Source organism: Carassius gibelio, chromosome B10 (assembly GCF_023724105.1).
Source record: "Carassius gibelio isolate Cgi1373 ecotype wild population from Czech Republic chromosome B10, carGib1.2-hapl.c, whole genome shotgun sequence".
NCBI classification, from domain to species: Eukaryota; Metazoa; Chordata; class Actinopteri; order Cypriniformes; family Cyprinidae; genus Carassius; species Carassius gibelio.
Genome location: NC_068405.1, coordinates 25,888,211 through 25,960,299, shown reverse-complemented (window position 1 = coordinate 25,960,299; position 72,089 = coordinate 25,888,211). Strand labels below are relative to the sequence as shown.

Here is a 72,089-nt window from a genome sequence, read left to right as displayed (position 1 = left end):
CGGAGATCCCAAAGACTATGCCTTTACTGTGGGGGGGCGGGCCACTTCATCCACTCGTGCCTGTTAAAAGATCAAGCCCGGTAGTAACTATGAGGCTACTATCGGGTGGGATCTCCACCGGGAAGACCTCATTCTCACCATCATCATCTACTCTCCTTCCGGTAAGACTAAGGTGGGCAACCAACACTCATGACACCCGGGCCTTATTGGATTCAGGAGCGGAAGGTAATTTTATTGATATAGAACTGGCTCACCACCTCCACGTTCCTATCACCCCCCTCACGCACAAGATTTCTGTCAGTACTCTCAATGGACAACAGCTTCCTAACATTACACATACTACTTAACCCATCACTCTCATCACGTCTGGCAACCACACAGAGACAATAACATTCCTACTCATGCATTCACCTCTGGCACCCATCGTACTGGGTCATCCTTGGCTCACACTAGACAATCCCAGAGTCGATTGGGGGCACAATTCCATCTCTATGTGGAGTAATAATTGTCATGAGTCATGTTTAGTGTCTGCGTGTGCGTCTGTACCTGTGTCTGTGTTCCAGGAGGAGGTGGTGAATTTATCTAACGTGCCCGAGGAGTACCAGGACCTGAGAGAAGTGTTCAGTAAGTCTTGTGCTGCTTCTCTTCCTCCTCATCGTCCCTATGACTGTGCCATAGACTTAGTACCAGGTGAGTCTCCGCCTAAGTTATATTCACATTCTGTTCCAGAGAGGGAGGCTATGGAGAAATATATTTCTGATTCTCTAGCATCCAAATTCATTAGACCCTCCTCATCTCCAGCGGGGGCGGGGCTCTTTTTTGTGGGGAAGAAGGATGGGTCTCTGTGACCGTGCATTGATTATCGAGGGTTGAACAACATCACGGTAAAGGATACTTATCCTTTGCCGTTGATGTCTTCAGCTTTCGAACGATTGCAGGGAGCATCCGTCTTCACAAAATTGGATTTACGTAACGCTTATCATTTGGTTCGCATAAGGAAGGGAGATGAATGGAAGACCGCATTTAATACCCCCAGAGGGCACTTTGAATACTTGGTTATGCCCTTCGGGCTATCCAACTCGCCCGCGGTCTTCCAAGCACTCGTCAATGATGTGCTGAGAGATATGGTTGATCAATTCATATATGTTTACCTGGATGACATATTGATCTTTTCCTCTTCTCTCCAGGAACACTTTCAGCACGTCAGACGAGTTCTTCAGAGGTTGCCAGAGAATAGGCTTTTTGTCAAGGCGGAGAAATGCATTTTTCATGCACAGTCAGTTCCCTTTTTAGGGTACATCGTCTCGTCTGAGGGAGTGCGTATGGATCCTGACAAGGTTAAGGCTGTGATAGATTGGCCAAGTCCAGATTCCCGTAAGGCCCTACAGAGGTTTCTGGGATTCGCCAATTTTTATCGACATTTTATTCGTAACTTCAGCCAACTAGTCGCTCCTCTGACCACCTTGACCTCCCCCAGAACGACGTTCAGGTGGTCCGATACAGCGGAGGCTGTATTTGCCAAACTTAAGAGCTGCTTCGTTTCGGCTCCCATCCTCATTGCCCCTGATCCATCACGTCAGTTTGTGGTGGAGGTCGATGCGTCAGAGGTGGGGGTAGGAGCAGTTCTTTCCCAACGTTCTGCCACAGACGATAAGATTCACCCTTGCGCATTTTTTTTCTCATTGTTTATCACCTGCCGAACGCAATTATGACATTGGTAACAGAGAGTTGTTGGCAGTCAAGTTAGCACTGGAGGAATGGCGGCACTGGTTAGAAGGGTCTGGGGTACCTTTTATCGTTTGGACCGATCACAAGAACCTAGAATACATTAGAACTGCGTGTTGTTGTGTGTGTGTCTATGGGCGTGGTCACTGATCAGCGATGATCAGCAGCGCCAGCTGGTTTCAATTGTTTGTCTCCTATATAAGTTCAGTAACTGGTGTTTCATGTTGTCAGATCATTGTTTCTACCCAGTGTGCTCCCGTACCTGTTCCTGTGTCCCTAGTTCCTGCCAGAGTCTTCCTTGTCATCGTTGTTCCTGGATCTTCTCCAACACTGGATTACCGTTCACCATCACAAGGATTACACTCACCGGGATTCGAGGGATCTTCACTGGAGCAAGCACCATCATCCGTTGTCCACCGAGGTCCCTGTGTAACCGTGCCATCAGCCTTGTGTCCGCCCACCTGTGTTTCCCTGTGAACTTGTCGTGCTTATCTGACTTTTGTGCTGTTTGTCAATAAACACGCCTTGCGATTACATCCTGTCTCTGTGTTACGTAACATTTATATATTTTTTTTAATTGGCTGATTCTCTTTTGCCAATTGACTCTAAGTAAATCTCTTGGATTTTTTAGTTATGACACCTAGATAAGTAAAAAAAAATTTCTGCTGTCTTGAATGGGGTGGATTTTACATACAGTTCACAGGCTTTGGGCATAATAGTCATCATTTCACTTTTTTTCCCAATTAACAGTAAAACCTGATATATTCCTGAATCTTGTAATTGAAGTGAGGAGATGTGGAACAGACTTACAGGGATTATTTATTAACATCAGTATATTGTCTGCGTAAAGTGAAATATGTTGTGGGAGGCCACCTAACGTAATAGGTTGGATATCTGCCTTTTGCCGATTGTATGCAGCCAATGGCTCTATTACAACTGCAAAGAAAAATGGGGACAGTGGACATCCTGGTCTTGTCCTTCTATGGATTGAAAAAGGAGCCAAGATATTTTGATTGGTCACTACTGAGGCTTTTAGACAGCAATATTTTTATATTTATTTATCCAATTTCTAAAAACATGGCCAAAAACGTTTAGGGCCGACATCATATATCTCCATTCCACTTGGTCTAATGCTCTTGGTCTAATGAAATAACTGCAGCTTCTTCATGGTTTGAATATAAAACATTACATAGGCGACGCAAATTAAAAAAAAAAAATGTCTACCTGGCATAAAGCCTGTCTGATCTGGATGTATAATATCGCAAATGTGCTTCTTCAATCTTTTTGCAGGGATTTTCCCAATTATTTTTGTTTCATTAGGTAGTAAAGCAATCAGTCTGTATGATGATGACACTTGTAGTCAGTCTGGATCTGGTTTAGGTATAACAGCAATATGGGCGTCATATGGCAAGGAAACTGCCAACTTCCTGTCAGTGTCTAAACATGCGTACCAACAATGGCAGGATAACCTTTCTGAATCTTTTGTAAAATTCAATGCTGAATCCAGCAGTTGTTGTTGGGAAATTCTTTAATTGTGTTTTCCACCTCTTCAGTACTTATATCTGCATCTAATGTTCTTAAAGCCTCATCGCTTAATTTTGGCAAAAGTATTCCTTCCAAAAAACGATCAATATTTTCCTGGTCAGACCTGTCTCTGGAGGTATAGACCTCAGAATAAAATGTTGCAAAATTTGTATTCATTTCATTTGGATTAGTTATTGTTTTCCCCTCTTTGCTCTTAATTTGATATATGGCTTTAGACGCTTGATTTTTGTCAAAGTTGCCGTGCTAGAAGATTTTGGGGCTTATCTCCTAAAAGAAAAGTATCCTGAAGGCATATTAAGGTCTTATGAAGCAAAACAGTCGAAATTCTATGAAAGAAACTGAATATTATTTACAACATTATGTTACAAATGTAATCCTGTTTTAAAGTGTTAGCATTTTGTAACAAGGTCCACCTTTGGATAAACCAGGGGCGATTCTAAGATTTTCATTTTAGGGGGGCTCAGCCCCCAATAAGGGTATGATTAAAAAATATTATTTGACTATTAGGGTAGGGTTGTATACTACTAACCTTATTGCAATCCACTATTCCATTGTATTCCCTGTATTTCATATATGGGAGTAGGAGTACTGACTGAGCCATATACAACACTGTAAAAAAAAAACTAATACAGTTTTTTAGATGTGACCAGTCACTGGAAATTTTTGAATTGGGAATGTAGATTTTTTTTTTTTTTTTTTTTTTTTACAATAAAGACTTTGTGATTCAGAATTAGGACATTCATGTTTATCCTTTGATGATACCACTGCTTTTTCTTATGAAATGTACGTGGAAATTGGCAGAAAATTAAAACAACATAAGGGTTCAATGACTGCAATGAATCTTGGGAATACAGTGGTATTGTGTGTGTGAGGCTGTCTGTTCTATTCTCACCTGACTGTTGCTCATTTGCAGACCTACTCCCGCACGACAAAAAATGTTGTATATCCATCTACAATGAAATATAAATTAATTATTATTATTATTATTAATTTTTAGCCTTTATAATCAACAATACGGTTGGTTATACATCAAGTCAGCCCCTGAAAATTTATTTCATTTCAAATCATTTAACTAACCAGCTAATATTCATTAAGAATATAGACAAAACATGTATTAATGTAATTGTCTATTGGCAATATGTTTAATCTGTTCTATATTTATTTCTATTTATTAAAAATAACACCATTATCAATTTGCCACTTCTATAAATCAATTACTTAAAAAAAAAAATCACAGATCCCTTTACTCTTACTCTAATATATTTATCATGATACACTAATGATTCATTATTACTTAATACAAAATTATATTTAATAATAGAAAACAAAATATCTCCACATGATGTTTCTCTCTCTGTGCCATTTAGTACTTTCAGACAATGATGTGTGTCTTTAATCATTTCTGTGGATGGCTGCATAATGTAATGCCGAAATACACAATAATATGTTTTCAATTTTAAAAAGTAAATTAAAATAAATCATGATCGTTTTCTAAAGTATGTTTTCATGGGTGTTAATCACTTCATTTTTGTTGAAAGAAAAAACAACTGTCACACTGTGAAAAAGGCTGAAGGTGAACGCAGCGAAGATGTATTGGTATTGGATGCGAGAACACACACACGCGCGCGCGCGCGCGCAGACACACACACACACACACACACACACACACCTTGTACTCACTGAATCCATGCAGACTCAGATCAGGGGAGGAGCCAGAACTTGACGCAGCTTGCCACCGTTTCAAAAGAGTTTTTAAAGGGGACTGAAGCGATCACTAATTAATTAATCAAATAATTTTTTAGGGGGGCTGGGCATAAGTTTAGGGGGGCTGAAGCCCCACTAAAAAGGGCCTAGCGACGCCCCTGGGATAAACATCAACTAAACTCAGGTTTGTTTAAATAAATCCCCATTTTTTTATGGCTTTACAGAATTTTTATTATGCAGGATACTTTACCCATGTGTTAACCAAGCAAGAGTTGAACATCTAACCCTGCAAAAAAAAAAAAAAAAAAACATTCGCACAAAACCCATTAAATAAATTCATAATACACAATTCAAAATTCATCAAAAGCCAGTTACATGCAAGAGATAGCTCAATTCTGCTTAAAGGGGGGGTGAAATGCTATTTCATGCATACTGAGTTTTTTACACTGTTAAAGAGTTGGATTCCCATGCTAAACATGGACAAAGTTTAAAAAATTAAGTTGTACGTTTGAAGGAGTATTTCTGTTCCAAAAATACTCCTTCCGGTTTGTCACAAGTTTAGGAAAGTTTTTTTTCGAGTATGGCTCTGTGTGACGTTAGATTGAGCGGAATTTCCTTATATGGTTCCTGAGGGCACTTCTCCCGGAAGAGCGCGCGCTCCCGTATAGCACAGCACTGAGAGCATAGACGTCTATTACTGAGAGCACAACAGGCATTCGCTGATCAGAGCGAGAGCGTCGCGAAATGTCACAAAAGGAGTGTGTTTTTGGTTGCCAGGGCAAGACAACCCTGCACAGATTATCTAAAGAGAAACAGCATTAAGGGACCAGTGGATGGAGTTTATTTTTACAGAGCATCAACGGAGTTGTGTGTTTGTTCCCTGCATTTCGAAGATGCTTGTTTTACTAACAAGGCCCAGTTTGACGACGGATTTGCACATCGTTTATTTCTTAAGGATAATGCAGTCCCAACGAAAAAGGGTCACGATCGTGTGTTGGAACCGCATGCGGTGAGTAAAACGGCTTCAAATATCTCTGTGTTGGCGTGTGAGCACATCAAGTAAACAACATGTGATGTTGTCATCAAACTGCACGAGTAAAACTGCTTCAAATATCTCTGTGTTGTTAATTTAGCTATCGGCGCGTAAGAACATCAAGTAAACAACATGCGATGTTGTCATCAAACTGCACTTTCCACATGTACAGCTTAAAAAAAAAAAAAAGACGACAAAGTGGAACTTAGTCATTTTCCAAAACCGCTAAGCAAATATATATACAGTTTCAGTACATACCACATAGAGACGCTGTTGTTGCTGCTGCTCTTGTTAAATTTCAGCCTCTGGATCTGATTCTGGATCATAAATATATGCTGAATCTGACTGTTAGCAATGGTTTGTTTTGGTTGGTTTTGTCCTCACGTAATGTCACAGCTTCCAAACGCTATCAAAGCAAAAGCCCTTCCGGGAAAAATCGGTACAGACTATCTTTCTCTTATGAATATAATAAAACTAAAGACTTTTTGGAGTTATGAAGGATGCAGTACTACTCTATAGGTACTCAAGATTAACAGGATATTGAGTGAAAACGAGCATTTCACCCCCCCCCCCCCCCCTTTAAACACTAATCATATTGCGTCCATGTAAAATACATAAACAATGGGGATACAAACAAAATATAACAAAGAAAAGAAAACTAGTCTGCCAAAAGGGCCGGTCCCATTTCTTTTGGCCAATTTACCAGTTGAAGTACCCAGGCAGATTAGACAATAAACCTAAAACCAAACATTCAAACCAAAAAGGTAAACTGAAACACAAATATAACAAGAGCAACAAATGGGCTACAAAACAAAATGACAATGATTTGGATTACCCTTTATTGAATAAATACCTGCGATTGGATCTCTCTATCTCCCTGTGTCTCTCGGTGCACGATCGTCACAATACATTGCTAACCACAGCCCCTTAATTCATGACTTTACTCCCCAGATATCACCTGCTACAATTTTATATCTAAACAGTTGGTCAGACACTAAAATCCTGGTCATCCTGATTTATCTATACAGTTCAAGTGACAGTCTAAAATAGTTTATTTAATTTCCAATCAGGCAAAAGTGAATCTTAAGAATGAAAAATGGCATAGATTTTGAAGTTCATTTTCTGATATTTCACATTACTAGCAACTTCGCTGGCTTAACAAATGCATAAAAGAGATAAAATGGACAAATACCAATGCAAATTGATGGTAACCATTGTTTTAAGGTTGAGGTGCAACTGCTAATGTTAGCTTCCTCTCAGCCTGTCCTTTACTAATGCAGCATCTAATTGACAAAATAATTACTTTATAATGATATGAAAACATTCACTGTTGTGTACTGTATACAGACTATTTTACTGGCTGCATCTAAAGTCGCACACTCTTGAGTAGGTTTTTTTAAAATAAATAATTATTTCACGACCACTAAAAGAGTGTTTTATGTAGTATGAATGTGTGTTGTATGGATGTAATCTGGACAAACTACATTTGCCATGTTGTCACTTGTGATGTATTTTATATTGCAATAGGTAGCACTTCATTTTTAATGTTGAATCAAGACTAGCAAGTACATAATTTACTAACAAAAATCAGGGGAGGTGGAAATGTTGGGGCAGTGTCCAAGGAAGATCATTGGGGTGGAGGGATATATGGGGCATGGAAGAGAATAGGATAAAATTCCTCCTGTGCTCCACATACGATGTCCTACCAACGCCAGTGAATCTCCATCGTTGGGGGCTGGTTGAGAGCCAAAACTGCACATTGTGTGGGAAACTGGCAAGCCTTGAACATGTGTTGTCATCATGTCAAGCTAGTCTGGCTGATGGCAAGTTCAAATGGAGGCACGACCAGATACTTGCCGAGCTGGCTACAGGCCTGGAGGAAGAGAGAACTTGCCAGTGGAAGTGTCCCAGCAGGAAACGGCTCGTGGCGAATATCCAAAAAAGAGCAGAGACAGCATCGAGGTGGCTGTGGCTGAAGCGCTGTGAGCAATGGAACAGCCCACGGGGTAGGGAGGAAATATAAAAGAGCACTAGTTGTGGAGTCCAAAGGGCCGAGGGGGCTGCCCCAGGATGCTGGGGTTAGCTGTCAAGCCCTCTGGAGGTGTTGTGGGTTAATTGGTGAAACACTGTTGAAGGAGGTTACCCACCTGATGACCCAAAGAAAGCACATTGGTCCAACACCAAAAAGCTCAGTAGGTTGGACTTATAATGCACATGTGTTGACCATCACCTCAAATAGGCGGCTGGGACTTTACCCAGCCATTGAGGTGAGAGTGATGATCCTATCATATTTCAGACTATTTAAATTGTATTTTCGATTAAATATATTTTATTTATAACTAAGACCTCTGTGCCTTCAGTAATGCCAAATGGCCCTTTTGTTATGGAAGATATGTTTGGTAAAGGAAATAAGAAGTCTTTGATCATTTTCAATCTACAAAAAAAAAAAAGAAGAAAAAAAAAGGTAAAAATTACGTGCTAGCACAAAGTTTCTTAGTAACTGCCAGTAAATGTGTGATTCTTAAGATAAGACTGATGTAGCTGAAGCAATTAGTCAGCAGAGAAGGCCGTAGTGCGTAAGTGGTTGCTTAATACTTAGTTTTTTCTGTTTTTTATTGTTGCAACATAGGCTTATTGGAAATACATTAGTGTTTTTCTTAAGAGCAACCCTTTTTTTCTTTTTAAGTTGATGCAACCCATACATACATGCTTACACACAAACATACACTATATATATATATAGTAGCAAAAATCACTTTTTGGGGAACAATTAACTCAAATGAATGAGTCTATGAATATGGTGTGCTTATTGCTTACAAATATTAAATTACCCATAGAGGGAATATTCAATCATTTAAATGTAACCTTTACTAGGATTAATTAGTTATCTAGACAATCTGTTTGTCCTGCGAACTGGATGTTAGACTTCCTTATCAAAAATCAATAAAAATACCCTTCTTACAAACTCCAAGAAATATTAATCTTCTGATCAGAGAAAACAATATTTCATGTGTCTGTGCTATTTAGAATACTGAAATTAATTCCAAGAAAACAAAGCTTTGTAACTTAGATCACATGATTCAGGGACTTCGATTTTGGTGAGCAATAAAACAGGTTCAATTCAAGCAAATTATTGTACTTAATAAAAACAGACTAAAGAGTACATAACTACAATTCACACAGAGTAAATATGAGTATATAGCAAAACAAACAGTACAATTTAAACAAAATAATCGAACGAGAATAGTAATGAGATAGAGAGGGAGAAAATGAGAGAGAGAGAAAGAGAAGGCAGATCTCAGAGTGACAATTTTCAAACAGTTAACTTTGAAAGAGACCCCAAGTCATTGGATAATTCCGCGAAAAGAAATTGTTGCTAAATTTTTTATGGTGGAGTTATTTTGGGCAGCGTTCAAAGTTTGTTTTTGTGAGCAATATTCATATTCATATTCATGTGTATTTTTGGGTATTGATATTATGCACGCGCATTTTTGAATCGCGAGTTAAGTCTCGCTTTGAGCAACTTACTCGGCACAAAAGCCAGCTGTGCAGCACATTACCAGTTTCTAGAAATACCTTACAGTATAGTCACTGTTATTTTGCTGAAAGTACACTGCAGTATAATATTAAGTCTCCTGTTAAGAGAAGACCAAGATCTCTCTGCAGTGAGTTCAAGTTCAAGTTCATTTATTTATATAGCACATTTAAACAGCCACACAAGACAGACCAAAGTGCTTTACAGAACAAGCATATAAGAATAAAAGCAGAAAAACACACATAGAGAACAACTAAGCTAAGATTAATTATAAAATCAAGAAGCAAATGTAGAAAAAAAAAAATAATAATAATAAAATAAATAAATAAATATTAATAATAAGAACAGTCTAAGATAAGTAATCAATATGCTAACGAGAATAGATATGTTTTGACCAGAGACTTAAAAACAGGGAGGTTGGGAGCAGTTCTGATCTCTAGAGGCATGGTGTTCCACAGACAAGGCCCTGCCACCGCAAAAGCACGCTCCCCTCTACGCTTAAGTCTGACACGAGGGACTACCAGCAGCGCCTGGTCGTGGGATCTGAGACTTCTGGACGGAATGTACGGATGAATAAGTTCAGAGAGATAAACTGGTGCTAGGTTGTGTAAAGATTTGAAGACAAAGAGAAGAATTTTGAAATCTATTCTCTGCCGGACTGGTAACCAATGTAAAGATCTGAGGATGGGAGAGATATGGTCATATTTGCGACAATTATGGATGAGTCTGGCTGCCGCATTTTGGACTAACTGAAGACGGGAGATTTGAGAATCTGATATACCGCAATATAGTGAGTTGCAATAATCCAGTCGACACGTGATGAAAGCATGAACCGCCATTTCCAGAGTTATTGGAGTGAGAAAGCCTTTGATTTTAGATAGTAAGCGAAGTTGGTAGAAACCAGAACTGACTACAAATGAGATGTGTTTATCAAACTTTAAAGACTGGTCAACAAGAAAACCTAAGTTCCGCACTTCTGTAGATTTAAAGGGAGATAGACCTCCCAAGTGTGGGCATGTGAACTGGGACCTTTCACTCGGGCTGAAAACAATGACCTCGGTCTTATCATCATTAAGGGATAGGAAATTTTGAGCTAGCCATGCCTTCACCTCCTCTAAGCATAGATGAAGAGAGTTTAGTGCTGCAGGATTATTGCGCTTGATTGGAATGTAAATTTGGGTGTCGTCTGCATAAAAGTGAAAAGATACACAGTGTTTCCTAAAAATTGTGCCCAACGGTAGCATGTAAAGAGCAAATAGAGAGGGAGCCAAAATAGAGCCCTGTGGAAGACCACATCTCAGGGGTGCCATGGAGCTGGAAAAGTTTCCCATTTTTACTAAAAACTTTCTGTCAGTAAGGTAAGACTGGAACCATGACAGGACAGAGCCTTTTATGCCCACCCACGTCTCCAGTCTAGCTAGCAGAGTAGGGTGGTCAACGGTGTCAAAAGTCGCCGACAGATCTAGGAGAACTAGAACCACAGTGTCTCCACAGTCAGTGGAGAGATAAATGTCATTTAGCACTCGCAGGAGAGCGGACTCAGTGCTGTGGGCAGTCCTAAACCCAGATTGAAAGACCTCATATATACAGTTATTTGACAAAAAGTGTTGGAACTGATCCAACACGATTTTCTCTAATAACTTGGAAATGAAAGGTAGGACAGAGATGGGCCGGTAATTTTTTAAAACAGAAGGATCCAGTGAAGGCTTCTTGAGCAAAGGAGTGACCGTAGCCACTTTAAGATTGGCCGGAACAGATCCAGTGCTTAGACACTTGTTAATAAGGGATACCATACCTGGACCCACCGTGTTTGTGATTAATTTTAAAAATCTCGGGTGAATGATATCATTTGGGCAGAATGAAGGTTTGAGCTTAGCGCTCACATCCTTCAGTGTCTGGAGGTTAATGGGAACAAAAGCCTCCCAAACACAGGAGGTACGTGGCCTAATAGGGGGGAGAGTTAATTTAGGGCAGATACTGGTCCTTAATGTAGTGATTTTGTTAATAAAAAATCTCTGGAAGTCTTCACATAGAGCATCTGAGGCAACAGACAATTTAGCAGATGGGTTTAAAACAGAATGAATGACAGAAAACAAGACCTTAGGGTTAGAGTGATTGGATTCAATTAAGTTTGAGAAGTATGCAGCTTTAGCTGATTTAGCAGTGTTCTGGTAAGCTGTAAGAGAGTCTTTGAACATGCGGAAGGAGACACTTAGCCTGTCCCGTTTCCATTTGCGTTCGGCCTTTCTACATGTTTGTCTTTGGAGACGAGTGTCAGAATTTTGCCACATATCTGATTTTGGTTTGGGTTTGTGAGGCTTAAGAGGAGCAGTCACGTTTGCTACTTTAAGCCAGGCAGAATTTAAAAGGCTAAGATGCTGATCTGCATCCAGGTCAGATAAAGGTTGGTCCAAGTGCCAGTGAGAGCATAACTCAGTAAAGCACAAGTCGAAGTTTGTGTTGAACTGAGGAGAATAGAACCGTGACATAACAGGATCAGTAGTGGGTTGAGAAAGCTCCAGAAGAGACAGTGAGAATAAAATAGGCTTGTGATCAGAGAGAGGAAAATCAGAGATAACAATATCAGTGACATTAATCCCATAAGATAACACAAGGTCCAGTGTGTGGCCCTGAGTGTGGGTAGAGTTTTTGACCCACTGCAGTAGTTTAAAAGCATCTATTAAGTCAAGAAACTCCTGCGACAGGGAGTTTGAAAGACAGCAGACATGAATATTGAAGTCGCCCAACAAAAGGAAGCGATCATAATTTGTGGCAATGTTGCCAATGAACTCAGTGAATTGGAGTATAAAATCCTTAGTGAAGAGTGGAGGGCGGTATATCACCCCAATACAGATGGGACCATTCCAATCTAGGTGGAGAAGCTGAGTTTCAAAGGTGGGGAAGGCCGTTGCAGGGACCAGCCGGCAGCGTGAGGAGAGAGAGTTATTTAAAATAGTTAAAATCCCACCCCCGCGTCCATTAGGACGAGGAGAGTTAAAAAATGTACAGTTTGCTGGAACCAGTTCTGATAAGGGAGTTAAATCACCGACCTTTATCCATGATTCTGTGATGAACATAAAATCCAAGTTGTGTGATGAGTAGAAGTCGTTTAATAAAAAGGTCTTATTCACCACGGAGCGGGCGTTTATTAGCGCCAACTTAGGTGGAGGAATAGACACGTGAGATGACGGCGCTTTTCTCAATGAGCGCAGATTTTCGTGATTTACTCCGTTCCGCCGGGCACGTCGGCCAACACTGCGGAGATCAACCTGAGTGGCAAGACTCAGATGTAGAGGGAAAACAGGACGAAGACATCGGTAAACCGCGTCCCGCGGGTGCCATGCTACAGATCTGCGTCCAAACGAAATGTCAGCTTGTAAATAAGCTTTCAGTTTCGTCATGTAACCTCCGCGGCAACCTCGTTTCCTCCTTCGCTTTCTCCGCACGGTGTTTAGCGGCCACCGGCAGATATCGTGCAGGAAGATAGTTTGGGGAGGCTCGTATGGTTTGTGAAGTGGGCATTCCACGTCCACGGTGTGAAAGTTCGCGTAGTGAAAGTTCGCGTATGAATCCCCAACGGAGATGCGGATGTCTAGGAGAGCTTGACGGGCGTACACCAGCCGCGTACAGCAGGTAAACGACACCTCAGACAGAAAGAGAAGAAAACACGAGAGCTGCAGACGGCAAGCCAAACACACAGGCGCCATCTTGTTCAGAATATTACAGGACATGTAATATTCTTCAGCAACGGCAAGGCCCAAGAACATTTTAATATTAATAAACTGCCTATTAAAGACGAAGAAATCTCTTTTTAGTGTGAGACGTAAATCTGATCAGAGCGATGTTCCTCTGATTCAGTAATAAAAGGCCTCATAATTACATATTGATATTGAATTCGTGGTTAAACAAAGTGATATTCAAAAATAAATGGTAAACTCCTGGTTAAACATTGGCTTAGCTACCCAATTTTAAACCTAAAACATTTAAATCATAAGTGCTATTTAGATAAATGTGTATGGGAAACCTTTGTCTGTTTGTTATTTGTGATTTGTTGCAGAAAATCATCGCGTGACGCGAGCTGAAAGCTCTTAGCTTTTGAATCACATTATAATTGGTCGTAATTCCACTGACTAAATGTGACGAATCGTGTACCAGAGATGTCTAAGTGGTGCCCACAGCATAACATAGGTTTCATAGACAATTGGACGAGCTTTTGGGGCAGACCTGACCTGTTTAAAAGAGATGGTCTTCATCCCTCCTGGGGTGACGCCACTCTTCTCTCTAGAAATATGGAAAATAGTCTTAGTGTTTATACTTGACTAACTGGGGCCCAGGTCAGGAAGCAGACAGACTGGCTAAACCGACCATTTGCTAGCTGCCTCCCGTCACAGAGGTCAGTTAATTCTCAGCACATAGAGACTCTTTCACCTAGATATCACACTATAGAGACTGTGTCTGTTCCCCGAACTAGAAAATACAAAAAACGTCCAAACCAAGTTAAGGTTAACAATTTTATTGAGGTTCAACAAATAAAAAACAAATGCAATATGGATAAACAAATGATAAAGCTTGGCTTATTGAATATCAGATCAATTTCTACGAAAACACTTTTTGTAAATAATATGATAACTGATCATAATATAGATGTGCTCTGTTTGACAGAAACCTGGCTAAAACCTGATGATTACATTATTTTAAATGAGTCCACCCCCCAAGATTACTGTTATAAACACGAGCCACGTCTATAAGGCAAAGGGGGAGGAGTTGCTTCAATTTATAACAACGTTTTCAGGATTTCTCAGAGGGCAGGCTTCAAGTATAACTCGTTTGAAGTAATGGTGCTACATATAACATTATCCAGAGAAACAAATGTTAATGATAAATCCCGTTATGTTTGTACTGGCTACTGTATACAGGCCACCAGGCCACCATACAGACTTTATTAAAGAGTTTGGTGATTTTACATCCGAGTTAGTTCTGGCTGCAGATAAAGTTTTAATAATTGGTGATTTTAATATCCATGTCGATAATGAAAAAGATGCATTGGCATCAGCATTTATAGACATTCTGAACTCTATTGGTGTTAGACAACATGTTTCAGGATCTACTCATTGTCGAAATCATACTCTAGATTTAATACTGTCACATGGAATTGATGTTGATAGTGTTGAAATTATTCAGCCTAGTGATGTTATCTCAGATCATTATTTAGTTCTGTGCAAACTTCATATAGCCAAAATTGTAAATTCTACTTCTTGTTACAAGTATCAAAGAACCATCACTTCTACAACAAAAGACTGCTTTTTAAGCTATCTTCCTTATGTATCCAAATTCCTTAGCATATCCAAAACCTCAGAACAACTTGATGTAACAGAAACTATGGACTCTATCTTTTCTAGCACTTTAAATGCAGTTGCTCCTTTATGCTTAAGGAAGGTTAAGGAAAACAGTTTGACACCATGGTATAATGAGCATACTCGCACCCTAAAGAGAGCAGACAGTGCACTATAGACCCCTGAGGAACAGTTCCACTCATTCTCTACTATAGGAGAGGAAGAATTGTATAAACTTGTTAAATCATCTAAACCAACAACATGTATGTTAGACCCTATACCATCTAAGCTCCTAAAAGAGGTGCTTCCAGAAGTCATAGGTCCTCTTTTGACTATTATTAATTCCTCATTGTCATTAGGATATGTCCCCAAAACCTTCAAACTGGCTGTTATTAAGCCTTTCATTAAAAAAAACACAACTTGACCCCAAAGAACTAGTTAATTATAGACCAATCTCGAATCTCCATTTTCTGTCCAAGATACTAGAAAAGGTGGTATCCTCACAATTATATTCCTTCTTAGAGAAAAATGGTATATTATATGTGAGGATTTCCAGTCAGGATTTAGACCGTATCATAGTACTGAGACTGCTCTCCTTAGAGTTACAATTGATCTGCTCTTATCATCTGATCATGGGTGTATCTCTCTATGTTTTGTTGGATCTTAGTGCTGCGTTTGACACAATTGACTACAGCATTCTTTTGCATAGACTTGAACACTTTGTTGGCATCAGTGGAAGTGCATTAGCATGGTTTAAATCGTACTTATATGACCGCCATCAGTTCGTAGCAGTGAATGAAGATGTATCATATCGATCACAAGTGCAGTATGGAGTACCTCAAGGCTTAGTACTAGGGCCGCTACTCTTCACGCTTTATATGTTACCCTTGGAAGATATCATCAGGAAACATGGTGTTAGCTTTCACTGTTATGCTGATGATACTCAGCTCTATATTTCTTCGCGGCCCGGTGAAACACACCAATTTGAAAAACTAATGGAATGCATAGTCGATATAAAAAATTGGATGACGAGTAATTTCTTACTGCTAAATTCAGATAAAACAGAAGTGTTAATTATAGGACCTAAAAACTCTGCTTGTAATAACCTAGAACACTGTCTAAGACTTGATGGTTGCTCTGTCAATTCTTCGTCATCAGTTAGGAACCTAGGTGTGCTATTTGATCCCAATCTTTCTTTAGAAAGCCACGTTTCTAGCATTTGTAAAACTGCATTTTTCCATCTCAAGAATATATCTAAATTATGACCTATGCTCTTGTAGCAAGTTGGGAAGAGAAAAGTATTGATTGTGTCTTGGGTTTGTATGATGAACTTCCCAAAACTATTTTTCTTTGTTTTTGGGAACTATCGGTTGGGGTGTTTGTTGTGTGGGACATTTATCAGTGTTGCGCGCTATGCATTTGGAGTGCGTGAGTTACGTCATTCTCAGTTTGCGGATAGATGCTGGCGAGGAAAGACGCACTTATTTTCTCTCGCTCTTCCTACTTAATGTTGGTATGTAAGTAGAGTTCATTCAATTAAAGTTCGTTGATCATTGAGTACAATGTTATATTGAATCGATTGTACACATGCATATTGTGTATTTTGAATTTTGTGTGAGCTTTATCGGACGCACGTGGAGTGAACTAACTGTTGATTTGTGCACAGTGTGTGATGTGGGAAGAGGTTGGCGCAACAAAAAATATTGATCAAATTGTCCCATATGTTTCCAGGTATGTTCAGTTCTTCAATTTAACCAGCATAACGTGATCTAATTTTTGTAAATTGGGTTTATAATGAATATGTGGATTGTGCTTTTGAGCAGATATTGTATATTTATTTCTCAGATTCTATAATACATTATATTATGTTACAGCCATCTACTACACTGGTTTTGCAGTTCTATAGAGTATAATGTGGATGTGTCTGATGTTTTGAAGGAAAAACAACAACATTATTCTTATGTGTTACTATTGATATGTTTGAAGAATATATACACATCCAGCCATTTCATCACTTTATTTTTCCTTTAACGAAAGAAATGTATTATTTGCACAATAATGTATCTGCTACATAATGTTAAATATGTATCCAAGTGAGTTACGTCATCCTCAGTTTGCGGATAGACGCTGGCGAGGAAAGACACACTTATTTTCTCTCGCTCTTCCTACTTAATGTTGTGTGTGATGTGGGAAGAGGTTGGCGCAACGAAAAATATTGATCAAATTGTCCCATATGTTTCCAGGGCGGGTCAATAAATTCAGCTGTTCTCAAGCCATCCTGTTGTCTACTGTGTGAAATTCGTTATGTGCAGAAAGGGATGTGCTACATAAAACTGGTGCCGTGACCCGGATGGGAGTGAGGTTTGGGGGGTGAGTGTAACGGAGGCCAGCGAGTAGTGCTGTGCAGGTAAACTTCACTCCCCGATCTCAAGAGACGCACTAGCGACAGACGCTAGTGGCTGTAGCCATTTAGCCTCCTTGTTAGTGCGTCCGCCTCCCATGCCGGAAGACCCGGGTTCGAGCCCCGCTCGGAGCGAGTGCGAGGAGCGTCAGAGAGGACCCGGGTGAGAGGGGTTACATTGGTGCAATGACCCGGATGGGAGTGAGGTTTAGGGGGTGAGTGTAACGGAGGCCAGCGTCAGAGAGGACCCGGGTGAGAGGGGTTACACTCTCAATGTCAAATGCAGAAATGTTAATCCATGCATTTATGACTTCAAGGTTAGATTATTGTAATGCTTTATTGGGTGGTTGTTCTGTACGCTTAGTAAACAAACTACAGCTAGTCCAAAATGCAGCAGCAAGAGTTCTTACTAGAACCAGGAAGTATGACCATATTAGCCCGGTCCTGTCATCGCTGCACTGGCTCCCTATCAAACATCGTATAGATTTTAAAATATTGCTTATTACTTAGAAAGCCCTGAATGGTTTAGCACCTCAGTATTTGAATGAGCTCCTTTTACATTATACACCTCTACGTCCGCTACATTCTCAGGCAATTTGATAATACCTAGAATATCAAAATCAACTGCGGGCAGCAGGTCCTTTTCCTATTTGGCGCCTAAACTCTGGAATAACCTACCTAACATTGTTCGGGAGGCAGACACACTCTTGCAGTTTAAATCTAGATTAAAGACCCATCTCTTTAACCTGGCATACACATAACATACTAATATGTTTTTAATATCCAAATCTGTTAAAGGATTTTTAGGCTACATTAATTAGGTAAACCGGAACCGGAAACACTTCACATAACACCCGATGTACAGGGCAGTCGCCAGAACAAACCAAATGGGGGGGCATTTAATTTTCATAGGGGGGCACACTTTTTTTAATGATCTGAGACGGACCATAACATAAACCCATATTAGGCTATAACTAAAATAGACCACAATAGTCTTGTTTTGTTCAATTATTCAAATAAAATACTTCACCGTTTGATCTCAACGTCTCTGTTTATTGTCTCTTAACATTTCCAAAACCGCCAAAAATTTATTCTGAGATCGCATGCAACGCGCAAAGGAATTGCGTATAAACAATACAATACTGTATGCTTAACTAAATGAATTGCATGATTTATATATACATATACATATACTTACACACAAACTGCATATTGTAATTTGAATTAATAAAACTACTAACACAAAAATAACATATTGAAAGGTCTGCTGCTGGAGACTTGCCATTGGTGGTTGTATTTGAATAATTAATGGGGTAGGTCTTTGCAAGGTTTGGGTGCTGTTTTGGGATGTTTTAACAGTCATTTATGAATATGATTACATAATTATATGTGTAATAATGCGTTGAATAATGAATCATCTGAATCATTTCTGAAGGTAATGTGTTATGCATTTCTAGTGTTACCGTTGTAGTGATTACTGTTCCTGTGAGCCAAGTTCTGCTGAAACAACGTTATTAGTGCAATAACCTAAATCAATAACATTCAATATCATAAAGTTGCCTTGATTTCAACTCTGCTCGACACTCTCAAAGGCCAAGTCGCGCCGCGCCGCTGCTCGACGCTGGTTTACATTGAAAATGAATGACTTTCGGCCACTTTGACGCTCTCGACGCCGATGGTGTGAATGCACAGTAATGCAAGTTTGGTTAATTGTTCCGTGTGTTACGTTAAGGGGTGCACAAAAAGTCATTTGGGGGGGCACTGCCCCCCGATGCCCCCCCTTGACGACGGGCCTGCCGATGTACCTTCTACATCATTAGAAGAATGGCATCTACGCTAATATTTGTCTGTTTCTCTCTTGTTCCAAGGTCACTGTGGCCACCAGATCCAGTCTGTATCCAGATCAGAGGGTCACTGCAGTCACCCGGATCCAGTACGTATCCAGACATGATGGTGGATCAGCACCTAGAACGGACTTCTACTGCCCTGAAAGACAGCGGAGACCAGGATAACTAGAGCCCCAAATACAGATTCCCTGTAAATACCTTGTCTCAGAGGACCACCAGGACAAGACCACAGGAAACAGATGATTCTTCTGCACTATCTGACTTTGCTGCAGCCTGGAATTGAACTACTGGTTTCGTCTGGTCAGAGGAGAACTGGCCCCCCAACTGAGCCTGATTTCTCCCAAGGTTTTTTTCTCAATTCTGTCACCGATGGTGTTTCGGTTCCTTGCCGCTGTCCCCTCTGGCTTGCTTAGTTGGGGTCACTTCATCTACAGCGATATCATTGACTTGATTGCAAATAAATGCACAGACACTATTTAAACTGAACAGAGATGACATAACTGAATTCAATGATGAACTGCTTTTAACTATCATTTTGCATTATTGAGACACTGTTTTCCAAATGAATGTTGTTCAGTGCTTTGACGCAATGTATTTTGTTTAAAGCACTATATAAATAAAGGTGATTGATCAATATAAGGGTAATCCAAATCTTGGTCGAACAAGCAGAGGTCAAAGCCAAACAGACAGTCCAAAAATAAACAAACAAATAAACAAGTAGGGAACAGGAAAGGGAACTCGGAAGATGAGAGGTTAGGGTCATTCTTGGGATACGAGAAGATGAAGGGGAATCTCGGATGACGAGAAGGCTGATAACATGAAGGGTAAGGACTCCATACAAACAACAGGAAAAGACTGGAATATATAGGGAGGCTAATGACAATAGAGTTCATGCACCTGGTGCAATTAACAGGAGTGCAATTACTGTGAAGACAGGACCAGACTAGAGGAATTCTAGTGCATACGGAGAAGTGCCTAATGGGAAGTGAGCCCACTAGAGGACACCCAGGGAAACAGAGACTAGACAGTGTGACATTATCCCCTCCTCCATGGAGCATCTGCCAGATGCTCCACCCGAACCCAAGGGAAAACCAAAGACACAACGAGACCAGGAGGGAGGTGGAGCGGCGGAGGATCAGGGGGAGGGACATAGGGCCAGATAAAATGGTAAAACAAAGACAAGAGAACCAGGTAGAATGGGGAAACAGAGACAAGAGAAGTGCAACACAAAAAAAGGAGTCCTGGGGGGTGGTGGAGCAGCGGAGGATCAGGGGGAGGGACGGAGGGCCAGGTCCTTAGAGGGAAACAGAACGAAAGACACAGACAAGAAACCCAGGAGGGAGGTGGACCGGCGGAGGATCAGGGGGAGGGACGGAGGGCCAGGTCCATAGGAGGAAACAGAAAGAAAGACACAGACAAGAAACCCAGGAGGGAGGTGTACCAGCGGAGGATCAGGGGGAGGGACGGAGGGCCAGGTCCATAGGAGGAAACAATAATAATAACCTTTATTTAACCAGGTAAAATCAGTTGAGAACAAGTTCTCATTTACAACTGCGACCTGGCCAAGATAAGGCAGAAACAGTGTGACAACACAGAGTTACACATAGAAATAAATAAAGTATCCAATCAACAAACCAATCCCTGTACAACATACAAACGTAATACAAAGAACAATATAATGTTGTAGCCTACACATATATACTAAGTAAACCTTAAGAGCTTAAAGAGGAAAATAAAATATAAAAATTATATAGTGCACCATTAACAGGGCTGCTAACAAGAGCAGGAATCAGTAAATAATTGTGAAATCTGATGCTTAAAGTTACCAAGGGAGATCGGTACTTCTATTTTTAAAGATTTTTGCAATTCATTCCAGTCTGTGTCCACGAGCACCTGACTCGACTTTGTAGGGTCAACCGGAACCTGATTCAACTCTGGAAAGTCAACGGGGAAATGGGGAGTCATCTCATTTATCATCAGTAAAATATGGAGTGCCACAAGGATCCGTCCTAGGTCCCCTTCTATTTTCAATATATATGTTGCCCCTTGGTAATATTATTAGAAAATACGGAATTAGCTTCCACTGTTATGCTGATGATACTCAGCTATATATCTCAACGAGACCAGATGAAACTTCCCAATTATCTAAGCTAACAGAGTGTGTTAAAAATGTAAAAGATTGGATGACACACAATTTTCTCCAATTAAATTCGGATAAGACAGAGATACTAATTATTGGACCAAAAAACACTACACAGAATCTTGTAGATTACAATCTGCAACTAGACGGATGTACTGTTACTTCCTCTACAGTCAGAAATCTGGGTGTTATATTAGACAGCAATTTGTCTTTTGAAAATCATATTTCCAATGTTACAAAAACTGCTTCTTCCATCTTAGAAACATTACCAAGCTACGAAACATGTTATCTGTTTCTGATGCAGAAAAGCTAGTTCATGCATTCATGACCTCTAGACTGGACTATTGTAATGCACTTCTAGGTGGTTGTCCTGCTTCTTCAATAAACAAGCTACAGGTAGTCCAAAATGCAGCAGCTAGAGTCCTTACGAGGTCAAGAAAATATGATCATATTACCCCAATTTTACAGTCTCTGCACTGGCTACCTATTAAGTTCCGTATCAGTTACAAATTATCATTACTTACCTATAAGGCCCTAAATGGTTTAGCTCCAGCGTACCTAACTAGCCTTCTACCACGTTACAACCCATCACGCACCCTAAGGTCACAAAACGCTGGACTTTTGGTCGTTCCTAGGATAGCAAAGTCCACTAAAGGAGGTAGAGCTTTCTCACATTTGGCTCCCAAACTATGGAATAGCCTTCCTGATAATGTTCGGGGTTCAGACACACTTTCTCTGTTTAAATCTAGATTAAAAACACATCTCTTTCGCCAAGCATTCGAATAATGTATCTTTTTAATTGTGAGTGTAGTTGCATCTGTTCAAAGGTGCATTTTTATTCATTAGCTTGGGTTAAACTAATTTTACTTTGTTGGATCAGCAGCTATGCTAATGATGTCTGTATTTTGTTTCTACGTTTCGCCACGGGATTTACATCCCGTGGTAACTAGGATTTAAACAAGCTCCAGTCTGGATCCAGAACACCTGAGAAGAGATGTTGCTGACCCTCAGAGGACCCCAGATGATGCTAACCTTGAATCAACAAACAGAACTAACAATTATTGCTAAATGTGTGACTGAATCATATAATAACTTAATAATATTGATACTTCATCGTCTAGCTGACTACGTCTTGTATTATTATTATTATTTTTCTTTTTTCTAAAATCCTGTCAAATGTGCACAAACTACTAGCTACTACTAAATATTGTAGAAACATAATTTTCTGTAAAGTTGCTTTGTAACGAATTATTTTGTAAAAAGCGCTATACAAATAAACTTGAAATGAATTGAATTGAATTGAACGGGCACCTGATTTGACTCTGGAAGGTCAACAGGAATCTGACTTGATTCAGGAGGGTCAACTGGAACGTGACTTGACTCTGGATGGTCAACAGGAGCCTGACTCGACTCTGGATAGTCAACTGGAATCTGACTCGACTCTGGATAGTCAACTGGAATCTAACTCGACTGGAACTGAGTCAACAGCAATAGCCCTGACTCTGGAGGGTCAACGGTGACTAACCCTCACTCTGTAAGGTCAACGGTGACTAACCCTGACTCTGAAAGGTCAACGGTGACTAACCCTGACTCTGGAGGGTCCACGAGCACCTGACTTGACTTTGGAGGGTCAACCGGAACCTGACTCAACTCTGCAAAGTCAACGGGCACCTGACTCTACTCTGGAAGGTCAACAGGAATCTGACTTGATTCTGGAGAATAAACTGGAACGTGACTCCACTCTGGAGGGTCAATAGGAACCTGACTCGACTCTGGATAGTCAACTGGAACCTGACTCAACTCTGGAGGGTCAACCGGAACCTGACTCAACTCTGGAGGGTCAACGGAATATGACTCGACTCTGGAAGGTCAACCGGAACCTGACTCAACTCTGGAGAGTCAACGGGAACCTGACTCAACTCAGGAACGCCCACTGTAGCTGCCATCTTCTGCAGTGGCTCCGGGCTGGCGGCCATTCTGTGCAGCGGCGCTGGGCTGGTGGCCATCTTGTGCAGCGGCATTGGACTGGCGGCCATCTTGTGCAGCGGCACTGGCTCGGCAGACTTGCACCTCCTTTCCCCTCTCTGTCCACAATGGTGTGACGGCGGTTCCCATCCGAACTCAGGGTCGACGGGAGGCCATATTGGAGAGTGATTCCGGACATCTTCTCCACCACTCACTCCTGAGCGACCTCCCCTGGTCCCACGAAACACGACCAGGTGAGTACCCTCGAAACCATTCCTCACCCGCTCGGTGATTGGGGAGGAAATATGAATAGACATACCGCTGGATCTTTTCTTGGATGGAGTCCGTGACGGATCGTGTACCAGAGAGACACAGGAGATAGTAGATCCAATTGCAGGTATTTATTTAGTATAAGGGTAATCAAGAGTTCATGCACCTGGTGCAATTAATAGGAGTGCAATTACTGTGAAGACAGGACCAGACTAGAGGAATTCTAGTGCCTACGGTGAAGTACCTAAGGGAAAGTGAGCCCACTAGTTGACACCCAGGGAAACAGAAACTAGACAGCGTGACACTAAACAACAGAGGGGTCCTTTAAGTCTGTTAACTTCCGAACATTGTTTCTTTGAAACCTCCATGCTACTGTAAGCCATCATTTGGGAGTGTTAGTGTGCCTGCGTAGCATGTCAACACAACAGTTACGCGACTTAGCCCATAAGGTATGCACCAAACAAAAAACTGTGTCGGAAAAGATTGTAAAACAACCAACTATTTGCCCTGTCTCTGAGTTCTATTCAGAGTTGACCCTAGAGGGTGCCCAACAGCACCACAGTTATAGACCCGACAACCGAGAATCAAAACCAAAGGAGGGGGGGGGGGGCACCTGAGAAGTGGGCCGGCGACCCAGAAAGAATTGACCTCCAGCCTGCAGAACACCACACCCAGAGAGCCGGGAGGGGGAACACTCTCGATGTGATGCTTGGAAGCTCAAGGCTGAAACCACATCTAACAGGAAAAGTGCAGCCAAGTCCAAAGTTTCAGAAACTCCTGAACGTACTGAAAAAGTTCCTTCAAAAGAAACCTCGCAAGGAAGACAAGAAGGATGAACTAGACACCGCATGACTAAACCTTGTGCCTGAAACCAATGCATTCCCGACGTTTCCGCAACTGAACCAAGCACCCAGAACACTGTTTTTCACCACAAACTATTGAACTTGCTGTTGCATCATCAAATGAAAGCAACACCCACTCAGTCCAGCTGACGTCTGCACCTCGTGACCAAGAAAGCATCATCCCTCACACTGAGGTACCAGAAAGTGCTATTTTGGTTATCTGTACCCACAACGAAACACACAAGACATACCATAACTGCTTATCGATCAACACACAAGCCCCAACACCAAAACTCCTGGGGAACCTGATTGAGAAGGGAGTGGCTCGGAATCTCTACCTAACCATCACCTTAGAAAAGGAAATGAGACTCGAAGCCATTGTTGACACAGGCTCTGACCTCACATTGATTTCTGAAAAACTATTTGATAAGCTCAAATTTGAAGCTCAGAGACAGAATCAAACTCTTAATTTTCACACTTGTGAGCTGAATGTGCAGTCATACAGCCAAAATTACATCCAGCTTAGAAACGTAGCTCCCATTTACATGACTATCAGTTCCATGAGTCTAGTACATCCTATTTATGTCTCACCAATGAACACTTATTCATTTCTCATCGGGAAAGACCTGCTAGATCGCTTTGAGCCTTTACTAGACTTCAAACAGCTGAAAGTCTGGGCTCAAGTGCGAGAACCTCTTTCCCTCCAGCCACACAGGTCACCGGTGACAGACTGTCAGATCATAGAGGTCACGAGAACTCCCACAGAGAGTGACTGCCAAGTCACAGAGCTCACGGGAACCCCAGCAGCCAGACATGGGTACACAGCCTCAACAACAAACCAAGGCACAAGTTCGCTTCTCTGCACCTTCAAGGCCACCAAAGATTTTGATAACTACTGCCCCAAGGTCAAGACTGAACTGCAGCTGCATGATGTAACCACCACTTTCTTTCCGAGGTCACCGGAGCCACCAGATCCAGTCTGTATCCAGATCAGAGGGTCACTGCAGTCACCCAGATCCAGTATGTATCTAGACCAGATGGTGGATCAGCACCTATAAAAGGACCTCTACAGCCCTGAAAGACAGTGGAGACCAGGGGCCCGTTCTTCGTACGTCGCTAACTCAGTTAGCTGGATTTTAATGTTGACGATTTGGCATGATCTTGGATCATTTGGTCCTTCGAAGCTCATCCCGGAGCTGCTGTCATAGCAACAGGTCCGTAAGCTTAAACCTGCTCGGGAGCAGGCTTATTTCATGTAAACAGGATTAGATCGCTTCTTTTCAATCAGAACTGATACTCAAAATATGTCTGTTACCACCGCTACTTTATTACAAGAGTATCGTACTGATCCAGGGACAATCATTTAAAATAATAATCATTAAAAAATTATTTAAAAATAATATAAAATGCTGTGTAGTCCATAACAGCCTACTAAAGACACAGCCAGTTTCACTCACTGAAATATTTATTTGTCATAAAATTATTACTTCATAATTGTATTATACTTACACACATGCTATACAGATAATAGAGTCATGCATTATTTTGAGTGATGACTGCTATTATAAGAGTGGTTTGATGGAGCGCAGGAGATGCAGATAACATGATATTGACCCTTAAGAAACTTTCAATAAAAAGCCAGTAAGATGAAAATTCTAAGCTTACTATCACTGTTTATAAGTCCTGTACATTAGGTTTAAATCCATCCAAGGTTAAAAAACATTGTCATTTTGTCAAAATATCATTTTAAAATTACCTCAATTCTCAGAGATCCCCAAACGGTTCGCGCGAAGCTGTTCAAAAGATTCAGTTTCCTTAAACCCCACCTTTCGGTAGCATACTGTGTTCTGATTGGTCAACTGACATAGTTTTGATTGGTTGTTCCGCACACAACTTTATGGTAAACAATGCGTTAGCATCTGTTTGGGGTGAATTATGTCTTATTCCTCTTACCGCGAAGCAAACAGTAAAATAAAAAACTTGAACAGTCTCGCTGCTTTTTCTTCTGTGTGGGTGTATTCAAGCCGCGTACATCAGTTTGAATCTGAATAGCGCGTTCACCGCGGGGGTGTGGTCACATTAGATATAACAAAGGGAGACATGAAAAACAGACATCGCGTTGTTTTCATATGGATTACTTTATCACAGAATATCTGTTTTCGGCAGAACACTGAATTTAGTTTTAAAGTAGACATGTCAAGCTTTCTATAGATATCTCTCTCATGTCTCTTCGTTGAGTATTCACGGAGTTACACTTCATTTTAATGAAGTGTTTGTAAATTAAGTTCAGAGTTCCGTTTCTCCCAAGACGGTAGGCGGAGATTATTATGTAAAGTGTTCCTAGTGACGTAGATAGAGATGGGTAAAAGATTTGAAATCTATAACGACTCGTTTCAGCGATTCAGAGTCGACTCCTTACTTTAGAAGCCAATAACTTTATAAATATTGTACTTTTTGGTTTAATTACTCTGCACATTGTTTACACTGATGGACAGCTACATCATACACTGTAATACAGGTAATTTTTGATTTCCCATCTGTGTGGCTCTTTAATGCTGTCACGTAACAAATCTGTCCAAATATAAAATGAAATGATAATAGATAATTTATACATTGAAATAAAAATTTAAAGACTGCACAACTATTATAAATTGCGAATCTAAATAATCGGCAATCATGTGAAAAAAATTCTAATAAAATAAAAACATGTATCTATTATCTGTTTCATGTATCTATTATAACATTTATGTAGTTTTGTTTGCTTGGCTGTTTCCTTATAAAAGTCCAGAAATTTGTCAAGTTTTTGTCTGGTGTCATTTTAAATTATATGACGTCATTACATTGCCGTCTTGCCACCAGCCAATCGCTGCACTGCTGATCATGGTTTCGAGTATCGACACATATCCCCTTTTAAGCCAACACATGAACGCGCAATTATCTCAGATAACTCAATCCAGCGATACTAATCATACACAACAGGTGTGTTCGAAGAACCCAACTAGCCGGATCATGATTAGCACGATGATATCATCTTGGATGTGTCATTTGATCTCGGATGTAATAAGTGACGTACGAAGAACGGGCCCCAGGACAACTTCATCTACAGCAATATCGTTGACTTGATTGCAATTAAATGCACAGACACTATTTAACAGAACAGAGCAAGTAGGGCTCGCTGCAACCTGCGGTGGACATCCAACCCCGCCCACATCCAAGCGTGACGTCAGACACCCTGCCCACATCCAATCGTGACGTCAGAAACCGCACCCATATCCAAAGACGTCACACATCCAACCCTGCCCACCCGGATGTGCCATCATAAACCGCGCCTATATCCGTCTACGTCACATTCTCATTAAATTTCAAACAGGAAGAAGCGTCGAGAAGAATAGAAGATACGGTGAAGACGTTTGTGTTGTTTTTAATCGGTAAAAGAAGGAAATATTGTTTTGCGATCACCAGAAATAAGAAGTAGTTGTTGTTTTCTGTATTTGCCTGGCGGTAAATAATGAAAAATTCGGTTCTTAGCCCAAAAGTGTTTGTTACACTCACTGTATGTCTCTGCTTAACGTTAATAGTTAAAATGGTCAAATGTACACATTAAATTATCAATGAATATTTTGTTAGACATGAAGTTAAACGATAGCACGATAACTGTTTTGTTATGAGCCTTTGTAAAGTTACAAAGACACGATGCTGACTTCACACAGGCACGTTATAAGGCTACCAACACTGCTGGGTTTACTTTCATAATGTCTATAATGCTCCTAACTGTTTCCTGATAAAACATATGTGCATTGATTCATCCTTCATGTTTTTTTATATCCCTGACACCTAATACTGATCTCTCCTTCTCTCTCACACACACACACACACACACACACACACTCACACTTCACCTCTCTCACATACATGTACTCCACTGGCCCCAGGCAAAACACATGGAATATATTTAATGATATACACTGACAACTCTTGCACAATAACTTGTTTGAGCAACCACACAATTTTACTATGTCTTACTTGATAACTCTCTGTTCGTGGCAAATCTTTGTATCCTTCTATATTAATACACATAATATTTATCATGTTTTACAGTATCCACCTCTGCAGTCCAAACCTGATCCAGAACAGTTCTGCCGTGATGGGGGGTTTAAATGTCCCTGCTGCAGTTTCACCACTGAAGACAAGTTCTCTTTTACACTTCAAACACAGTTTATTTTGTACTTTCAACAGAAGATCGAAGAGGAAGTTCGAAGAGGAACATAAAGGACATTGGTGTAGCATGGTGCTGGGTTCAGAGCCACTGTGAGCTGTTCCATGGAGAGGTGACAGAGCCTGAATTTCTCCAGATAGACGAAGAAAAACAAAGACTACCTGAAAAGAGAGACTGAGAAAGCAAGGGATGCCTGTGTGTTTGTCTTTGACAATCAAAGGATATGGAAACATTCTTATTAAAATGTGTTTATGAACAGGGGCTGACAGTCAATGCCATGTTTCTGGGAGTAATTTAATTCATAATAATTTATTTACTCTACATTGTTGAATATTATTGTTTTGTGAAATGAATGTAACAATACCCAGTGAAACAAGGGATGTCTTGTTATTGATCTTTATGCATCTGTAGGACTTAGACACATTTTTATATATATTTGTGTTGATGGAAAAAGACCCAAAAGTCAATGCTATGTTACTTACATAATCTATCAAAGCAACCAATGACTTAAGCCTATGTATGTATAGCTTAGTCTATATAGAGAACCGTCAATCCTATCATGCAAATGTAGTTGCTCTTTTTTGCGAGGTGATAAACTTTTCTTTTTTCATGCACATACAAAAAATATTAGTGTGGGGATCATAATTGTTCTTGTATATAATTAAAAGGAAAATAAAAATACTTAAAACCAAATGAAGTATATAAATTTAAGTCAGGAACATTTTTTTATTTAAAATGAATGAAATATGAAAAATAAACACATTAAAAAAATTATAATGATAAAGAGGGGAGGATTCCAGTTATTTCATTTCACCCATATTTATCATTAAAATAGTGATATGATCACTAATGTTCCCATTTTATAAGTGAAACATATTTTTAGAGAATTAGATAAATAAAAATGCCTTAAACAAAATTGTCTACTTAACTTGGATATTGTCTAAGGTATGTTACAATCGATCATAAAATATGTGAATTTGTCATTACATAATCGAACAGCGAAAGGTATAAATATTTTATTAATTTGCCTAAGTATAATCAACCAATGCAGCCGTTTTACCGGATGTTTGGATGAATTTACTTCCATACATTAGAGATGTGGCCTAGGTTTAATTTGTACTATTTACATTTTTTTAATACATGTTATTTAACCTGTATTAGTAAAACGAAAGATAACTATTTAATTTGATCCCCGAAACAATATACTTCGGCCATATTGATAAAATTTTGTTTACGTCTTAAAATTGTACTTTGACAAAATGTTAATTAAAAAAAAGGGAAAAAAAAACATACTTCCGCCATTTTTGCACATGCGCACAACACATGGGTGTTCACCTGGCATCACCCGATGACATATTTTTTACGTATGGCATAGGCGTGGCGTCTGACGTCACACTTGGATGTGGGCGGGGTTGGATGTCCACCGCAAGCTGCAGCAAGACACTCCTCGAACAGAGATGACATCACTGAATTCAATGATGAACTGCCTTTAACTATCATTTTGCATTATTGACACACTGTTTTCCTAATGAATGTTGTTCAGTTGCTTTGACGCAATTCATTTTTGTTTAAAGCGCTATATAAATAAAGGTGACTTGACTTGACGTGACTATGCTTGAGAAAGGTGTCATCTGTCCATGCAACAGCACCTACTCAGCCCCCATCTGGCCCGTCCTCAAACCTAATGGCAAATGGCGACCCACCATTGACTACAGGAAACTGAATCAACAGGTGCCGCTGTCACGATGGCCCATGACCCAGCTAGAACCCTGAATCAGAGGAGCCACAATCTTCTCTACACTTGATGTGGCCTCTGGATTCTGGACCATTCCGGTGCACCCGGAAGACCAACACCATCTGAAATTCACATTTGGCAACCGACAGTTCACCTTCAACAGGTGTCAGTTTGGCTACGCCAACTCGCCAGCTGAATTCAACATATTTCTGAACAGAAAAGAAGAAAGAAATAGACTATGTTTTGAATCAATTATCCACGGCCGGCGCCAAGATAGCCCTCCACAAAGGACAGTGGTGCCGAACTAAGGTTAACTACATGGGCCTGCTCATCTGAACCCAAGGCATTGAACCACAGTCAAACCGTATTCATGCCAATCAAAACATCAAGGCTCCCACTAATGTCTCTGAGCTGCGGAATTTTCTAGGGGTATACAATTACTCTCGACAGTTATTCGAAAACTACACAGACATTGCCAGACCTCTGATAGGTCTGCTAAAAAAAGACTGACCTTTCGTCTGGTCGAAGGCTCAAGAACACGCCATGACAGAACTAAAAAGACATTTTTGCACAGCTCAATGTCTTGCTTACCCTGATCCACAAAAGGAATTCTACCTGGAAGCTGGGTTTTCTGACCAATGTCTCAGTGCTGGCCTATACCAATGGCATGACCAAGACAAGAAAGTAGTATATGTCAGCAAGACACTGCTTCGACCAGAGTGTAAGTTCTCAGACTGTAAAAAAGCTCTGCTTTGCACTGTATGAGCCATTAAGGGATTCTCCAATTACATTGGGGCACAGAAAGTTATCATAGAGACTTGCCACAAGCCAGTTATGTTCCTCAACAGCCAATGAATCCGAGATGGCGTGGTCACCAATTCACACATAGCCACATGGTTAATGGCTCTCCAAGGATGCAATGTTGAGGCATGGTATGCACAGAATCACAATTCTGCACTGGGCAATGGCCTGGCCACATGCCAAAATTGCTCTGATAACACACCTGTGGTAGCAATGGGTGTACAAGAACCCCAACAGCAACAACCGACCTGTCACAGGTACTTTGAAGAGGATGCGTGTCAAGGCATGCTCACAGCCTATGTCGATGGATGCTCCTACAACCACAACGGCATTCTTAAGGCAGGCACAGGAGTGCTGTGGGTCAATGATCAGCCGTGCCCACCACAACACTTCAAATTAAGTCATCACAATATGCAGACATAGCAGCCATTCTCATAATGCTGCAGATCGCATCGGCCCATGACATCAGCAAAATCCTCATCTGTACAGACCGTGGCCACCAGATCCAGTCTGTATCCAGACCAGAGGGTCACTGCAGTCATCCGGATCCAGTACGTATCCAGACCAGATGGTGGATCAGCACCTAGAAAGGACCTCTACTGCCCTGAAAGACAGCGGAGACCAGGACAGCTAGAGCCCCAGATACAGATCCCCTATAAATGCCTTGTCTCAGAGGACCACCAGGACAACACCACAGGAAACAGATGATTCTTCTGCACAATCTGACTTTGCTGCAGCCTGGAATTGAACTACTGGTTTCGTCTGGTCAGAGGAGAACTGGCCCCCCAACTGAGCCTGGTTTCTCCCAAGGTTTTTTTCTCCATTCTGTCCCCGATGGAGTTTCGGTTCTTTGCCGCTGTCGCCTCTGGCTTGCTTAGTTGGGGTCACTTCATCTACAGCGATATCAATGACTTGATTGCAAATAAATGCACAGGCACTATTTAAACTGAACAGAGATGACATAACTGAATTCAATGATGAACTGCCTTTAACTATCATTTTGCATTATTGACACACTGTTTTCCAAATGAATGTTGTTCAGTGCTTTGACGCAATGTATTTTGTTTAAAGCACTATATAAATAAAGGTGATTGATTGATTTTAACCTCTTATTTCAGTCTTCTGACTCAATTTGGCTGTACGGTTATAGCCATACCAATTCATTTTTAAAAATTCAAAATGTAAAATTCTCCAGTCAAAAGTGACTGAAGACTGCACATTAACTAGCTTTACAGAGTTAGTCTTGATGTTTCACAGTTCAACCAAGAAATGTTGGTAAAGCCTGATGACGTGATACATTTGAAGAAGTGGTATAAAGTCACGAACTTTAGGGAAGAAATCATTTGCCAGAATAACTGTGAACAGAATCATAACACTGTGAGTAATGATTACTTATTTAGAGCTATTTAAATTATTTTTAAACATTTTATGTACTTTAATGCAAAAATAGCATTTGGTTGCATATTTATTATCATAATTCAGCTTTGCTGATCGTATATTAATTTCTAAAAGTTTCTAATCTGACACAACACTTTAAATATGATTCATGATTTTACATTGACAATATGTGATATTAGCAGGATAAACTGGACACTTCCACTCAAATCACAGCAATGGAGGATTATCATGAAAGTTTGAGAATTTGGATAAGAGTGATTTCTCTGGTCTTCTTCTACCTGACCTTTATCCTTGGCGTTCCTGGAAATGCATTTGTCGTCTATGTTGCTGGATTGAAGATGAAGAGGACTGTTAATACAGTAGGGTTTCTCAGTCTAGCGATTGCTGACCTCTTGTGCTGCCTTTCCACTCTTTTCATGGTGACCAAGAGTACTATTGGCTACTGGCCTTACGGACCCATAATGTGCAAGATTCTCCCCTTCATTATGCTCATCAGCAGGTTTGCCAGCGTTTTCACACTGAGCTTGATTAGTCTGGATCGGTTTACTCGGGTGATCACACCAGTTTGGGCTCAGAATCATCGCAGCTTGTTCATCGCACGACTGTCCTGTGCAACGGCTTGGATTCTGGCTTCACTTCTTAGTCTGCCTTTTATGATGTTAAGAGAGACTTACACAGAAAATAATAAAACACAGTGCCGGCTTTATAATAAAGAACATTCTGAATTGTATGGAAGGCTAAGCATCATCAGATTTGTGTTTGGGTTTTTGTTTCCTCTCATATGCATCACAACATGCTACGGATTCATTGCACACAAGTTAGGCAGGAGTCATTTTCACTCTGGACGAGCGTTTTGCATTATTTTGGCTGTAATCATGGGCTTTTTTCTGTGCTGGTTGCCGTATCACATATTGCGTTTTATAAACATATACGGAGAGAAATCAAGTCGCCCGGTGGCTTTGGTAGTGAATCAGTTGGCCATCTCTTTGGCGTATTTCAACAGCTGTCTGAACCCCATTCTGTATGTTTTCATGGGGCAGGATTTTAAGAGCAATGTTAAACTTTCTCTAAGACGTGTTTTTGAAAGAGTTTTCTCTGAGGAAGGAACACAAGCATCACAATCCACACAGCCTCAACACACACACTCAGTGTAGTGAAGATATCAGTTCATTTATACTATATATAAGTTTTCTTATAGATTTGTATTACTATTTTAATAATGTTGTAATTTCATAATTGTAAATTCATCAACTCGAAGTCAGCAAGTCATCTAACTCTTATTCATCATTCCGGTGTTTTTTTCTTTTCCTCTCCCTGTTATTGACTGTATAACTATCGTCAAAGCTTAAAATCACAGTGATGGAATACTGATGCTTGATTAACTTTTTTGGTTGCTATCAGCTTAGAAAAAGCTTGAAATATTCCATTAATAATGACATGTGGTTTCTATGCTGAATTCATGAAGAAAAAAAAAATTATACAATTTATATACATAATTTGCATTCACTTTAGTGAAGACATCATCTATTTTTTTCAGTTTTCAGATTGATGTGTGTTATTATTCTAAAACTATTATTTATTTTCAAAAGTAATCAAGTCAAACCCAGCAAGTCATCTAACTTTTATCCATGATTTCTGTTGTTTTCTGTATTGTTTATATATTCTAAATGATTTGTGATGAACTTTTGTGAAAGTTTAAAACCAGCATAATATAATACTATGCTATAGTGTCTTCTTTTGTTTGCTGTGAGCATAGATACATTTTGTAATATTTCACTAATAATGGATGCGGTTTCTATGCCAAATTCGTGAAGAAAAATAAAATTATATAAATAATTTAAAGCTTGCATTTGTGAATAAAACTAAGGCTGATGATACAACTCTGGGCAATGTTGCCGTCTATAAGGCAACTAGGTGAGACACAGGGCTCACAACTGATCTATATCCAGATAGAAAGGTTACCCATTCTCAAGGTAAAAAAAAAAAAAAAAAAAGTAGCACAGCAAAATTTCGTAGAAAGTTGCCCCGTGTATCATCAGCTTAAAACATATTTTTATTTTTTCATATTGCAGTGCTTCGGTCATTTTATAATTTTGCTGTTATGTTTTTTTTTCTCACTTTTGTGTTGTATAATCTTACAAATTGCAAGCAAAGTGTGTTATCTATAAACAGTTTTTTGCATAAAGTGCAAAACCAATAAAATGTTCAATTGAATGTTCATTTAACATTCGATTAATTTTGAGTGAAGATTGCTCATTATTAGTGCAAATAGTTACGAACAAAAGTTCTGGGTCAAGTAGCCAAAGCATAATGGTTTAATTTCTAAATTTCTTTAAATAAGAAAGATTGGAATAAATTCTAATCGTAAAAAAATTTACACACAACTTCCTCTTTTTCCTTGCAACATTCTGTACACGCTTAAAAATAAAGCTTTTTTATTGGCATCAATGGTTTCATTAAGAATCGTAAACATCAATGCAACCTTTCAAATGAAGAAAAGGTTCTTTATAGTAAAAAAAAACAAAAAACTTGAGATTTTAAAAATGTTCTTCAAAATGGTTCTATTAGGAACTGTCCAATGAAAGGATCTTTCGGGAATCAAAAATGGTTCTGCTGTGGCTTCACTGCAAAAACATTATTTTGGAACCTTTATTTTTAAGAGTGCTCTCAAGCAATATACAATATATATTGTTTCCCAGCTCTAAACTGCTAAATACTAAAAGTTCATGTGCACTGAGCTGAGAACTGCCCGCTGAATGTTCTAGTTTTGTCTGTCAAGAATGTGGTAATCATCAGCTGTTAAAGAGGTGGTGGAGGGAAACGGAGGAGAGAATTGAATCTCCTTTTTGAAGAGATTACATGTCTGAAGCACTGTTTATCTTGTTGTAGAAGTTTTAAGATTTGCCAGTATGGTCTTCAGCAGAGAAAGATGAAAGCAAAGACTGATACATACTGCAAGCCATCCAATTCAGAGGGGGCTAATAACTGGCCACAAACTGTAGTGTAAGCTTCATTGCTTATGCAAGCAGTTTTATGACAATTCACAGATACCAACATTCACATGAAGTAATAAATATCTAAAACACTGAGACAAACCTCATTCAAATTAAACAAAGAAAGAAAACACTTTTGACATGTCACAGTGCATAACTATCGGCGTGAAAATATACAACCACTTATTGAAATCCAGACCCAAATGTAGCACAGCAGTCACAGCACTCAGAAGGAAATATGGATCACCAGAAACCACATGAGTGCCAGAAGACCCTGCAGCTGCCATTAAGTTAGGAAGGAGGACTTCTTTCTGCTTTTCCCTTCAGGGGTCGCCACAGCAAATAATCACTCTCCACCTATCCCTATCTTCTGCATCCTCAACACTTGCACCCACTAGCTTCATCCATCTATTTACCTCCTCTTTGGTCTTCCTCTTTGCCTCCTGCCTGGCTGCTCCATGTCCAACATTCTCCTACCAATATACTCACTCTCCCTCCTCTGAACAGGTCCAAACCATCTTAATCTGGCCACCATAACTTTGTCCCCCAAATGTCAAACATGAACTGTCCCTCTGATGTACTCGTTCCTAATCCTGTCACTCCCAAAGAGAACCTCAACATTTTTAGCTCTGCTACCTCTAGCTCTGATTCCGGTCTCTTCCTCAGTGCCACGGTCTCAAAACCATACAGCATAGCTGGTCTCACCACGGTCCTGTACACCTTCTCTTTGATTCTCGCTGATATTTTCCTATCACACAGAACTCCTGACACCTTTCTCCACCCATTCTAACCTGCCTGCACTCGCTTCTTTACCTCTTTGGCACGCTCTCAATTACTCTGGACTGTTGACCCTTTAACCTTACGGTTCCACTTCCCTCACTTTCATTCACACACACACACGTATTCAGTCTCACTACGACGGACTTTCATGTATCTTCTCTCCAGTGCAAACCTCCACCTCTCCAGGTTTCCCTCCACCTGCTCCCACTACGGATCACAATGTCATCTTCAAACATCATTGTCCAAGGAGACTCCTGTCTGACCTCCTCTGACAACTGGTCCGTCACTATAGCAAACAGGAAGGGGCTCAGATCCGATCCCTGATGCAGTCCCACCTCCACTTTGAACTCCTCTGTCTGACCTACAGCACACCTCACCACTGTCCGGCTCCTCTCATACATGTCCTGCACCAGTCTGACATACTTCTCTGCTACTCCTGACTTCCTCATACATTACCACAGCTCTTCTCTTGGCACCCTGTCATACGCTTTCTCCAAGTCTACAAACACAAAGTCCAACTCCCTCTGACCATCCCTATACTTCTCCATCAAAATTCTCAGAGCAAATATTGCATCTGTTGTGCTCTTTCTGGGCGTGAAGCCATACTGCTGCTCACAAATTTCCACTACCTTCCTTAACCTAGCTTCCACTACTCTTTCCCATAGCTTCTTTGTATGGCTCATCAACTTTATCCCCCTATAGTTGCTGCAACTAAGTCAGGAAGGAGGACAACTACAAAAAAAAAACAATCTTAATACACGTAATACAAAGCGAGCACTGGGAAATTCACCACGATAAAATATAGTAACAATAGTCATGCTAGTCCTGCAACAAAAGAGCTTATTGTAAGTACCTTGAATTGAGCATTTATATCAACAAATACTTTAATCCAATCAAATATCTTATCAAATAACTGGATCTATAAAAGAGGAATTAAAACCAACTGGATGGTTCTCCTTTAAGAGACCTAGAACCACCACCATTCTTCAAAATGTTTATAAGACAACTCAATTCTTAGTGTCTATAATTATACACTCACATCATTCATTAATTCTGAAGACTGTGTTACCAGGCCAATCACCAGTTATACAAGCGGGATTCTGAAACAAAATAAAACCACTTCTCTTTACACCACATAATTCACTACCTTCCTCAAAATAAAAACCCATAATTTAAAATACTTCCTACCAACCTTTAATTAAATTGAAATTACCTAACACACAAACTACATATGCAACAAAACATATTAGCTCAACTGAAAACTGCTCTCGATTTAAATTCAACAATATCACCATTAAATAAGTTGAGCACAATTTACCTGATCTTAGGACATTTCCTCGTTTAAATGTATATGTAAGGTCCAGGCACTCGGCCCAAGGAAGGTATCCGGTCCTGGATGAAGGATTCCTGCGTGTTCGGTCTTTCAGTGCGTAGAGTTAATAAATTTAAGTTAAACTCAAATCTGACTCCATTTTATTATTTAATCTGACTCCAATTTATTATTTAATCTGACTCCATTTTATTGTCTAATCTGACTCCATTTTAGTATGACCCCGAATTTAGGTTGAAAGGCAAATTGGTTGTTTGTCGGTCTGTAATTATTATTGTTATTCTTCTGACATTTGATTATTCTTATTTAACTCTTTTCTTTATTTTACTTGTTCATTAGGAATCTATGTCACTCAGGGTGCCCCACGATGGCCGTTCTTCTACATGTACCCCACGTTCACAGACTCGCCAGTCTAAACAGTAGCCAGAGGTTATGACTAGTAGTCCCCCTCAGTTACCCATGTACAACTTAGTTAAAGCTCAAAACAATAATCAGCGGTTATGCTAGCACTACCTGTCTAGCTCCCTACAGTTATACAATGACGTACAACTTAATTAAAGCTGAGACAATAACCAGCGGTTATGACCAGTACTTTTACGAGCCCCCCATAGTTAATGCAACTGAGTACAACTTAACTAAAGTCAAGCGGTTAGTCAGAAATCTAAAGTCTCACCTGATGTGCCCTATGCTCCATCTAGCTTGAGTTTTAGTATGCACTTAACCCTGGACACAGATTTGAGGAAACATAGCCTTCACTTAATCTACTTGAGAAAATAATTAAGTCAGAGTAAATCAAATGTAACAATTTATAATCAGTCAGGTAAGGATTATGCCAATTACATAGCCAATTCATATATATCAAATCAATACAAGACATTAAATTCTCAAAGATGAATCTTAGAGTAAAAGATGCATACTTGACTTTTAGAAAAATAAACAGTATGAAGTGTGTGGACAGACTTCATGCTATGGGCTCAATCTGGCTACAGAAGGCCCTGATTCTTTTGCTGCAGTCCTTTAAATACATCAGACCAAGACAAACATCCCCCGAGATGGAGACAGGTCCCAAGCCTGGGTGATTTTACAACTCAATGGGAACAGGGGGTAATTTACATGGAGGACCCTGGGAAGGGGCACTCCTATTACAGTAGGCAAAATATATCTTAACTCTTAGGATCTGTATTATCTTTAAATCTACTTTTGTAAGATAGAGACCATTGTAGCAGTTGCACTGAGACATTTCCAATGATACTAGACATAAGTGTTGGTTCACTTGCATTGATATTTTCATGTAATCCTTTTGAGCAGACTGAGTAGAAGGAAGAATGGGTGAAGGGATTTAAAATGGAACAAATGGCCAGAAGGGAAGGAGGTCTCCTGCTCCTCCACTCTGTGGGGTGTCTCGAAGGTGCCCGTTTATGTTTGTATTGTCCGTTTCTCAGGAGATCAAACTATCTTAGGTTCTTTCATCCTTACATATACTTTTATTCCCATACATTTCCCCTTAGTATATTCATTACTTACTACAAAATAGTCAGAAGAACACAGACTGCAGGAAAGCAGGTTTTGTGAATCAGTGGTCGGCTCCTAAAAAACACCTTTAATCACGTGTAAACAAGTGCGAGCCGCACATAACTGCGGATGATTTCATTCCCCACTCAAGTCGAGTCAGGGGTGTGCTATATACAGCATCGTCTGCGGTAATATGGTAAGTGTTGTTGTAATGATGTGCAATCTGACTTTATCAAGTATATCACCAAAGCACACAAACAGCACAAACATTTATTAGTTTATTAAAACTCAAAAATACAAGTATTTTTTATTGTAGACAGCAAAAATGCTTCTGTATACTTTTTAGATTTATATAATTTAATTTAAGCATAGTTAATGGAATCTATATCACACAAAGAGTACCGTTTCCCTTCAGATGCATAAACATATTTTATAATATTTTTATACAAGTTCAATAAAGCAATAAATGACTTAAATTTTAGATAAAAAAAAAAATATTGCTTGTTTTGATAAGTTTGATAAAAAAAATTAGTTCCAAACAAAGATCACAAGCACTGTTTTTCATCTCTGAGCAATGGACTGTGTTTACTTATTGAATGATTCAGCTTTTTAAACTAATGGGTTGAATAAATGATTCACTTATTGACATAGTCAAATGCTTTGTTTCTGTATGAATCAGTCATTTTGAATGAATCAGTTGAATCTCAGTGACTCACTCATTAACAGTTACTTGCTGTCACCTACTGGCATTTTAAATTTCACATTTCTAAATTTTTTTCTTTTAAATTATTTCAAATATAAGTATTCAACATTTTATGTTAAAAACAAAACATTAAGCTTATGTATCTGTATCTGCAGTTAAAATGCATCCATGTCCCCTCTAAAATACATAAACTGTGTAAATACATCTAAATGCTATTTCAGATGCAGATTCCAGAAATGTTTTCTTACGTTGGAATGAAAGATACTAAGTACCGGAAGAAGTTATTCTTAGAAAAGTCCAAGTCAAAGTCCTTCTTTTCTTGTCTTTCATTTAATAAAAAAATAAATAAAACCTGGCCATACAATCTGTACTAGACTAACTGAGACTTGTCATTGCACTTGTATACTGTTTTTGTTCTCTTTTTGACCTGATTGCTTCTATTGTTCTCATTTGTAAGTCGCTTTGGATAAAAGCTTCTGCTAAATGATTAAATGTAAATGTAATGTTCTTATTCTTACCTAAAATTTCAAATTGGAAGAAATAGTTAAAACTGAACACAATCTTGCTATTCCAGCTTTGTATGAACATTTATATATACATATATTTATTTTGCTCTTTTCCATTTTGCATTTACTTGCAGTGAAGTGAAGTGACATTCAGCCAAGTATGGTGACCCATACTCAGAATTTGTGCTCTGCATTTAACCCATCCGAAATGCACACACACAGAGCAGTGAACACACACACACACACTGTGAGCACACACCCGGAGCAGTGGGCAGCCATTTATGCTGCGGCGCCCGGGGAGCAGTTGGGGGTTTGATGCCTTGCTCAAGGGCACCTAAGTCGTGGTATTGAAGTATTTCAATTTCAATACTTAAGTATGTTTAAGATTTTTAAACTATTTTTTTTTACTTAAGTACAATAAAAATCACATACTTTAAGACTTTTACTAAATTAATATTCCAAACTGTTACTTCAACTTCTACCAAATTCATTTTCTGGTAAGATATCTGTACTTTTACTTGAGTATTACTTGAGTATTACTTTCATACTTCGTACTTTATACACCACTGGGGGTTAGAAGGGGCAGCCCATACTGGCCTGGAGGAGAGAGGACATATATCGTCTAGACAAGAAGTGGAGCATAAAGTGTCAGTTGCTGCATTCACATCTAGAGAGCTTAGTTTTTACCTAAAATTAACCGAAAGAGGGGTTGGTGGCACACATACATACTATTTTCCACATACTGATCAGATGTGCTAGAACACTAGTAACATTTAAATCTAGATGTAAAAACTCATCTGTTTAGCTGTGCATTTATTGAACGAGCACAGTGCAATGTCCGAACTGATTGCACTGTATTTTCACAGTTTTTTTATGTAAAATAATTTTCTGTTTCTAACTGTTTTAAAATTCATTTTAATTACGTAAATTCTTTATTCATTTTAAAAGTTTAAAAATAGCTTGTTTTATTTTTGTTATTATTTTTCTTCATAATTATTTTACTTTGTTTTATGTAAAGCACTTTGAATTACCATTGTGTATGAAATGTGCTATATAAATAAACCTGCCTTGCCTTGCCTTGCCTAACTGTATAATTATTTCACCTCTATGTCCGTCTTTCTGAAAAGCAAGGTGTGCTCTCATTGTCCAGCTATCCAGTGCTTCGTGATTGGCTGAATGTCTTAAGCATGTGAAAGAAATGTTAAGCCCTTGTCATACTTTGTAGTGTTGGGAAGTTCAGATCATTTTACAAATTCTGACCTTTGAGTCTCTTTCATCAAAGTGAACAAATCTTTTTAAAGAGTAATTTTGTTAATTTCATTCATTTTAGTCAAATTTAATTAAAGTGTTACGTGTTACTTCCCTAACACATCTACTACTTACGCAAACGTTAATCACTCTACAAACAATACAAAACTATAATGCTATAAGAAACAGAAAAGCTATGAGTCTACAAGTCATCAGGTTTGAGTTGTCCGTTCATCACATGACCCATAAACTTAACCTATGCTGTCTGAGCCCGAAAGAGAATTTTCACCTTTTGAGTAGTTTGTTCTTTTGTCACGTGATGTAACAGCATTGGATAGAGAAATGAATTTCCTTACAAACAGGTGCATAGTTATTATTATAACCATCATCGTCATTATTTAAATTATAATTTACTGTTACAGTTAAGTGATGCGTTTCTGGTCTCAGATTGTAGCTTTCTTTCTTACAGTTTATAAATGTGTGAATTTCTGTCATGATGGTTCTTTTCCATGTTGCTTTACAACTGAATGTGGTAACACAGGTATTAAAGAGTTGGTTATTATTATTAAGTCTCTTTCCGGCTCAGACAGCATAGGTTTAGTTTATGAGGCAGTCACGCAATGAATGAACGACTCGAAAAACCAGAAGACTTAAAATAAGTGAATTAATTTCAGGACAGAACACATAGGAAGTTGCGCATATGTGACTGAATGAATTACTCCAAGAGACGACTCGTTCGTCCTAAGTCACATTAAAGATTAATTCAAAACGAACCAATCATTCAAGAATGACCCATCACTAATACTGTTATGTGTTTGTGACGAGTGGGGCAGGGCCGAGGGATGTGGGAACAAGCGAGGCCGGTGGAGTGATTGGGAAATGAGCGACACCTGCGACCCACCACCGGTCTCGAGTCCCACAGAGATGGAAGGATATAAAACTGGAGCGACAACAGTGAAGGATGAGGGAGGACCAGGCCTGGGCTTTTAGTTAATGTTTTGCTTTTTATTTGTGCGCATCAGTCGTCCGTGAGGGGCTGATGTGCTGTTTTGTGATTATTTTGAATTAGTTTCAGTTTCAGTTTGATTGTCCCGATGATTAGGAAGTTTTTATTATTACAGTGTCCCGGTCAGAACAACACCTCCCACATTTTAATGGACTTTAAAAGGAACATTTGTTCGCTTCGAACTGGAAACATGGCAGAATATGCTGAGATTTCCACTTTGCAGGGCACTTATGTTCGAATAGAACAAACCTCTGAAGTCATAAGAGAAACATACAAAATGAGCAAAGCAGAGGGGCGTGAGGACTGGAACTGAGAACTGCTGCACACTGCTCAAAACTTGTGTTTGAATCATCAGTGGCAAATCCTTTACATATGTAAACATACTTAGAGACTGTGAGTCAAAAGTGCAGGCATTGTAGTCTTCTCCTTACAGTCCTCCATAAAATGCATGCACACATCTGAATATTTGTATTGAGCTGTTCTGGAACAGTGTTGTAAATACAACTTAACCACTGATTTCTAGTTCAGACAGGACCATTTTGCCAAGTTAATTGAGTTTATTAGGGTGAGTTTATTAGGGTGTTCTCTCCAGCGGGAGAAAATAGCAGGCCCTTTTTCTTTTTTGAAGGGTGTTTGTATCTTACACAGCGATAGAACAGCAGGTCCCTGTAGTTATAGCAGCAAGCCACTGAACCCCGAGTGATCCTGGATCACGAATGATTCACATGAACATAGATGCATTTAGATAGATTCCCTTCAAAAACAAAATCGTAATCCACTGCGTCTTCAGTGGCTCAGATTTCAGGAGTAAATGACTACTGCTATGTTCATTATTACATCTAACAACAAAACACCTCCATTAAACGCTTAGGAGAAATTCTTCCCTGCTCCAGCATCAAAACAATGGCAGACTGCGCACAGCTCTCTCAGGGCGGGTCTAAGGTAAAATGCTAGTGTCAATCAACAATCGTGGCAGGGGCCTGGGTCTGTGTGACATTACACAGACAAGAAACTGAGAAAGGTTTGAATAGAGACGGGGTTATTATTTATGAGGACAAAAAAAAAAAACGTTATATTTTTATCATTATTTGGTGGCTGTGTACACACACTGCCAAGACACATTTCAGTTCAAACAACATGTAAAAGTGAATTTTGGATCTATTGACCCCTTTAATCCCTCAAACAAATTGCTTGTTTAATTTGTCTAATTTAATTTGCTGTAAATTTATATTATACATATACACAGCTTTACCTGCTTACATGCTCATTTAACCTATAAATATATACATTAGAAAATTTGGGCACACTTAATTTGAAGCTATTAACAAATGATTAACTATGACTTTTGTAAGTAACTCCTAAATTGTTGCTTATTAATAGTTAGTGAAGTTATAAAGTTTAGTTATTGGGTAGGATTAGTGATGTAGAATATGGTCATGCAGAATATTTGCTTTATAAGTACTAAACAGCCTATATGCATGCTAATAAGCAACTAGTTGATAGTGAGAATTTGTCCCTATACTTAAGTATTACTGACTGAATGATCATTTATATAATGTAAACTATTATTGTCCTGGTCTTTATACTATAAATGCATATTATATACTATATTATATACTATATACATACATTAGAGTATGCCATATTATATTATAAATTAACATTATGATTTTCTTTAAGGCATATTTCAAACAAGTTGTTGATATCCGCTATATGTGTAATTACTGTGGTTTTTCTTGTGACATTCTCTTCAAAAGAGGAAGGAGAATGCAATACCTATCATCAAAGGTTTTCTCAGAAATCTTTTAGTTAATGTCCAAAAGGAAATAATTACTCATGCAATCACTCAGAGTTCTTTGTAATCCTTTCATCTAATCAGTAGAACTTTCTTCCATTTCTTGTGTTTATTCCTTGAAGTAGTAAGCACTGGCAAGTTATCACTAGTTAGTACAGATCAGCTGGTGAGGTGAGTACAAGTTTGTAAGGCATAAATATTTGATCTGTAAAAATTGAGTTTGATTTAAAACATATGAACATATGATCACTGACATACAAGTGACTGCATAGTTAATGATTTAAATCAAATGTCTTAAGAAATCTTTATTTACAAAATAATTTTCATTGTTTAATAATATTGAGTAATTGCCTTCTTGTCAAATTGCTTATATTCCACACATGTAAGCAATGTTTATTCAACAGAAATTTCCTGCTGAGTATTGTAATTGTTAACTTTAACATGCTTTTTATATTGAATTGTCTTTTTTTTTTAAGAATTCTCTCATTTTAGGTTACTTGAGATTTATAAAAAAAAAAAATTACAGTGCTGTGTCACCAAGAAATTCTATTAAAATAATTGTAAAAACCTCATACAGAACAGGTAAATTCTTTATAATAATGTAATGTAATGTAATACAATATAATTGAAGCTAACATGAAAAAAAAAATTAAGCAGAATTCTGTTCTTGTGATAAACTATTTATATTATACTCTTATAATATATATATATATATATATATATATATATATATATATATATATGTGTGTGTGTGTGTGTGTGTGTGTGTGTGTGTGTTTAAAACAAAAGTATAGTAGAGTTTGCACATTGCTACACCTGTAAATGTCTTAGAGTTTTGTTAATGTTCTGTGCCCATCATTCGCTATTTACAGCATTTAATCAAGCCAATCTTCTTTAAAACATGATGACGTTTTATTTTACGTCATATCTTTGCGTTGGCTCTTGTGTTGAGCTATTTCATCTGCAACCATTACTGAATTTGATTTCTACAGCGACTGATTTGGTGCACATCATCTTGCCTTTTGACAAAATCTGTAAACCACATTCATCAGTCCTTATTATATAGCAACACATCTCTATAGTGGTTTGCAATTATTTAGCATTTACTAGAAGTCAGTCAAATGGCTTTTCCTATTCATTTTTGTGCCTGTCACATTTTTTCTTCTTTCGCGACTGCGCAGCTCGGAGGGAACATTGTTTGTAAGTCACTTTCTATAAAATAATCTGAATGAATTGAATGAATAACTGTTTGATGCTGATAATATATGATATTTACAGGACAAGCAGAGCACTTTGGACAGCAGCAACTCAAGCAGAATGAACCAGACATATACTGACTATGACAATGTTTCTTATTATTTCTACAAAAATGTCTGTCAGGATTGCTTTAATATGAAGCTGAGGAATTCTATGAGAGTGATTTCTCTGGTCTTCTTCTACCTGACCTTGATCCTCGGTGTTCCTGGAAATGCATTTGTCTTGTATGTTGCTGGATTGAAGATGAAGAGGACTGTTAATACAGTATGGTTTCTCAATCTAGCGATTGCTGACCTCTTGTGCTGCCTTACCACTATTTACTACATTACCTAGAGTGCATTTGATCACTGGCCATACGGATCCATAATGTGCAAGATTTTCCCCTTCATTATGTACATCACCATGTTTTCCAGCATTTTCACACTGAGCTTGATTAGTCTGGATCGGTTTACTCAGGTGATCACACCGGTTTGGGCTCAGAATCATCGCAGCTTGTTCATTGCACGACTGTCCTGTGCAACAGTTTGGATTCTGGCTTCAATTCTCAGTCTGCCTTTTATGATGTTAAGAAAGACTTACACAGAAAATAACAAAACAAACTGCCAATTTAAAGCTGACGAAGACAATTATGAATTGTATGGAATGTTAAGCATTATCAGATTAAATGTTTGGCTTTTTAGTATGGAAGCATATGGGTAGCATTATTCAATTTGGGATGTAATATGCAAAATGACAATGCAATATGTAAAATGGCAATGCATTTATGTATTTACATTTAAATTTTCCAATACATTTGTGCAAGGTTTGGTGGAAAATGAAAATTAAATTACATAATTTTTATTTGCCATTTACTACACCAGTTTTAATATGTAAAATGAATATTAATTTTAACGCTTTATAAGTTGCAAAATTAAAATTAAAATGTATTACAGAAATGATTAGATATGTCTAACATGTTAAAGCAAAAACTGTGGCAAAATGATCATTTAAATGCCATTTTTTCTTAATTGCATTAACACTCACAGTCAAGACACGATTGCATTTTCATTCGGGATGAATTTCATTCATTCAAAGGGACAGAACTATTTGCTATTTGTTTTTATCAGTGGGACAATATTCGTACAATACTACAACCTATAAATAATTTGCAGGTCTCAGCAGCACGAATTATGTGCCCAGCTACATCTGATTCAAATATTATGCTAATTAACAGTGAGCGGTGGTTTCAGACAATACAGTGCTTCACTCGCACTGACTCTTATTCTGCCTGAAAGAATGACAAGACCGAGCTGAAGGCTGTCAGATGAAAACCGATCCGATTCGACCAATCAGATGAAAGCAGCGTTTCAGCTCCGCCCACAAGTGCGAATGAAATATTGAAGCCATAAACCGAAATTATCAAAACATACACGGACCAACTGTCTTGTCCATGTTGTCTCACTTGATTGAATCCTCTTCTTGAGATTTGAGTCTCTGACCTTCTGCAAGCCCCGCCTTGTTCACACAATGATTGACGTGGCGCGAGGGCGGGGACACGTGATCGGCTCGGAATGCATTTTCAATGTGCACATTGAATTTTGCTACATTCATTGCGGGACACCGAATGAAAATGCAATCGTAAGTGTCTTGACTGTGAGTGTTAATGCAATTAAGAAAAATAGCATTTAAATGATCATTTTGCCACAGTTTTTGCTTTAACATGTTAGACATATCTAATCATTTCTGTAATACATTTTCATTTTAATTTTGCAACTTATAAAGCGTTAAAATTAATATTCATTTTACATATTAAAACTGGTGTAGTAAATGGCAAATGAAAATTATGTAATTTAATTTTCATTTTCATTTTGCACCAAACGTTGCACAAATGTATTGGAAAATGGAAATGTATATACAGAAATGCATTGCCATTTTACATATTGCATTGCCATTTTGAATATTACATCCCAAATTGAATAATGCTACCCATATGCTTCCATATTTTAGTTCCTCTCATATGCATCACAACATGTTACGGATTCATCACACGCAAGTTAGGCAGGAGTCATTTTCACTCTTGACGAGCGTTTCGCATCATGTTGGCTGTAATCGTGGCCTTTTTTCTGTGCTGGTTGCCAATTCACATAGTGGGTTTGATAAAAATATACGGAAAGAAATCCAGTACCTCGGTGGCTTTGGCACTGGATCCGTTGACCTTCTCTTTGGCGTATTTCAACAGCTGTCTGAACCCCATTCTGTATGTTTTCATGGGGCAGGATTTTAAGAGCAATGTTAAACTTTCTCTAAGACGTGTTTTTGAAAGAGTTTTCTCTGAGGAGGGAACACAAGCATCACGGTCCACACAGCCACAACACACACACACTCAGTGAGAGTTTTGTGATTTTTTTTTCCCTCTCTGTATTGCTGATGTATTTTCATTGATTGGTTGTTTGTGAACTATCGTCAAAGGTTTTTACATTGACTGATTTGGCACACATCTTGCCTTTCCACGAAACCTGTAAACCACATTCTTCAGTCCTAATGCTTTTGCAACAACAACTCTATAGTGGTTTGCCCAAGCATTGCAATTATTCCGCCTTTACTAGAATTCAGTCAATTGGCTCTTCTGATTTATTTATTTCTACAAAGATGTTTGTCAGGATTGCTTTAATATAAAGCTGAGGAAATCTATGAGAGTGAGTTCTCTGGTCGTCTTCTACCTGACCTTTATGCTCTGTATTCCTGGAAAATCATTTGTTGTTTATGTTGCTGGATTAACATCACAGAGATTGTATACTGATGCTTGATTAACTTTTTTGTTTGTTATCAGCTTATAAAAAGCTTGTAATATTTCATTAATAATGGCATGTGATTTCTATGCTGAATTCATGTAGAAAAATAAAAAATGTACATACATTAAAAGGACACACATATTTGGAGGCAATTACTAAGAAAACTGACCGCTGCAACGAAACAACTTCCTCCTTTTCATCATGACAGGAAAGTGAACAGGAGACACAGATAACAGATTTTAAGATTCCAAATACTTTGCTGTAAATGTGTATGAACGACATTAACTAAAACCAGCAACTGCTAAGAAAATGTGTAACAAGAAGTTCCTCTTTTTCCTTTTTTATTCAGGAGAAACTGGTCAAATAAATGACAGACTGAAAGGTCTGCATGCCAAATGCATTATCATAAATGTAAATAAAAATAAAATATGTGTGAAAATGTTCTCTTATAAAACTTTCTGTAAAATGCTATAAAATGACTATGCTTGCTGAGGACAATATAATTTTAAAATACTGAGAACCTACATGTGTTTGACCCATGTGGGGCAAAGGATTTATGACATCATGCCTCATATGATGGCAACAAGAGATAACTATTATCTCTTAAATATTAGGATATTCTTAAAGAGGGAAATGTCGTAAAACAGAGTTGAACAGAAAGTGAGTAACCATGACAAATTATGAATAGTTTCTTTCTCAGAAATAGCATAAAATCCCACACAGTAAATATGTTATATTTAACTTTTATTAAAAACAAGACCCTATTCTATGTAACCTAATGACAGATGCTTGAATGCAAGATCAGATTGAGTTTAATGTCTGCTTTAGTTAAACAATTTAAAAGAGTTTAACAGCGTCTTTTTGTCCCAAAGGCTGCATCAAAAAACTATATAACTCTATATAACTATATAATTTAAGTTAAAGAACTAGACTTTCATACTGATATATAATGTCAGGCATTCTTGGGAAATGCATTAGAGAAGTACTTTTGGTTTAAAATCATTCAAGCATCTAAACTCTCAAAATCCCTTGAACCCTCTGAGTTCTTCTTATTTGTTGCTCTCTTATGCTCTCGATCACGTGCTGGTCCTGAAACTGAAGCCTCTGGACCCACTCCTCACGTAACCTGAGAGAAAACATTGAGGATTTATTGCTGTGTGCACACATAGACTCTACTCTAACACAGTCATTTGATGCCACAGGTTAAGAAGGTCTCATCTAAGTAAATATGTTTCATTTTTATGAACAGTTAAACATTTGCTAATTAATTAATTAATTAATTTTAAAACTACCATTCAAAAGTTTTTTTTTTTTTTTTTTATCAATCTTTTATTTATTTGTATACATAAAATATCACAAAACACAAAAACAACAACAAACATAATTTATATATTTTGAATCTTTTTCAAGGAGTTATTATATATACAGTCGGCATCTAGTCATAGTTGGGGGTGGAGTTGGCATGGGGGAAAACACAGCGAACATTGTGTGTATTCGAATGACAAAAATGCACATATTGAGCGCTCATTCCCAGAGACGCGTAGAACAATTGTAGTCTCTTTTAAATTTAATATTAATATACACTAGTCCATATCGATATTTGATTCATTGTACAGCTCTACTGTAGATGTATTCATTCAAAAATAGCCAAATTCGGTGACGTTCTGCTTTATATAGCCAGTTCCATTTTTGACTGGATTCCACGATTCTATCCCTGTCGCTTTGCAAACACAGACGGGGTGAATTTATGAATGAAAGTGTAAAAGTTCAGACACAAAACTAAGTTGTTACGTATCCTCACACTTTTGTAAGTGGGTATACGGAAATCCTTGGCCTTTTCTAGTGGGAATACAGCATATCACGTAGACTACACCTCTTAGCAAACACGTTTTCATGCGAGTTTATGTTCGATACTAGGCTATACATAGTTTTGCTTCAGGTAGAATGATAAGGCTAATTATATATGCGTGCCACTTTCTGAAACAACCTTACACAGTTTTGATAACGTTAATAATGAACACAATGTTAACGTAGCCTTCTATGATGAAATGCCGACTGCACACATACACATGCTTAGTCTTGGGATTTCACAACTTCCCTTGATCATCCTCAAAATGTATTGCTTGCAGCCATTTTGTCATCATTTCCAGTTCTGTATGTTTATTAGGAAGGATGTAGAACCCCAATTCATAATTTGTTAGTTTATTGGAGGTACAGAAAACGGCACAGCAACTCTCCGGCATGATTGTCCCGTGTATTTCAATTGGCGCCATGGTAATGTTTTCCCCCACGGGCTAAATACACATCACGTGACGGGGCATTCCCGGGGGGCATTCCCAGACCAACCATCTGTATGTATACATGCTCTGTGAATAACTTTGAAATATATAAGAAGATGAGCCAAGTTATTAGAGGTTAAACTGAGGTTAGACCACACTCTCCCATATCAGATAATTCCCGATTCCAAACTGATTTTACAGAGAAAGTCATTCCAAATGAGATCAACAATTCCACCACGTACCAAGGAAGCAGATTGTTGACCAGAAGATGTCACAATCCAATCCAGCACAAAATGAGATCTCCTAAACAGACTCAAGCGTCTGTTGTATGAAATAAAAGTAACACAGAAAAAGGAACGACAAACAACTTTGAACAAGAGCCAAAACAGACCACACATTTCCGACAATATAGGTCTGTCTAAAAAAAAAAAAAATTGTAGTAAATTCTTTGGATACATGACCGATCCAGTCCAATACAAAACATATCACCAAAAAGCTCACAGTGTCAATAATTAGTAATCAAACCTTCTCTCCATTAGCTCCAAAAAAAAAAGTAAGTCCCATTTTTTTAGAACCAAGAACCAAGAGAAACTATTATCGTCTACAGCCGCGTGAGGGCACGGAGCAGCATAAAGTGTCCTCTTGCGGCTGTAGACGGTAATGTTTTCTCTTGGTTCATGTCAATTTAATTTTGATAAATAAGTCGCACCTGACTATAAGTCGCAGGACGAGCCAAACTATGAAAAAAGTGTGATTTATAGTCCGGAAAATACGGTAATTACATTTCAAAGCTCATCAGTCACTAGACAAGTTTGCTGGATATGAGATCACAGCAGAAACTTAAAGGGTTAGTTCACCCAAATAGCAAAATTATGTCATTAATTACTTACCCTCATGTTGTTCCAAACCCGTAAGACCTCCGTTTATCTTTGGAACACAGTTTAAGATATTTTAGATTTAGTCCGAGATCTCTCAGTCCCTCCATTGAAGCTGTGTGAACGGTATACTGTCCATGTCTAGAAAATTAAGAAAAACATCATTAAAGTAGTCCATGTGACATCAGAGGGTCAGTTAGAATTTTTTGAAGCATTGAAAATGCATTTTGGTCCAAAAATAGCAAAAACTACGACTTTATTCAGCATTGTCTTCTCTTCTGTGTCTGTTGTGAGAGAGAGTTCAAAACAAAGCAGTTTAGTGATATCCGGTTCGCGAACGAATCATTCGATGTGACCGGATCTTTTTGAACCAGTTCACCAAATCGAACTGAATCGTTTTAAATAGTTTGCGTCTCCAATACGCATTAATCCATAAATTACTTAAGCTGTTAACTATTTTAATGTGGCTGACACAATTAATGTACTCAAACAGTGCACTGACTGAACTGCTGTGAAGAGAGAACTGAAGATAAACACAGAGCCTAACCCTAACCCTATCCTCATAGCAATGGCGCCATCAAGATCCTCTTTCGTGATGGTGGATTCTTTACATTTTTCTTTATTGGAGATTGCTCAATCAATCTTTTCTGATTGTCCTTGACCTCTGAAATAGGCTACTCATGATGGAACAGATAGAGAGTGGTTCGAAATTTACTATCAGGATTGTAGAATATATGACAGTGAGCAGAGCAAAGTACCGTTTTATATATATAGTCACTGTTGGGAACGTTACTTTAAAAAAGTAATTAGTTATAGTTACTCACTACTTGTTCCAAAAAGTAACTGAGTTAGTAACTGAATTACTCTATAATAAAAGTAATTCGTTACCAGGGAAAGTAACTATTTGCGTTACTGTAAAAAAAAAAAAAAAAAAAAAAAATTTTAACGAGAGCAGCAGCAGCAACGACTACAGCAGGACGTCTCTATGTAGTATGTATTGAAACTGTATATATTTGCTTAGCGGTTTTGGAAAATGACTAAGTTCCACTTTATGTCGTGTTTTTTTTTTTTTTAAGTTGTACATGTGGAAAGTGCAGTTTGATGACAACATCGCATGTTGTTTACTTGTTGTGCTTACGCGCCGATAGCTAAGTTAACAACACAGAGATATTTGAAGCAGTTTTACTCACCGCCTGCGGTTCCAACACACGATCGTGACCCTTTTTCGTTGGGACTGCATTATCCCTAAGAAATAAACAATATGCAAATCCGGTGTCAAACTGGGCCTTGTTTGTAAAACAAGCATCTTCGAAATGCAGGGAACAAACAAAAACACTTGCACAACTCTGTTGATGCTCTGTAAAAATAAACTCCATCCACTGGTCCCTTAATGCTGTTTTTTTTTTTTTTTTTTTTTGGTAATCTGTGCAGGGTTGTCTTGCCCTTGCAACCAAAAACACATTTTTTTGTGACATTTCGGTCTCTCGCTCTGATCAGTGAATGTCTCTGCTCTGCTCTACGGGAGCGCGCGCTCTTCCGGGAGAAGTGCCCTTAGGACCCATATAAGGAAATTCCGCTCCATCTAACGTCACACAGACCAATACTCGAAAAAAACTTTCCGAAACTGGAACAAAAATGCTCCTTCAAACGTACAACTTAATTTTTGAAACTTTGTCCATGTTTAGCATGGGAATCCAACTCTTTAATAGTGTAAAAAACTCAGTATGCATGAAATAGCATCCCCCCCCCCCCCCACTGTTGAGCAAGTTGTGTTCAACCAGTTCTATATGTTCAATTCAATTCAAGTTTTTTTGTATAACGCTTTTTACAATACGAATCGCTACAAAGCAACTTTACAGAAAATTATGTTTCTACAATATTTAGTAGTAGCTTATGGTGGTGACTGTCAGTTTGTGAACGTTTGACAGGATTTTTAGAAAAAAAAATTAATACAAGACGTAGTCAGCTAGTCGATGAGCATTATTAATATGTTTCTTGTACAGAACAACATCCTGGAGAGCAACCAATCTGGCTTCAAAAGTGGTCACTCAACTGAGACTGCCCTGCTCTTGGTTACTGAAGCCCTACAACTGGCAAGAGCACCTTCAAAATCCTTAGTACTCATCTTGCTGGATCTGTCTGCTGCTTTTGACACTGTTAACCACCAGATTGTTCTGTCCACCCTCAGAAAGATGGGCATCTTTAGATCTGCACTCCTCTGGTTTAAGTCATACCTCTCAGAAAGATTCTTCAGGGTGTCTTGGAGGGGTGAAGTTTCTAAGTCACAACAACTTGCTACTGGGGTTCCTCAAGGCTCAGTACTTGGACCACTTCTCTTCTCCATCTACATGACGTCATTAAGATCTGTCATTCAGAAGCATTGCTTTGCTGCTACGTTACTGCTATGTTGATGACAATCAACTCTACTTCTCATTCCAACTAGATGACCTGACGGTAGCTGCTCCCATTGCAGCCTGTCTGAGTGACATTTCTAGCTAGATGAATGGCAATCACCTTCAGCTCAATCTTACAAAGACAGAACTGCAGGTGGTTCCAGCTAACCCACCCAATATATGAAATTGCATAGACATGAACAACCATCAATAATTTAATTAACCCTAATATTGAGTTCCTCAATGAGGTTAAAATTATATTTGATAGCTACACCAGTTTAGATCAGAGTCTGGAGGTAAATTACTTGCATTGCCTGTGTAAAGGGGGTTCCCTTTGTTGTCATTGAAAAGAGGGTTTCCCAAGGTTTGCTGATTGGCTGAAAGTTCAGTAGTTGTTGAAGCGACGTCTCTGTAAACTCGTGGTTGGACGTTTTAGGTGGGCACTTGAGGTCAGACTCCGAGACACAGCATTACAAATCACATCCTAACTTCAGCTGTCCCAGCAGCATTCCGCTCCCACAGGAACCTTGCCTAATTCCCACACTGCAGCAGCAGTGCCAGCTCTAAAACTCTATCTTTATTTCTCCACTCCCTCTATCTGTATTTCTCTATCCTCTATCTGTATTTCTCTACTCTATCTCCCAACAGAGTATGTTAACCTGATGAATAGGGCCCGTGTGAAGCCTCATCCATACGAAGTCAAGTACATCAACCACACCTTTTTCCAGGACTTCTCTAAGCTGAGGCTCTGCAAGTCTCTGCGCCCTGGAGTAAGGCCTGGTGAACTAACAGTCCATGATATCAGAGCCATCAGATAATTACAAATGTAAATTTTATGTCTTACAATATATTTTATTTTGCAAGTTATATTTTGTGCTATTAGGTACAACAACAATGGAACGATGGACTTCAGAATCAAACATTCTGATGACTGGCATCCACATCTGAGTCACCAACTCTGAAACTCCACCTCAGACAGCCACACAGTCACCCCACTCTATTCATACCACCTGAAGATCAAAGAGCTGAAATTCAAACACCTCCAAGACCTGAAGGAAGTCATCCCAAAGGACTTTGACAGCTTTTATGACAATTTGCTTTTCTAGTTTAATATAGGATGCAGTATAACGACAGTCAATATGATGGCAATGTAACACCACACACAGAGCCTAACAGACACACAGACAAGGGTTCACCCTACTCACAAATACAAATACACTTAGTAATGGGCTTAGTAAAGCAAACCTTAACTATGATTTTATCTGTGTTAACCTATAATATCAGTTATTGATGTATTTTGTTTATCTACTTAATACTAGGCTTATTATACATGTGCATCGAAGTTTAAAAAAATATCCAATATAATACTTGAATTAAATTTAATGTTTTGGATACCACCATTAACTTATTGTTTTCATTATTATTTTACTTTTTCAGTTTCACTTTTTTCAGTTCAGTTCAGCTCTTCTTATAGACTATGCCTCTCTTGGCACTGTTCATGTAAAACATCCCAAGTAGCAAGGTTTTTATTTATGGGAGAAAAAAGGGCTATGAAGTGTAATGTTGTCTGCCGTGGATCTGAGGAATCACACTCAGTCTCAGGGTTTTGTTTCCAGAAGATAGACATTATTTCAGAGAGAAACAAAGCCGAGAAGTGAATGCCAGGTGGCATCTCATTATATACAGTTCTTGTTTATAGAGGGCGTTTCCTATTTCCTATAGTCTTCCTTTTCCTTACATTTCGATTCCTCCCTAGAGACCTTTTATGGTAAAGAAAAAGGCCAATTTGTATGTTTTTCCAGATGTTTCTCAACTGGATCTGTACATCCTTGCCATGTAGGCCTCTTTCTTTCTAACCATAAACTATAGGAGTATAATGGTATAATAACTGGTAATATAAATGGCTAGATTCACATTGATTATACTTGATTAATAAAAATCTTACTAATAAAAATCTTCCACACCTACTGGCACCAAGTAAGCCTCTTTGGATAACTCTGTTTTTTAGACAATAATGAGTGAAAATAGTTTGGTTAGATACATTTGAGTTGGCCTTTTATATAAAAAAAATTGATAGCTGTAATGCTTCAATGCAGAAGTAAGCCTGTGAGCCACGAAGGTAAATTTGCGAGCAGATTAGACTTATTTCCTATATATTGGACAGCCTAATCTGCTCATCGGTTTTTGTATTGCATCACTTCCATCCAAGAGCCTCGATATGTAAGTGTGAACTCATGAAAAAAAATGTAATTTAAAGGTTGCAATTTATTTTACTCTGCCTTATCACAGTGATTTAGTCAGTTTGGTGCAAAATGCATGATGTATAAACATTGTTTTAAATATTAAATGCAAAAAGTCAGTAATTTATTTAAAAAACTGAAGCTTAATATGCAAAACAGCACGCACAAACAGTTTACTTTGACATGACCACTCTTTTGCTTTTGTTTCCTTAAAAAAATGTTTGTTTGTTTTTTTGTTTTTTGTTTTTGTTTTTTGGGGGGGGGGGGATCAGGATGTTATGAAACTTTTTTTTTTTTGTTCTCAAACATCTGCAATGAAACTGAGATACAGTAAATGAGGAATGGTGTTTTATTTTACAATGTTTTTGCTATTCTTGTTTAGTAATGGTATTTTTTTCCTTATTGTTATTATCATTTTATTTTTATTTTTTGAGAGAGATACTGTAAGTTTTGAAGAAGTTTATTTATCCTTTATTTTACCAGGATAGTCCCATTGAGATATAAAATCTCTTCTTCCAGGGAGTCCTGGCCAAGATGGCAGTACAGAAAGTTTCACATAAACAACATACAAACATAAAACTCAGAATGTTTCATAAAATTTTGTCCAGCACTCAAAATAACAACAAAAACTACTTAACCAAACATACACATTTCCCTTAAATTGGTCAATAAGAGATTTTTTGGTGCTTCTATCATTATTATACTCTGCAGCTCCATCCATTACCAGGGAGCATAGGGAGAGAAAGCAGTTTTACCAAGCTCTGAACGTACTCTATGAACCTTTAAAAGCAATTTACCTCTAGATCTAGTGCTATAAGTACAGGTGTAATACGATAAAAGACAACAAATATAAATTGGTAGTTTTCCTAACAATGATTTAGCAATAAACATCAGCATGTGTATTTTTCTCCTTTGAAACAAAGAAGTCCAACCCACCAATTCGTACAAGGTACAATGTTGAGTGCGTGAAGAGGCACTCGTCACAAAGCGCAAGGCAACATGGTATACACAATCTAACTTTTTTAGAGAAGATGAATTTGCATGCATATAAATCACATCACCGTAATCTAATACGGAGAGGAAACAACTTTGAATAATTCTCTTTCTTGCTTCTAAAGGAAAACATTTCTTTAAACGAAAGAGGAAACCCAGTTTTGGTCTAAGCTTTTTCAAGAGATTTTCAATATGTACATTAAAACCAAATTTTTCATCTATCCATATGCCTAAGTATTTATAACAATTTACTGTTTCTATACAGTCCCCTTCTAAAGCTAAATTTTTTTGTGTGTTTAAAACCAGTTTCAAATTGACAATGACAGTTGCAAAGACAAAAGAATCTTGGAGAAACTCCATGTCTTGGTTCAAAGAATGTGCTACTGTGTAAATGATTGTGTTATCAGCATATAGATGAATTCTAGCTGGGGTTATCCCACAACCTATGTCATTTATATAAATAGAAAATAAAATTGGTGCTAAAACAGAACCCTGTGGGACACCTTTTTTAATTGTTTGTTCTGCAGATATAACATTTTCAACTGAGACACATTGAGTTCTTTCAAATAAGTAATTATTAAACCAACTTAGAGCTGTTTTACACAACTAAGTCTCTGCAACAGTAGTTTATGATCTACAGAATCAAATGCTTTGGAGAGATCTACAAATAAAGCTGCACAGTGCTGTTTACTATCCAAACATTTAATAATATCATTAGTGACCAGCATGGCTGCAGTTATAGTACTGTGACCTGATCTAAAACCTGATTGAAATTCATTTAACATTTTATTTTCAGTTATAAACTGTTTACTTGATCATTTATAAAAGATTCAAATACTTTTGTCATCACTGACAACCTTGAAATCGGACGGTAATTATTCATCTCAGATGGATCACCACCTTTTAACAAAGGTAGAATCATAGCTGATTTCCATGCACGAGGAATAACATTTGATTTTAAACTTAAATTCAAAATTGAAGTGATGGGCTATGTTATAAGAGCAATTTTTAAAAAGTAAGGCTCTATTTTGTCAGATCCTGCTGATTTTTTACAATCCAAGTTAGATAAGGCTTTATAAACTTGTGTAGCTAAAATAGGAGTAAACGTGAACAGCTGAGAACAACACGAAGCATGTGCCACATTGTCTTCTACATTATGTTTCTTTAAATTACTAACGTCTGTAATTAAGTCAGCAATGATAAAATGGTTATTAAAATATTTTATTTGTCCCGTATTACACTCTCATTTATTCTTAAACAGTCCGGCAGAGTGGTGGAGTTTTTTTTTTACCACCAATTGATTGGGTCAACTTCCAGAAATTAGTCGGATTGTTCAAATTTTCATTCATCATATTTATATAATAATCACATTTAGATTTTTTTTTACCAATTTTGTACAGTTATTTCTTATTGTCCTATGATTTACCCAATCCATATTATTATTTGTTTTCTTTGCTTTAGCCCATGCATTATCTCTATTTTTTATAAGAGAAGATTATTGACTCATTAAACCAGGGATTATCTCTACTTCGTACTCTAAACCTTTTAAAAGGTGCATGTTTGTCACATATAGTCAAAAAAAGTACATATAAAATACTCCCATGCTATATCAACATTGGGTATCTGTGAAACAACATATAAATCACTATTATAAATATCTTGCAGAAAGGCTTGATCATTAAAATGTTTAAATTCTCGTTTTAAAATAAAACGTGGTTTACACTTAGCAATCCTAAAATTCCTTACACATACTATTGCACAATGATTACTTATATCATTACAAAATACTCCAACCACAGAGAATCTATGAGGAGCATTGGTTAAAATAACATCAAGTAGCGTGGATTTAACTAGATCTTTATGATTTAACCGGTTGGGTAAATGTATCAATTGATCCAAACAAAGAGAGTCGCAAATACCCTTGAGTGGGTCAGACATTTGTGACAACCAATCCCAGTTTAATTCCCAGAGTAAAATAATCTCTGATTTAATCCAGTTATGGAGAAGGTCCGTAAGTGAAGTAATAGCTTCACTTGAAGACAAAGGGGGACGATAACATCCAACAACGATGATATCTGGACCATTACCAAAAACTAATTTAATTGCCAAAAGTTCAAAACAGTTTGGTTTGCTGATGGATAATATACAAGTGCAGTTTAGCTTAGACTTAATGAAAACTGCAACTCCACCACCTTTTTTTGTTCGATCCGATCTAAAAACATTATATCCCTCAATATGTATCATGGTATTATAAATTGACTTATTTAACCATGTCTCTGATAAAACAATAATATCAGAGTTTGTTGAATCAGCCCATATTCTTATTGGGTCTCATTCATGAAAAATTCGTAAATATACGAGTAAATATGTGAGTGATTTGCGCGTAAAGAGAACTTCCCGAACACTCTTCTCCTGATTCACAAAAACTTCGTAAACATCAGATGTGATAGTGAAATGTGTGCGTGTGTTATTGAATTCCAATCAGTCGTAAATGGGACGCACGTGCACGCTCATTCTCAATTACCATAAATCCCGCCCATTAAATCCGAGTGACAACTATATAAGAGCATCATAATATGACACCAAACTAAGGATTTCAACATGTCTTCTCAAAAGCGAATGAAAAATTTCAATTTTCTCAGCTGCAGAAATTGAAGTTTTTTTATTATTATCAGAAGTTCATTCAAAACGCCACGTTTTATTTTCAAACGTATATAGTGGCGTATCAGGTTCTAAAAAAAGGAAGCTGGACAGCATACAGAGTTTCATCTGTTAATCGAACAGTCCCAGAAGTGAAAAGAAAAACCGTATGTAATTACTATATAAAATATTTTTTTCAAAATGCTGTGTAAATATGTACCGATTATGAATTGAAATGCAGCCGTATTAATGAGCAAAATGTTCAGACGTTAAACACACTATTTACGCGTGGCTGGGAGCAGGTGTAGATTTATTTCGTACCAACTAACATTAGGAAAATACGAACGTTTTAATGAATCCGAATATTTACGCCAGAACCACTTTACACGCGATTTACACAAAAATTTGTTCTGCTCGTGTTTCATGAATGAGACCCATTAAGTCTATTTTGTTTACCAAACTGCGTACATTGAGGTAAAAAAGACGCAAACCATTACTAGACTTGAACTCAGCAGGAGTTTGAAGCTGCGCAAGTTCTGGGCCTGGATTAGGGTGGATATTGCCCGATATTAAGCACAAAAGAAAGACCAACCAGCTCTTCCGTGCTGCGCTGACTGTTGAACTATCCCTATAGATGAACATTGCATAAGGAGACAGTTTTCCGTTTCCATGCGCCCACAAACATCGCAGACCTCTCGATTCATCCCTCAGAATAAAAGGCGCCCGACCAAAAAGGCACCTCTCAACCCAAGGCCTCATGACAGGATCTCCATCAACCAGCTCCAGGGAAGTCACAGTGTTCGGAATAATACACGAATATGATGCAGGTGTAGCTCTCCCCTCATTAGAATTAAGCACGCCGTCCATAGGGATCCACTTCGTCAGGCAAATAAACAAATGTAAAAAAATGCCCTCATTTTGGCAATTAGTGATAGTAATAATAATAATGCAGATAGAAATCCAATGTAAGCCTTAAAACAGTCACAAGTTAATGGTGCGTTTAATGGTAGGATGTGGTGTACTGGCACTTATCTTGATGTCAGTGAATATTCTGTCTTAAATGCTAAACTATACAGTATACTAAATGTTACTAGTCTATGTCTATGGAACCAGCAGTGATCGAGACCATGAGAGAGCAACAAATAAGAAGAGCTCAGTGTCACGGCGGGGATGGGACAGCACCGTGGAAAGAAAAAGGTCAGGGTCCAAATGCAGGGCAAAAAGGCCAACACGGCAAAGACAAAACAGAAACAAATGACAGGGAACAACGAAACAACACAAGCACTAGAGACACGGTTCACAATTAACATTACAATAATCCAGGCAGTGAGGCAAACTTATATACTAGTGAACAAATGGGGAACAGCTGTGTGAGTATGTGAACAGGTGTGCAGAGTGAAGCTAATGGGTCTGGGAGCAAGGGAGAAACACAGGTGGAGCAACTAAACAGTAATGAGGTGACAAGGTGGGCAGGGTCAGAAAAGGACAGAAGAGAGCACATGGCACCAAAAAACAACACTCACAGAAGACAGTGACAGAAAGACAGAAGACTGTGACACTCAGAGGGCTCAAATTATTTTAAGAGTTTAGATGCTTGAATGATTTTAGGCTGGCGTAAAAAAAAAAAAAATCATTTTTTTAATGCATTCCTAAGAATGCCTGACATTACATATCAGTATGAAAATCTAGTTCAGTGGTGTAGTCAGGGCCATACGCAAGTATATGCCCTATGATTACAAACCTGATTCCAAAAAAGTTGGGACACTGTACAAATTGTGAGTAAAAAAGGAATTGAATAATTTACAAATCTCATAAACTTCTATTCTATTCACAGTAGAATATAGATAACATATCAAAAGATGAAAGTGAGACATTTTGGATTTCATGAGAGCTACACATTAAAGAAAAGTTGGTACAAGTAGCAATAAGAGGCCGGAAAAGTTAAATGTACATATAAGTAACAGCTGGAGGACCCATTTGCAACTTATTAGGTCAATTGGCAACATGATCGGATATATAAAAAAAGCCTCTCAGGGTGGCAGTGTCTCTCAGAAGTCAAGATGTGCAGAGGATCACCAATTCCCCCAATGCTGTGGTGAAAAATAGTGGAGCAATATCAGAAATGAGTTTCTCAGAGAACAATTGCAAAGAGTTTGAAGGGATCATCATGTACAGTGCATAATATCATCCAAAGAATCAGAGAATCTGGAGCAATCTCTGTGCGTAAGGGTCAAGGCTGGAAAACCATACTGGATGCCTGTGATCTTCAGACCCTTAGATGGCACTGCATCACATACAGGAATGCTACTGTAATGGAAATCACAACATGGGCTCAGGAATACTTCCAGAAAACATTGTCAGTGAACACAATCCACCGTGCCATTCACCGCTGCCGGCTAAACTCTATAGGTCAAAAAAGAAGCCATGTCTAAACATGATCCAGAAGTGCAGGCGTTTTCTCTGGGCCAAGGCTCATTTAAAGTGGACTGTGGCAAAGTGGACAACTGTTCTGTGGTCAGACGAATCAGAATTTGAAGTTCTTTTTGGAAAACTGGAATGCCATGTCATCCGGACTAAAGAGGACAAGGACAACCCAAGTTGTTCTCATCACTCAGTTCAGAAGCCTGCATCTCTGATGGTATGGGGCTGCATGAGTGCATGTGGCATGGGCAGCTTACACATCTGGAAATGCACCATCAATGCTGAAAGATATATATCCAAGTTCTAGAACAACATATGCTCCCATCCAGACGTCGTCTCTTTCAGGGAAGACCTTGCATTTTCCAACATGACAATACCAGACCACATACTTCATCAATTACAACATCATGGCTGCATAGAAGAAGGATCCGGGTACTGAAATGAAACATTTGGCACATCATAAAGAGGAAGATGCGACAAAGAAGACCTAAGACAGTTGAGCAACTTTAAGTCTGTATTAGACAAGAATTGGACAACATTCCTATTCCTAAACTTGAGCAACTTGTCTCCTCAGTCCCCAGACGTTTGCAGACCATCATAAAAAGAAGAGGAGATGCCACACAGTGGTAAACATGGCCTTGTCCCAACTTTTTTGAAATGTGTTGATGCCATGAAATTTAAAATCAACTTATTTTCCCTTAAAATTATACATTTTCTCAGTTTAAACATTTGATATTTCGTCTATGTTGTATTCCGAATAAAATATTGAAATTTGAAACTTCCTCATCATTGCATTCTGTTTGTATTCACAATTTGTACAGTGTCCCATCATCGACTGAGTGTGCGTGTCATATCCCACAGTCTTGTGCATTCCATTCTGTGACAGTTAAACCAATAAATAAAGATGTCGTCTGAAAGTTGCAGTCGGTGGTCAATTTGTGTGTAAATGTATGTTTTTGATCAACGTTTTCCACTTTTGATGTCATTTCTAGCGAGAAATTAATATAGCAATTGTGACAAAGCTGACCTAATTGTCACTGCTGGGCAACACTGGCACACACACGCACACACCTACACTTAAGCAGAAATACTTACCTTTGTAATAACTCACGCTCATTTCCCTCCTGGTGTTCCGCCGTCGGCAGCGCGGGTGCACACACACTCCCGATGGCACATATGTGTTGGACATTATTTCATCTTCCCCTCCACATCCGTCAATATTCATAACCCCGGACATTTCACACACTCACACTGCACGTTGTTTGATGTTGTCTTGTCTAATCGGTGTTTGTTATATTGAATTGGGCGTGCGATGGTCGGTGTTCCGGTGTCATGAGAAATCGAGTCCGCCCGAGAAATCGAGTCCGCTTAGGACCCCGAGTGATCCCATTGGCTCAACGAACAGTTAATGGGTATTATTTTTTAGCGCCTGATTACAATTCCTGCTAAATCGCGTTTTTATTTCTGTCGTTTGAACTTTGCTATAATGACCATTTATGTACTTTAAATTACATGTTTCATAGGCTAGTATATAGCCGACGAGCTATATGTTGTGAAATCAAACATTTCTCGTTTTTTTTTGTTACTCGCGTATCAGTATAGCATACAGCTTACTCGATGTGTGTGTGAATTTATATTGTTAATCTAAATGATATAATATCGCAATTGCTTGTGCAGAACCGTGTTATTGTTGTATTATATACATATATTATTATTTTATGTAAAACGAATGTCATATTAATTTTACATGAAGTATGTCAGTATGTCTATTATATTTATATAGTGATACAAGGTATTTTTCCAGTTTGCGGAAGCATTGGAATGCAAGCTTGTATGTCTTTTAAATTCTCTGTGTGTATTTTCCTCTTCATTCTTTCTTCTTTTCATATGGACCATGAGTCTGAAATAAAGAGTAATAATAATAATAATAATATACCATTTAGTATAGTAAGTGAATAATGGTTGTTTGTGCACTGAAAGTAACTAAAAATACAGCTAGATAGTTTATATAGATAGCAATAATTGCTATATAATTATAACTTGCAATTATAATATAATGATTCTACTGTTGTTGTTGTTGTTTTTTTTTACATATAAATATTCAAGCAATATGAACACTATCAATGTAAGACATTTATACATTTTTCAAAATGCATAACATTTTCAAAGAATCTTTACAGAAAGACATACTGTTGTGTCTATATGGTCAAAAACACCCTCACTGTTTTAATAGTTGGTGCTAAATGCATTAGTCGTCATACATACAGCAAGCAAGCCAAAGGCAACGGTGGTTAATAAAGAAAAATCTGTAAGATGTCGATACTGGAGTAAAAAAAACACTGGGGACCAGTTCTCCTCTGTATATTCAGTCTGAACATTTGGTAGAATATCATTGGTAGTTAACAGTGTTACTGCATTGATTCAGCTGTAAGGTTAGAGGTTAATTGTGCCATGTACAGGCAGCAACATTGTTTTCTCTGTGGCCCAGGTGAGGCATGCAGTGGCAGTGAAGAGTGCTAAGGTGCAGTCATCCATTCATAAATTCTTGCTTTTTTGCTGAAACTGGAAACAGTTCATCCTATGTGAAGTCCATTGTGGAAGATTGGGGAATCATCAGTCTCAACGTAACTCCAGAGTGTCTCGGGACAGGGCTTCTGTGGTAAAGAAAAATATAAAAATGTTTAGGAACTGTAGTATAATAACAATTTTTTTCCTCTCTGCCTTTGTAATATACAGTATGCTGGAAGAATTTCTTGACATCATACAGAACGGGTTCAGAATACAACAGAAGCAGGAAACATCAAAAATCACTGTTAACCGTAGAGCATCGGTTAAAAATTCTTGCAAAAATCAAGTTATGATTTATGTGTATGTTGTTATAAAAACAATCAAACAGACGTAAATGTAATCTGTTAAACTCAGTCTATTTTGCATTCAAACATTGCTTTAAATAAAGAGGCAGGTGATTTATTTGAGCAGAGCTTGTTTTCTGCCCCCACTATTTGGAAAGGCTAAAAAAAAAATATGTATATATATATATATATATCCTATTTTCTATTAAACAAAAAACTGCTGCAATGAAAATCTCCTTTTGATTTATTGTGCCTTAATTACTATTAATTTCATTCAGAATTATTCACTTAATGAACGTTTTTATAAAAGTATATGTGTTTGTTTATGTTAAATAAAAGATAAACACGAGAAAAGAGTCGTATCTTCACTTAAAATGCATCTTGAACAATCGGGTCCCACCTAGCGAGGACCCCTAAGATGGCGGCCCTCGCGATGCCTGTGCGCAAGTCGCAACGGAGGCAGTTGTCAGGAAGGACACAAGACAGGTAGTAATTCACACTAAAAATCTTCGTGTGATTTGTGGACGAGTATGACACAACTAGAGGAGTGCTTAAACCCGTCCTGCACACGCAGGCATTTGGGTGTGGAGGGGAGGGGCGATTAATGATTTGATTTTCTTATTAACAACTAATATTATCCACTGTCCTTGTACAGTAATACGACACTGACAATACACACACAAATAATAGTAGTAACGTTAGTAGTGATAATAATAATGAATCATCTTAGGGGTTTTCGCTAGGTGGGACCCGATTGTTCAAGCCTTTTTTCTTGCGATCTTTGTCGATGAGGTCTGTATTCATTGTTCAGGCGTTTTATCAACTCCATCTGCTATTTTTTCCACATATGAACGGATTTTGCAGGTAGTTAATACGTTAATAATATAGATTTTTAGTGAACATTAGTAACTGTCTCGTGTCCTTCGTGCGGGACAAGTGCCTCCGTTGCGTCCTGCGCACAGGCATCGCGACGGCCGCCATCTTAGGGGTCCTCGCTAGGTGGGACCCGATTGTTCAAGATGCAATTTTAAGTGAAAATACGACTCTTTTCTCATGTTTATCTTTTATTTAGCATAAACAATTACCTATACTTTTATAATAGCGTTCAGTAAGTGAATAATTATGAATGAAATTCATATTTTTTTTTTAGCCTTTCCAAATAGTGGGGGCAGAAAACAAACTCTGCTCAAATAAATCACCTGCCTCTTTATTTAAAGCAATGGTTGAATGCAAAATAGACTGAGGTTAACAGATTACATTTACGTCTGTTTGATTGTTTTTATAACAACATACACATAAATCATAACTTGATTTTTGCAAGAATTGTAAACCGATGCTCTACGGTTAACAGTGATTTTTGATGTTTCCTGCTTCTGTTGTATTCTGAACCCGTTCTGTATGATGTCAAGAAATTCTTCCAGCATACTGTATATTACAAAGGCAGAGAGGAAAAAAATTGTTATTATACTACAGTTCCTAAACATTTTTATATTTTTCTTTACCACAGAAGCCCTGTCCCGAGACGCTCTCGAGTTACGTTGAGACTGATGATTCCCCAATCTTCCACAATGGACTTCACATAGGATGAACTGTTTCCAGTTTCAGCAAAAAAGCAAGATTTTATGAATGGATGACTGCACCTTAGCACTCTTCACTGCCACTGCATGCCTCACCTGGGCCACAGAGAAAACAATGTTGCTGCCTGTACATGGCACAATTAACCTCTAACCTTACAGCTGAATCAATGCAGTAACACTGTTAACTACCAATGATATTCTACCAAATGTTCAGACTGAATATACAGAGGAGAACTGGTCCCCAGTGTTTTTTTTACTCCAGTATCGACATCTTACAGATTTTTCTTTATTAACCACCGTTGCCTTTGGCTTGCTTGCTGTATGTATCACGACTAATGCATTTAGCACCAACTATTAAAACAGTGAGGGTGTTTTTGACCATATAGACACAACAGTATGTCTTTCTGTAAAGATTCTTTGAAAATGTTGTGCATTTTGAAAAATGTATAAATGTCTTACATTGATAGTGTTCATATTGCTTGAACATTTATATGTAAAAAGAAAATGTGTAAAATTATATTATAATTGCAACTTATAATTAACAATTATAAACTAGCTGTATTTTTAGTTACTTTCGGTGCACAAACAGCCATTATTCACTTACAATTACTGATTTGTAATAGTACACGTAACTGTTGTACTATTTTATGTACTGTGTTATATGAGTTAAAGTCCATTACAATTGTAATTTCTGTCATCATAATGAATTTATGTAGTGTGATAATTGCTGTATGATTTTCTTTCAAAACAATAGTTTCTTAAATAATATACAATCAGTAATTGCAATACATGAACTGCTTGTTAGCAAAACCATATATAACAACATAAGTACTTATTACAATATTGAAAATAATGTAAAAAATTACATGAATTAGGTAGTAAGTCAAAATAAATAAAGTGTGTGTGTGTGTATATATATATATATATAATATTGTACGTAGGTTTGTTTAATTAATAATTATCTTTCTACTATCCCACAATGTTTTGAATTTGTGGGCTAAACGTGTTTTATTCATCACAACTGAATTATTATTATTATTATTTTAGAACTGGAAAATATATTCAAAAGCTGTGCTGAGGCGTTCTAGTAACCGAATATTAAAACTAATTACAATGCATTATTTATGAGATGTTGCTAGTTTTATGACATTTAAAAAACATTTTGATCGATTACATTCTGTATGTTGCTTTTATTAAATTATTTTAGCTTGAAACAACAAGCTACCGCAGCTCCGATTAGCCATACAAGTTATCGCGATAACAACTTTTGATCAGGCATTTAAAACAGCTACCGCCTTGGTCCTAAGCGGACTCGATTTCGCGGGGGGACTGGATTTCTCACCACACCGGTGTGAGACACTGCCAAACAGAGCGATAGAGCGGCGATCAGTTATGACGTCACTGACGGCGCCGCGCTGCCGCAGCGCACCGGAAACCAGCCAAACCATTGTTTTATATTAGTAGGGGGTACCTTGTTTTTGTGTGTATATAAATTAAATGGTTGAATGTAGTATTTTTGTGTTTAATGTTTTATTTGTTGATTATGTGTTTTGAGTTTGTGTTTAGTATTAATTAATTGTGTAAAAGAAGTAGAAATGCCTGAAGTAGTGGGGTTTTTACCATCTGTTATTACCTGTTTGAAAAGTCCCATTTGAAGGGGGTGGAGTCTGGCCTATATAAGGGCAGGCCAGATTAAAACTTATCACTTGTTTACCAAGTCGGAGCGAGAGAGTATATTGTGGATACTTGTATATTGACTTTTTTTCATTTGAATTATTCCCTCTTTATTTTTCTGTTTGTTGTTTCTTTGGTACTTTGTGCACCTATATATATATATATATATATATATATATATATATATATATATATATATTTTCACCATTGGACTGTGTTTATTTTTTTGGCACTGTAAATAAATTTCACTTGCACATAAGTGCTATTGCGGGCTGAGCCATCATTTAACATCTTTTACGGACACTCACAACGTCCCCTAGCGAGTGGTGGTTCTCGCTTTATCACATATGGTGGCAGCGGTGGGATGGCAACCCGCAAGACAGCGCCAAAAGGTAAAAAACCCAGGACGGGTTTGCGGTCCCAGGGGAAGGTGGTGGTTGAAAAGGATGTTACCTGGGATTCAATGGAATCTACGGAGGATGAAGAGGCAGCTACAAGGCTTCCTGAAGTATCAGCAAAGGCCAGTTCACCACAGACCAAGCCCTTCACAGCCGGTGAAATGTCTGGTGAAGGAATGGTGTCTCTGATGAGCAAATTCCTGGGTGCACAAGAGGAGAGGGAAGAGAGATATTTGCGAGAGCTCCGTGGTCTACGAAAGTCCATCGTACAGTCAGCACGACCTGCAGAGACCTCGTATGACATAGATAGTCTGCGGATGGAGCTACCAACCCCGGCAGCACAGAGAGGGCCTACACGAGACAGGCAAGCACATGTCCTAGACTCCACAAATGTCCCAGCACCAAGTCAGCCAATGCAGCGGTCTGAACCAAAGATGCCAGCCTTCCAGCAGGGGGAAGACATTGAAAACTATCTTCAGCGGTTCGAGCGGTTGGCCAGGACCTGGGGGTGGCCAGAGCAGGAGTGGAGCTTTCGACTTGTCCCGTTGCTGACAGGGCAGGCACTGGAGGCATACTTAGCGATGGATGAGGAGAAGGCGGAGGTGTATTCTGATCTAAGGGAGGCACTGCTGGAGAAATTTAACATCTCACCAGAAACTTACCGCCAGCGCTTCCGAGTGTCCTCTGTTTCAGCGGGAGAGTCACCAACAGAAACATACCATCGCTTGAGGAATCTGTATCGACGATGGATACGGCCTGAGGAGCATACTAAAGAGGAGATTGGTGAGGCTATTATCCTGGAGCAGCTTCTTCGTGTACTCCCGTATGATACTCGCACATGGGTACGGGAGCATGAGCCGATGACAGGCCTGGCGGCAGCAAAGCTGGCTCAACAGTACATGAATGCTCACAGGGGAGGCCTGCGCACTGAACCACCAAGAGGTACTGTACGTTCTGTTTCTGATCGCTCTGGGGCTGAAGCTGAGAAAAGTCGCGCTGATCGTATAGACCATGCACAAGGACAAAAATCATCTGTGGGCAAGGGACTAATTTGTTTTTATTGCCAACAGCCTGGACACAAAGCATCAGTGTGTCCTGTGCGAAAAGCAAAATTGACTGGATTTTGTTATGTTCCCAGAGAGGAAGACAATGTTAGAGACTCTGTAGAGGAGAGTCAAAATAGGTGTAAGGTGACAGTTAATGGACATTCGTTGCAAGCTCTTTTGGACACTGGTAGCACTCTTTCTCTGTTAAAACCATGTTTTGTGCCAAATGTAAAATATGTGAGCACTACCGCTGTTCAATGTGTACATGGGGATGTAAATCAGTACCCTAGAGCTGAAGTCGTTGTTGAGGTGTATGATCAATTGTACTTGTTAAATGTTGCCATAGTTGATAACTTGCCAGCTGATATGATTTTGGGTCAAGACTTACCAGTACTAAATTATCTGTTACAAACCACCAAAGACTCTGAAACTGTTACTCCCTCTGCCACTGTTGAAGTGTCATGTCCTGTTGTCACCCGGGCACAAGCCAAGGCAGGTCTGCAGCCACTGCCGGAATTGGACAGTAGTCTGTTGCAGGGCGGCACAAAGGGCCCTAGGAAGTCACGCCGACAGCGGCGTCTAGAGAAGTACATGGGCACCCCAGTTTCTAAGACCTCTGTGGATGGTCTTCAGGTTAGTGGCTGGAGGATTCCGGAGGACATTGCGAAATTACAAAGGGATGATGAGTCTTTAAAATCACTCTTTGAGAAGGCAGAGTGTGAAAATGCAGCTAATCTGTGCAATGAAAAATATGTTGTGTTGAATGGAGTGTTGTATTTGCAGACAAATGATGTGACACGTTTAGTTGTTCCAACATGTTGCCGCCATATTGTCTTACATTTAGCACACACTGTTCCCTGGGCTGGCCACCTAGGACAGCAGAAAACATATGCACGCATTAGTTCACGGTTCCACTGGCCTACACTATACACAGATGTTCAGACATATTGCAATACATGTGCCATCTGTCAAAAGACCAGTGTTGTTTCCCAGCGGTGCAAAGCACCCCTGCATCCTCTCCCTGTGATCTCTTCTCCTTTCAGACGCATCGCCATGGACATATTAGGCCCACTTGAAAGAAGTAGTGCAGGACATCGGTACATCCTGGTGGTCAGCGACTATGCTACAAGATATCCAGAAGCGTTTCCACTCCGATCCATCACAACGCCAAAAATCATCCATGCCCTCGTCCAAATGTTCTCCAGAGTAGGCATTCCAGAGGAGATCCTGACAGACCAGGGAACTAACTTCACCTCATGGTTAATGGGGCAACTATACCAGCAGCTGGGTATCAACGCCATCAAGACGACCCCATACCACCCTCAGACAGATGGTCTGGTGGAGCGTTTTAATCAAACCCTTAAGAACATGTTACGTAAGTTTGTTGCCGACACAGGACGGGATTGGGACAAGTGGCTGCCTTTTGTGCTTTTTGCCTACAGAGAAGTACCTCAAGCCTCAACTGGGTTCTCACCATTCGAACTGCTCTATGGATGGCAAGTGCAGGGACCATTGGACCTACTGAGAAGAGGGTGGGAAGACCCTGCATCCAGAACGGAGGAGAAAGGCATAGGGCAGCATGTTCTAGAGATGAGAGATCGACTTGAGCGGTACAGGGAACTGGCCAAAGAGAACCTGCAAGAGGCACAAAAAGCTCAAAAACGATGGTATGACCAGCATGCAAGACTTCGACAGTTCCAGCCAGGGCAGAAAGTTCTACTCCTATTGCCAACATCATCGAATAAGCTGTTGGCCAAGTGGCAAGGGCCATATACCGTGGTCCGCAAGATGGGGCCAGTAACCTATGAGATCCACCACCCTGACAAAGGGAAAGCTAAACAAACTTACCACATAAACCTGTTGAAGGAGTGGAGAGAGTCGACCGGTAAGGCAACAGAGACGTCACTTCTTGTACGGAAGGTGAAGGATGTGGAGGATGAAGGTTCAGAGGCAGAAGCTCAGAGACAGACATCAGTGGTGAGCTTGGATCACCTAGATGACGTGAAAAAGGAAGAGCTACAGCAGCTGGTGAACCAATTTCCTGCTTTGTTCCGCCAGAGACCTGGTCGGACTGAAATGTGTCAACACACCATACACCTGACAGACCCAGCACCCTCAAGACAGCGGCCTTACCGTGTTCCTGAAAGGTTGGTGGAACCTCTAAAGGAAGAGATCAAGATGATGAAGGAACTAGGAGTAATAGAGCCCTCGGTGAGTGAATGGAGTAGTCCCATGGTCATCGTACCAAAGAAGGATGGGACACTGCGTGTCTGCATCGACTTTCGTAGGCTGAATGCGCAATCAAAGTTT

The 72,089-nt window shown here is 38.7% G+C and overlaps 1 protein-coding gene, 1 long non-coding RNA gene and 1 pseudogene across 2 annotated transcripts; 2 read left to right on the top strand and 1 right to left on the bottom strand.

The window, feature by feature from the left end:
• Positions 1 to 32,705: 32,705 nt before the first annotated feature.
• Positions 32,706 to 33,754, top strand: LOC127966143 (C3a anaphylatoxin chemotactic receptor-like). The gene has a single exon (XM_052566963.1). It carries the CDS (start codon positions 32,706 to 32,708, stop codon positions 33,642 to 33,644), a length of 939 nt encoding a protein of 312 aa, XP_052422923.1. The 3' UTR covers positions 33,645 to 33,754.
• Positions 33,755 to 45,755: 12,001 nt separating this feature from the next.
• On the top strand, positions 45,756 to 48,083 carry LOC127966141 (C3a anaphylatoxin chemotactic receptor-like; annotated as a pseudogene).
• Positions 48,084 to 48,905: 822 nt separating this feature from the next.
• Positions 48,906 to 63,559, bottom strand: LOC127966599 (uncharacterized). Its single transcript, XR_008155664.1, has 4 exons — positions 63,328 to 63,559; positions 52,736 to 52,790; positions 51,561 to 51,686; positions 48,906 to 49,517 (listed from the first exon to the last, which is right to left on the bottom strand). It is a non-coding gene; the product is annotated as an uncharacterized LOC127966599 (long non-coding RNA).
• Between the last annotated feature and the right edge of the window lie 8,530 nt (positions 63,560 to 72,089).

Excerpts from the sequence above, each read along its gene's own strand:
- LOC127966143 (XM_052566963.1), top strand. The coding sequence starts at position 32,706 with ATGGAGGATTATCATGAAAGTTTGAGAATTTGGATAAGAGTGATTTCT.